Raw genomic sequence first — 72,089 nt, forward strand, 5'->3', positions numbered from 1 at the left:
ACCTATAGCAGCCCCCTTTCCCTTAAGGCAAGCATGCCTACCGGTACTTGGTTGCCCCCGAGGACTTATACACAATACTCTAGTGCCTGGCCACCAGTGGCGGCTGGTGCTCAAAATTTTTAGGGGGGCGCAAACAAATGAAAAAAAAAAGAAAATTGCGGCCTCACTGTGCCCATCAAAGGCAGCCACTGTGCCTATCAAAGGCAGCCACTGTGCCTATCAAATGCAGCCACTGTGCCATGCCATCAATTGTCGCCACTGTGCCATCAATTGTCGCCACTGTGCCATCAATTGTCACCACTGTGCCCATCAATTGTCACCACTGTGCCATGCCAAACACAGCCACTGTGCCATTAAACGCTGCCACTGTGCCATGCCATCAATTGTTACCACTGTGCCCACATCAATTGTCGCCATTGTGCCCACATCAATTGTCACCACTGTGCCCACATCAATTGTCCCCACTGTGCCCATATCAATTGTCCCCATTGTGCCCACATCAATTGTCCCCACTGTGCCCCCCTCAATTGTCCCCACTGTGCCCACATCATTGTCCCCACTGTGCCCACATCAATTGTTCCCACATCAATTGTCCCCACTATGCCCACATCAATTGTCGCCACTGTGCCCACATCAATTGTCCCCAATGTGCCCACATCAATTGTCCCCCACTGTGCCCACATCAATTGTCCCCACTGTGCCCACATCAATTGTCCCCACTGTGCCCACATCAATTGTCCCCACTGTGCCCACATCAATTGTCCCCACATCAATTGTCCCCACTGTGCCCTGTAAAATGCTGCCAGTCAGATTGCCCCCCCCCGTCCGGCACTTACCTTTCTAGGGTTCGCCATCCTCCTTCCACGGTCCCTCGATGTCTTCTGCCGCCCTCGATGACGCTTTAGCCAATCAGGTTACTGATAACCAGAATCAGTGAACCTGATTGGCTGAGACGGCCGTCAGTCTTATCCAAGGGACGTAGCCCACTACTTTCCGAGGATAAGACATCCGGGAGTTGAGGGGCTGTACTGGGAAAGCCGCTGGCTCTGATAGGCACTTCCGCACAGCCAACCAGCTGTCCTTATTCAGATAATCGGCGCCCAATGTCCGGTTATCTGAATAGGCTGGCCACAATAACATACACTCATGCAATGAATGAGAGTATGTAAACCAAACGGGTTTACCTGCATGCGACCGGCCGGTGCTGCAGGTTTAAGGCTGTTTTATCTTCTGCAAATTGTGAGTTTTTAACCTATATGAATTTGTATTCAATACATTTTAAAACGTTTTTACACTATCGAGGCATCCTTGTCTCTTTCCATACATGTGATTATCATCTTTGGAGCCACTGATAAGGAGACGATCCATGCCAGGCTGTCCACTTTTCCATTTGAGCCCAGCGGTTTGCTATACACTACAGGCTTTGTGTGGTCCCCTGTAATTAAGGGACCTATTTGTTCTGGTAAGCAGATTTGTATGCTTTTTGGTGGAGGGCACTATTGGAATATCACCTATCAACACATGTCACAATGTTTTGTCTAAGTTCACAATAAGTAGGATCCTTTCATTCAGATTGATGAGGATTTGGAGTTCCCCCTTCCTTTCCTTTGAGGACTTCAGAATGTTTGGACACTTTTTCTTTATTTTTTGTTTTTTGTCATTTTTTTGCTAGCCTTCTCCGTCAGGAGAACCATGGGCCTTTGCCACTTATGAGGACACATATATTGTACACATATATTTACAGTTTGTGTATCAGTGCATTAGTGTTTCTTTGTTAATTAAGTTAATAGCGTGTTTTTTTCTTTTTTCCATATTGTCCACTGTTTGTATGATACAGCAAATCGCAGCTTCACTTTTGTTTGCATCATAGCAACTAACACATTTTTGTTACACAATTTATCTTATGGTATTAGCGCAGTTTTCACCACCATTTTTTTCCAATACATATTAAGGGAATGCATTAAACTCTATGGGGGAGATTTACTAAAACTGGAGAGTGCAAAATCTGGCGCAGTTCTACATAGAAATCAAACAGTTTCCAGGTTGTATTGTCAAAGCTTAACCCCCTTGGCGGTAAACCCGAGCGTGACTCGGGGTTGGTTTTTCATGTTAAGATCGGTATCCCCGAGTCACGCTCGGGGTGGACGTGCAGAGTGTGCAGCGGCGCGGCTTACCTTCTCGCTGGATCCACAGGCAAGTTACTTACCTTGTCCCTGGATCCAGCGATGCCACCCCCGCTGTGTGAGCGAGCGGGACCTCCTCGCTCGATTCACAGTGTCCCCGTGTGCCGCCGATCTCCGTTCCCTGCGACATTACGACGCACGGGAGCGGAGAACGGCGCCAAATTCAAAAAAGTAAACAAACACTTTACATACAGTATACTGTAATCTTATAGATTACAGTACTGTATGTAAAAAATACACACCCCCCTTGTCCCTAGTGGTCTGCCCAGTGCCCTACAAAAATGTTCTTTCTGCCTAAAAACTGTAGATTGTCCAAAAGTGTCCCTTTATGTCAAAAATGGTTTTAGATCAGCTAGAAAACAGCGATAATAAATTATAATCACTTGCAGAATTGTGCGATAGCGATTTGTGGGGAAATTCGTCATAAAAAAAATAATAATAATGACAGCGACAATTCTGCAACTGAGCAAATTTCAGTGATTTTGAGTTGATTACATTATTGAATAATTTTTATTATAATTATATTATTATTTGTTATAATTATTTATAATTATTTATTATATTATAATTTATAATTTTGTTTTAAAAAAAAAATCATACCCGGGATGCCTACAAGACTCTTGCTTGGTCAGATTTAAGTGAGTTATTTCTAAAAATTACAGGCCTACAGTATAAAACGCCAATTTCCTTGCAAAATAATTGTACCGCTTTTGGTACGTAATTCCAGACAGAATCATACCGCCAGGGAGGTTAATTGAACAAGCTGAAATTAGAAGATGGTTGGCTATCATGCACAGCCGCACCAGATTCTGAGTGCTCCAGTTTTAGTAAATCCCCCCTGAGTTTAAGCACTGTAGTATACACCTTATTAGTAGTCTCATTTCTCCTGCTGTTGTATTGTATTTGACTTTATGGATATTCTTTAATAAAGAACTGTATTTGACAGGAATGCGATCAGCTGTAATTCTTCACATGACTTCTTCAGTTACAAGCTGGGCTAGCACCTGGCATTTGGGAAGGTAAAGGTGGACCATGCGGGAGTGGTATGATAAATGGCATTAGACGTGTTGATGGGCTTCAGTGGGCAAATGCAGCATACTTTTGACATCAGTTTGAGATGCTTCTGACATCACTCCTAAATGTTTGCAGGTGCAGTTGACCTGTTTCGGCTGCTTTTGATTTCCTATACTTGTACTGGGAGAGAAACAGTTCTGAAGCAAACTAAAGCCATTTAGTTTGGTCCACAAGCAACCACTGCCAAACTGTCTTTCTGGAAATCTTAATCTTATTTTTCTGCCATGGCCTCTCAGTTAATAGCCAGAAGTGTGTAGGTCAAATGGTATAACTTTGTCATGATGCATATCTGTTTTGACTTACTGACTAATGATGCTAAGCAACTAATACTTTTGTCTACACGAGTCCTTCATGTTTCTTTAAAAAAAAATATATATATATATATATATATATATATATATATATATATATATATATATATATATACAGTACAGACCAAAAGTTTGGACACACCTTCTCATTCAACGAGTTTTCTTTATTTTCATGACCATGAAAATTGTAGATTCACACTGAAGGCATCAAAACTATGAATTCACACATGTGGAATTATACATAACAAAAAAGTGTGAAACAACTGAAAATATATTTCATATTCTAGGTTCTTTAAAGTAGCCACCTTTTGCAGCAGACACATCTCTAGAACTGTTAAGAGGAGACTGTGTGAATCAGGCCTTCATGGTAGAATATCTGCTAGGAAACCACTGCTAAAGAAAGGCAACAAGCAGAAGAGACTTGTTTGGGCTAAAGAACACAAGGAATGGACATGAGACCAGTGGAAATCTGTGCTTTGGTCTGATGAGTCCAAACTTGAGATCTTTGGTTCCAACCCTGTGTCTTTGTGCGACGCAGAAAAGGTGAACGGATGGACTCTACATGCCTGGTTCCCACCGTGAAGCATGGAGGAGGAGGTGTGATGGTGTGGGGGTGCTTTGCTGGTGACACTGTTGGGGATTTAATCAAAATTGAAGGCATATTGAACCAGCATGGCTACCACAGCATCTTGCAGCGGCATGCTATTCCATCCGGTTTGCGTTTAGTTGGACCATCATTTATTTTTCAACAGGACAATGACCCCAAACACACCTCCAGGCTGTGTAAGGGCTATTTGACCAAGAAAGAGAGTGATGGGGTGCTGCGCCAGGTGACTACCTCTTGATGCTCATCAAGAGAATGCCAAGAGTGTGCCAAGCAGTAATCAAAGCAAAAGGTGGCTACTTTGAAGAACCTAGAATATGAAATATATTTTCAGTTGTTTCACACTTTTTTGTTATGTATAATTCCACATGTGTTAATTCATAGTTTTGATGCCTTCAGTGTGAATCTACAATTTTCATAGTCATGAAAATAAAGAAAACTCTTTGAATGAGAAGGTGTGTCCAAACGTTTGGTCTGTACTACATATATATATATATATATTGTGAAGGACTAGCATCAAATGTAGAGCTTGAAGGACACCGCCACTCGCTAGTTCTTCTTTTTAAGGGCTCTGTTTGCCCATTTTTATTAAAAGAAGTTCAAAACAAAATCAAAGGTTTCCCTCGCAGGGGTTTCAGCACTCCTTTTCATCAACAAAATGACATTCAGCCTCCTGGTATATACATATAGCAGTTCCCTTGGCAACACCGTCCATTTAGATAGCAGCCCTGCACTGCTCTGATCCTCAGACTTCCACTATGCACACAAGCACTCTCTGGCTTCTCCAGTGCACACTTGCACTCTATGGCTTCCCCAGTGCACACCTGCACTCGTCAGGAGGGTAGAGCCCAGAATGCTGGTCCTGACTCTACTATCAGGCCCACACATACCTGAACAATCAGTGTGCCATTGAGTCTCAAAACGGGATCCAGGACTGGGGATTTCATCACACCCGGATCTCTAAGAAATACCTGGGCTCCAGGTCCCAAAGTAAATAATGAGGAAACTGAAAAAACTGTTTCCTCCCAAACAAGCAAATACACTGGAGCCCCTCAACATGCCTAGTTTAGAATCCTGTATTCAGGATACACTTGTGATGTGGAGGGCAGCAGGAAGAACTAGTGAGAACTGCAGGAAACTCAAGAGATTGACCTTCCAGGAAATGTTCTTTTCAGAAACAACTTCAGCAGTGGATTGCTCAACATTGAAGGGGCAATCAGCAATGAGGGCAACAGAAGAGTTAAAGAGTAACTCCACTTTTGTATAAAAAAACATCCATTTCAAGTAGTTTAACCACTTCATTACTGGGCACTTAAACCCCCTTCGTGACCAATTTTCAGCTTTCAGCGCTGACGCATTTTGAATGACAATTGCGCGGTCATACAACACTGTACCCAAATTATATTTTTATATTTTTTTCCCCACAAATAGAGCTTTCTTTTGGTGGTATTTGATCATCTCTGCGATTTTTATTTTTTGCGCTATAAACAAAAAAAGACAGAAAATTTTGAAAAAAAACACAATATTTTTTACTTTTTGTTATAATAATATCCCAATTTTTTTTAAAAAATCGCAATAAGCATATATTGATTGGTTTGCGCAAAAGTTATAGCGCCTACAAAATAGGGGATAGATTTATGATTTTTTTTTACTAGTAATGGCGGCGATCTGCGATTTTTTTGTCAGGCCTTCGATATTGCGGCGGACGTATCGGACACTTTTGACACAATTTTGGGACCATTCACATTTATACAGCGATAAAAATGCACTAATTACTGTATAAATGTGACTGGCAGTGAAGGGGTTAACACTAGGGGGTGAGGAAGGGGTTAAATGTGTATCCTGGGTGTGTTCTAACTGTGTGGGGGGAGGGGACTGACTGGGGGAGGTGACCGATGTTGTGTCCCTATGTACAAGGGACACAGATCGGTCTCCTCTCTCCCTGACAGGACGTGGAGCTCTGTGTTTACACACAGAGCTCCACGTCCCTGCTGTCACCGTCGATCGCTGGTACCTGGTGGAAATCGCGGCCGCCAGGCACCTGCATCGGCTTCCCAGCGTTTTCCCACTGTGCGCCCCCAGTGGCGTGCATGGGGAATGTAAACAACAGGACGTCCAGGGACTTCCACCCGGCACTTGAGAGCTGCGCTGTGGACGTCTTTCGTCTATAGTGCGGATCTCAAGTGGTTAACAAACTTTGTTGAGGAGTCCTAACTTGTTCTGCTTTTAAGCAAAGAGTATTTGTTTGACTATATCCTTTGTATACTAATTCTGAATGGGAGAGAATTGTTCATTATAATCAGCTGTTGAACGATTTGTGCCCTGATGAGAAAAGTTGCAGTCACTGTATCTCTTCAAAAGTATGTTTTAGTAGTATTTAAAGTAGCATAGACAAAACATTTTTTTATCGTGGATAGAGTAAGGGAGGGTTATAAAAAAAACATCCACAGGCAGCACTGATCCAAATAGTGTGGTAAGAAAGCAGGCTCACTAGATCATGTGCACATTCACAATTTAATAAAAATGCAGGTAAAATGTTCACGTACATTAAGTAGCTCACAAAAATAGTTCTAGATGACCAGATGATTACATAAGTCACTGATGGTGAATGTGACACATGGACGTGGAACCGGATGCATGGTTTAAGCCCCGGGAACTCCTGTGGTAGCGGCTGGGTGGCCGGGTGGCACCAAAGAGGATGTAGGAGGCCATCAGTGGCTGGGGGACTGATACACTTGTGGGCTTGATGTGATTCGCTCAAAGCCCAGAGATAATGTTAGGTGCTGGTGGAAGCTCTCCACAGGCTCTGTTGTGTGAGGGCACCAATGGACTCATCCAACAACTTGCCTCCTACATCCTGGACTCTTAACATGTTATTGAGGTTCCAGAATGTCTGTTCACTTTATAACTCAATCCCCCATGAGGTAGGTCTCAGAGCACTCAATAATTTTTTTGTGTAAAAACTGTCAGATAAATTCCCGCCAGGGACAGTTTTTACCAGATGATACACAATTCTGTTTAGAACATAACTACTTCTCTTTTCTTTACATATTTTTCATACAAACCAGGGGCACGGTGATAGGTGCCAACATCACCATGGGGTATTGGGAAGAACTAATTATATAATCCCATGCTTAGGATGTTAACCAATGTGAATTAAGCAAATCACTGGCTGCTGCTCTGTTAAGGTACTGTACCTTTAGATTACATAAATACGTTTTCTGAGCGCTACATGGTTACATAAAAACAAATCCCCATTTGTGTACTTGTGCCTTTGATAAAGCCCTGTGGGAAGGGTAAAAACGTGCCAGCTGATTGCAAGAAACTCCTGGTTTGCCATTTTGCTTGCATTTCTTCATGCACAAGTAAGTGTAACTGCTTTTAACTTTGTTAGTTATTTTAATAAATAGAATTACGCTGGATCATTTTTGCCATCACTTTTATGTCCACTTGTGAGTAAAAATACTGCGTTATGGCACACCACTGGGGAACATACCCAGCAAGGAAGACTATAAGTTCCAGCATGTTCAAGAAAATATAAAGCGCTCATGACTCTTATAATATAGGAGACCACACCAGTCGCTGAGTGAGTGGGGACAATGAAGGGGAGCACAATTTGCATATTTATAGAAAGAGACAGTGCTTTATTTATGGAGACATCACTTGGTACTTTAGAAATTACATCATTGATCATCACATTCTGCATATATGAAAATGCAAGGATATGGACTAATTTATGAATGGCTGTATGGAAAGAATCTGTACTCTGGAATCCATCCAAATTTTTTTATTCGATAATCACCAAGTACAGAGTAACTGCTAGTTACTCTGTACTTAGTGATTATCGAATAAAAAATTTGGATGGATTCCAGAGTTCTTTCCATACATGAATATTCCGAGTTTGCGATGAGTGGGAGGTCGTCTGCACCTGGAACCTGGAGAGAAGGTACCAGTAACCAACATGCATATTAGGAGGTTTTCACAGTTAGAGCGGTACTACCCTGTGTGTACATTTAATTTATAAATGGAACATGGTTATTTATGTATTTATTAATTATTTATTTCAGATAATTTCAAACAATCAGTTTTTTCAATTGTTTATTGCAAAATTGTATTAATTGCTTATTGAAAATGTATTAATCACGAGTACACAAGATTTGTTTATATCTAACCAGGTAGCGCTCAGATGGAACAACAACCCCTATGTGAGACACATCATATTTCATGGAAGATACATTGATGATGTACTTCTTATTAGAGTTGGGGCAACAGTGTGGGCCAAGCAAAAAATTGGCCCGAACACCACCTGTTATGTCTGCCCATTTGGTGAACACCCAAATTTGCAGGGTGTTCGCCAGGTGTTCACCCCACCCAATCATTGCGTAGTAAATAGCTGGTTGTTAAGGGGTGGGCCGGGAAGTCCTTAATAACTGATGAGTTATCAGCTGTCAATGGGCTTCCCCACTGACAGCTGAATAAAATAAAACATTTCAGGCAATTAAAAAAAAACAATGTGGGGTCCCCCCAAAATCTGTACCAGACCATTAATCAAGAATGCAGCCTGGCATGCCAGGAAAGGGGGGGGGGGGGTGAGTGAGCATTCCCCTCTCCTGAACCATACCAGGCCACATGCCTACAACATGGTGGAGATGCTTTGGGGTAGGGGGGCTCTGCCCCCTCCTTTAAGCATATTGCCCCCATGTTGATGGGGACAAGGATCTCCACCCCATAACTCTGGGCTGTGGTTGTGGGGGTCTGCAGGCACAGGGCTTTTCTGAATCTGGAAGCCCCCTTTAAAAAGGGGGCCCCCAGATCCCGCCACCCATGTGAATGAGTATGGAGTATATAGTACCCTTACCCATTCACCAAAAAAAGTGTCAAGAAGTAATAAAAACACAGAGACAGTTTTTGACAATTCAATTTTTTTACCAAAAATATGTAGAAGAATACATATTGGCCTAAACTGATGAATACATTTTTATATAATTTTTGGGGATATCTATTATAGCAGAAAGTAAAAAAAGTATTTTTTGTTTATAGCGCCAAATATTAAAACTTGCATAGGTCATCTAATACCACCAAAAGAAAGGTCTGTTTGTGGGGAAAAAAGGGCATTAATTTTGTTTGGGTACAACGTTGCATGACTGCGCAATTGTGAGTTAAAGTGACGCAGTGCCGTATCCGAAAAAAATGGCCTAGTCATTAAGAGGGTAAATCCTCCCAGAGCTGAAGTGGTTAAGCATCATTAAAATCACTGCTCCTGTAAAAACTGTATTGATACATGTCCCCCATACACTTTTTATGGCCAATTATTTGCATATAAGCCTTCAAAATGGGGACTTTTAATTTTCAAGTTCGCGTCCCATAGACTTTAATAGGGTTCATTGTTCGGATCAGACCTTTTTTTCTGTTTAGGTGCAAACCGAACAGGGGAGTGTTCAGTCCATATCTACACTTTATATGGGATGGTGGCATGGGTGTGTTTCTGGCCTCTGTGTTTCCATTGTTGCTAAAAATCACTCCAAGCCAGTTGGCGGCAACTCTTGTTTGCATTATGCCAGTTGCCACCATCCAGCGTGGAAGACCAATATACTCAAAGGTCAACTTCTTATATTTTTTTAATTCAGTCATTTTTTTTATTGTTTTCAACGACATCATATACAAATTAGAGCATTCTACATTCAAAATACATTTGAAAAATCCAGATACAGTAGGCATACACATATTACATCATCCATTAACCCCCCCAAACAAAAGAACAAAAACAAAAAAAATCAATCTTTCCAAATAGCTTCAAATTTCCCTTGATTCTTTCTATGTAGGTAAATATATTTCTCATTTACTAAAGTTTCCCATAGTTGTGTTCTCCATTCCTCTACCGTCGGTGGATCCTTTTCTGCGCTATCAACTTACGTGCCAAAAACAGGCATCTCGCTTTTGCACTATAAATGTTAGCTGATATATTAGGTTTATTTACTATATTTAACAAACATATTCTTGGATCTAATATTAATTTTATACCTAGTGTATTATTAATATTTTTAATTATACCTTCTCAAGTTTGGGACACCTCCAAAGCATGTGTATAAGATTGGCTGGGGTGCCTCTACACCGAGGACACAGGGGAGATTCCCTACGTTTACACTTAAATATTTTTTCTGGGGTATAATATGATCTGTGTAAAATACACAGTTGTGTTAATTTTTGGGTTGTGGAGAGTGAGACCTCTAAGATCGCTGAGAGAGCCTCCGACCACTGTGCTGTGCATCTGACAGTGGGCCAAGGTCTCGTTCCTATTGTATCCTTGCCGGAACCACTACTTTTTTTTTTAAACTTGCTATTCAGTATCTCATAAATTTTGGATATTAAGCCACATCTTTTTCCCTCCCCTTTAAACAATAATATTATTTTGGAACCATTTAAATTGAACTCTGACGTATGTACCTGAGCCTGTACAGCGTGTCTAAGTTGCAGAAACTGGAAGAACCTCTGTCTTGGAATCCCAAACTCCTCAGACAACTGAGAAAATGATTTTATATTACCATTACAAAACATTTGCTCAATATACCTGTATCTAATACCTCAAGTCTGCCAAAACTCAAATCCCTCCAATTTCTGCAATTCTGCATAATTTTCATTATTCCAGATTGGAGTATAAGAGGTAAAACCTGTAATATTTGTAGTATCCTTCATTTTCTGCCATACATAAGCAAATAATTTACCTGTAACCAAATTTTTATCTTTTTGCATAATTTTAGCCTCCAATGTGGACAGCAATGTATACCCAGGTCAAACGTCAATTTCTTAGGCTTAAAATTAATTGCTCTAGGATCCAAGATAATGTCACACAAAGTTATGCCGCGTACACACGATCGGTCAAATCGATGAGAACGGTCTGATGGACCGTTTTCATCGGACCAAACCGATCGTGTGTGGGCCCCATCGCATAGGTAAAAAAAAAAAGCAATCTTGTTTTAAATTTAACCGATGGATACATAACCGATAGAGAAAAAACGATCGTTTGTAGGCACGTCCATCGGTAAAAAATCCACGCCTTTAGAATCAAGTTAACACATGCTTGGAAGCATTGAACTTTGTTTTTTTTTCAGCACGCCGTTGTGTTTTATGTCACCGCGTTCTGACACGATCGTTTTTTTTAACCAATGGTGTGTAGGCACGACTGACCATCAGTCAGCTTCATCGGTTAACCGATGAAAACGGTCCATCAGACCGTTTTCATCGGATGGACCGATCGTGTGTACAGGGCTTAAGACACTGTTTGATACATTTAAAGAGAATTAGTACCCTGAGGATCTCTTACATGAAGCCTATGAATCCTGTCTGGTAAAATGTCTTAGTATTAAGACAGTTGCAGCTCCCTCTGAAAATAATGTCAGATTCATTACAGGTTTCAATGGTAATTTTAAGGCCACTACTTGCACATTTTATGTTCCAATCAAAAACTAGGTTCCCACCTTCCATCTGTACCCCAAGTTGCATTCAGAGAAGTGCAGACTTTGAAAAATCAAATTGCACCAGGAACCTTAAAAAAACTGAGACCAAGAGATCCATGGACATTAGACGTCAGTTCTAGTAATGTTTATTCCAATTCCATCAGACACTCTATTACCTGTTCCACCCAATATGTAGTAAATGTTCTACATTGCCCCTGCAACTTACACAATGCGCTCTATACGCACCCTACGCACAAGAGTGGGGGAACACTGTAGGCTCATAAAAGAGGGAAAAGATAAACACAGTATTCCCTGTCATTTTGACTCACACCATGGTAAAAATTATAAAGATCTGTCTGTATTAGCGATTGAGCATATACCCAATGGATGATGAAAGATTTCTGCAGCTGTGTATTACATAAAGCCTATGGATTTATAGTCTCAATACGCTTTCTCATTACGGGCTGAATGAGGATCTTGACAATTACGCTGTCATGTGATATACACATTCTATGATTAGCAACCCCCCCTTTTTATCTCCCCTTCCTTCTTTTTGTGCTGGTCCACTTTTTGTAGAGTACATTTTCTTCCTTTTTTGTTTGTTATACAGGAGTTCAATGTTTGTTTTATTTTTATAGCTATTACTCTTGTTTTTGTTCCGCACGCCTGTTCCCCTTATTAATAGACAGGCGCTTTCAGAGCTGTAATGTGTTCCATGTTGGAGCTCGGCCTACGCTACACCAATGCATGCCATTGCTCCCCATGCCGAAACACCGCTCCAGTCTCAACTACCTCTTTAATGCCATATACACTTACTGCTACTCAGAGCATGCTGGGGACAACCTTTCAAACCTTCTACTGCTGTGTTATAGGACTGTCTGCTAAGGAATATGTTAAAGGCACATCTACATGCAATTACTCTGAGCTATTCACCTGTCATATATAACTAATAGTTATTACTACAGCTCTCAGTTGCTATATGTACTCTCAAAGTACCTGAGCTACATTCATCTCTTATATATAACTACTACTTATAATTATAGCTCTCAGTTACTATATGTACTCTCAAAGTACCTGAGCTATATTGCCTCTCATTTGTAACCAATACTTGTTACTGCAACTAACATTTACTATGTGCTTGACAGAAGTGTAAAATACTCATAGGCCTCGTCCTAATTGTTGAACATGTTCGCTCAAACTTTTCTATGCTAGGGGTTGATGCTTTTTCATAGCATCTCCCCTAGTGGCCTAATACATCCCTATATGCTTATGGTGATATGATGTAGAGAACCCCCAAACTCCTGTTATGAGGAGTGACGCCTGGGGTCCCTTACTGATAAGCACCTGCATATAGAGGTGTATTGGAATATTGATCTTGAACTATATTTTTAAACACTAAGCTCTGGTCGCATGTCGTAATGCCTCCATGCTTAGTAGCTCAACGCCTTTCTTTATATGACACAGAGATGATGTGTATATATATATATACGTATATATAACTCCTGTTGCGGGAAGTGACTGGGGTCCAATACTGAGCTGTCGCATAGAGAATCGCATTGATATCCTTCCTAACCGCAGTTGTGGTTCACTCCTTTCACCAGTGCTGTTACAGTGACCAGAGGAAGGTCTTAGTCCCCAAAACATGTAGTCCCTGGTCCTATAGCTACCGGCTATTCGTTTATTCCTGTTTATTATGTTTTCTGCAGCCCCTCGCCTTCCAGGGCAGGTTCCCAAGTCCATTGGTGCCCTCACACAGAAAAGCCTCATGGAGTGCTTCTACCAGTTTTTTTAAGGTTCCTGGTGCAATTTGATTTTTCAAAGTCTGCACTTCTCTGAATGCAACTTGGGGTACAGATGGAAGGTGGGAACCTAGTTTTTGATTGGAACATAAAATGTGCAAGTAGTGGCCTTAAAATTACCATTGAAACCTGTAATGAATCTGACATTATTTTCAGAGGGAGCTGCAACTGTCTTAATACTAAGACATTTTACCAGACAGGATTCATAGGCTTCATGTAAGAGATCCTAAGGGTACTCCTTCTCTTTAAATTTATCAAACAGTGTCTTAAGCCCTGTACACACGATCGGTCCATCCGATGAAAACGGTCTGATGGACCGTTTTCATCGGTTAACCGATGAAGCTGACTGATGGTCAGTCGTGCCTACACACCATCGGTTAAAAAAACGATCGTGTCAGAACGCGGTGACATAAAACACAACGGCGTGCTGAAAAAAACGAAGTTCAATGCTTCCAAGCAATCTTTAAATATTGAATGCTGTTTGATTTAGCAGTAATTACCTCATTAGTTAATGCTATAATTTACTGCATTAAGCTGGTTGCTAAGAAAGCCGGCCGCGGCATCCTTAACAACCAATGACTTATCAGCTGTCAGCGGGTAAAAAAAAGTTGAGGATTAAAAATGTTGAAAAAAAAACAGTGTGGGGTCCCCCCCAATACATATCAGGCCCCTTGGGTCTGGTATGGATTTTAAGGGGAACCCCATGCCAAAATCCCCTGTGACATCACAAGGGGGCAGAACCCCCAGGTGGTGGGACCTTCCAGATTCTGATAAGCCCCCTTCCCGCAGACCCCCACAACCACCTGCCACGGTTGTGTCTCCATCAACATTGGGGCAAGGTGCTTTGGGGTGGGGGGGCAGAGCCTCCCCTGCCCCAAAGTACTTACCCCCCCATGTTAAGGGTATGTGGCCTGGTATGGTTCAGGAGAGGGGGGTGCTCGCTCCCCCCCCCTTTTCCTGACCTGTCAGGCTGCATTCTCAGATAAGGATCTGCTATGGATTTTTTTGGAGGGGCGCACTGTTTTTTTTTTTTAAATATTGGCATGGGGTTCCCCTTAAAGTCTATACTAGGGCTGTTTTTTTCAACATTTTAAATTGTCTGCTTTTTTTTTTTACATTCAGCTGCTGAATAATTGGTTGTTAAGAACGTGGAGGCCAACATCCTGGCCCATAACTTAGCATCCAGCTATTTTTAAAAAAACAGTGTGGGGGTCCCCTCGGTCCCTATGCTGTTTTTTGACAAATACCACATGTGATACGGCCAGCAAAACCCTGGTGGTAAATATTGCATGCTTTTTACTCTCTGGTCCATTTGTGAATTGGACTTAAGAGCTGTTTTTGCAATATTTACCGGCACATTTATTTTTTTCCAGTAATTACTGCATAATTGATTTTTTTATTGAATTGATAATGTATGCAAATGAGTAATATGATGCCCTTATCGCATGCAGGAAAGCTTTGTGAATTGACCCGATAGTGTCAAATTGAATATTGATCAATGGAGGGCATAGAGATTATGATTCACCAATCCCATCAACTTCTTTGATGTTCTCAAGCTACCAAAAATACAAAATGTAAAGTAATCCAAAAATTGCAACCTTTTAATGTGCTGACATCTATATCATATGTATAAAAAAAATGAAGGAACTTTGAGAGTCTGACAGGTGCTGAGGCTGGATGGGGTTGGGTGGTGCACTCAGCGGTTCTTCAATTCAGGGAAGTTTGCACCCAGAAATGAATGCTCAGAACACGGGCTGCTTGTGTTCTGGGCATTCATCAGTGTACACATACTGCACTAAACATACATTCCACTAAGAGAACCACCCAGCCTCATGGAGCTGCAGCAGCTGTCATGCTCTCATAGATTTTGACAGGCTACTGACAGCATGGCTGGGTGGTGTACCTGTGCCTTCCAACCACAGCTAAAAGCCAAGTTCTCAACAGGGTGCTGGCAGCGAGGCTGGATCGTGTAACTGTAACCTCTAGCCACAGACAAAAAGGCCAGTGTCCATAAGGCCTAGTTCTACAGATCATATATTGGAAACAGATATCTTGCTCTTAATTAGATTTGCTGTAGACCACTGCTGACATGTAGGAAAAAAAATTGCATGCAAAGTTCTACAATACAGATATTGTCTGTATCAAATAACAATACATCTCCTATAGATTCTGCTTTCAGAGAAAATTACAGCATATAGGAATGCATTTAATAAAGCGTCATTCAAGGTTGAGTTGTTTATTTAGAGATCATTTTCAGAGGATAATACTGTACGGTAATCACCAGTATTGCATATAGGTTTCTTGCAGCAAATCTTTTCCTATTACAGACTTACCAAGCAGTAGTGTATTTAGGTTTTGTGCTGTCCTAGGCCTGACTAAACTAGTGCACCCCCTAATTTAAATATGACCCACCCCTTCCTATCAAGGCGGCCACACCCCTTTCTGTTTAAGACCCGTCGTGATATTTTTGAGTGGGGACATTAGTTATTAGGGCGAGGGGGGGCATTGGATTCCCTTAATTTGCATAGATTTCCTCTCACTTCCTGTTTGTCTATGGGGCAGGAAGTGATGGAAAATCTCTGCAATGGGACAGGAATGGTAAAAAAAAATAAACTGACAGGTGCTAGAACCCCCCCCCCCCCCGTTACTCTATCCAAAATGAAAAAAAAACGTGTTGCCTATAGTTCTACTTTAAGCACAAATTTCTGATAATTTTATGGAGAAGACTTAGAAGATATAACCATGCCAATGGTGCAGAAGAAAACATATAGAACAGTAAGGAAGGTTTGTGGTCCAGGATGATAGGACAGTCAAAATTAGAAGCAGCTTGCCTTACACTAACAGTGTAGCGCAAGCTGGCGGGGGACTCTTTCTGTGCTGCCCCCCTGCAAAGTGCTGCCCTAGGCCTGGGCCTTGTTGGCCTAGGCCAGGATACAGTGTTGTTACCAAGCCTTGTTCTGCTCTGTGTGGAGGTAGCTATCTTTGGTTCATTATTTCAGAGCTGCCCCCCTACCCTTGATGACTGGGGATCTAATGAATGTCATGCATTTATTCAAGAAGTAGCGGAAAAATTGGAGGCACAGATTCAAAATTCCTATATGTCACTGCTATTCCTAACAGCCGGGAGAGCAGCCCATCTAGTAGGGGTGGTGAGGGTAATGCAGGAAGGCCTAGACAGTTGGTGGTAATAAGGGATTTTATAATCAGAAGGACTAACAGAATATTTTATCTCCAGGATCGCCTCAACCAAATGGTTTGCTGTCTCCCTGGTGCCAGGGTTCAGCAAGTGGTGGACCCAGGTTGGTAAACTACTGAGAGGGTCCGGGCATGACCCAGCTGTCTAGGTCCATGTTGAAACCAATGACAGAATACATGGAAGGTGGAGGCTCCTTAAAAATCTATTTAACCACTCCCCATAGCAAAATGACAGCCGGGCAGTGGTTCAGTTATCCTGACTGGATGTCATATGATGTCCAGTAGAATAAAAGCCGATGCACGCCTGCATTGCGGTGATCGGTGGTGCGGTGTGTCAGTCAATCTCGGTAAAGAGCCTCTGACGGAGGCTCTTTACCACATGATCAGCCGTGTCCAATCACGGCTGATCACAATGTAAACAGGAAGAGCCATTGATCGGCTTTTCCTCACTGACAGACACGAGTAGAGGAGAGCTGATCGGTTTCTCTCCTGATAGGGGGTATGCGCTTATTGTTTATGCCATCCAGGACCACCAGGATGCCCCGGGATCACCAGGGATGGTCACCACACTGGACCACTAGGTATGTCCCCTAGACCACCAGGGAAATGTCAATCTGTACCCAGGCAGCTGACAATCAATGCCCAGGCAGCTGCCAATCAGTGCCCATCCACAATGCCTGCCAGTGCCTCCAGGATGCCTATCAGTGCCATCTATCAGTGCCGCATATCAGTGTCATATATCAGTGCCGCCTATCAGTGCCCAGCAGTGCCGCCTGTCAGTGCTACTCTTAAGTACCCATAATTGCATCCTTCTAGTGCCTATCAGTGCCCACCAGTGCCACCCATGAGTGCCCATCAGTTCCGCCTATCAATGCCCATCAGTGCTGCTTATCAGTGCCACCCATCAATGCCACCTACCAGTGCCCATCAGTGCCACATACCAGTGCCCATCAGTGCCGCCTTTTCAGTGCCCGTCAGTGCTGCCATATCAGTGCCCATCAGTGAAGGAGAAAACATACTTATTTACAACATTTTATAACAGAAACAAACACATTTTTTTTTCAAAATTTTCAGTCTTTTTTATTTATTTAGCAAAAAAAATAAATCTCTATTTGTGGGAACAAAATGATAAAAATTGGGTACAGTGTAGCATGACCGCGCAATTGTCATCTAAACAGCAGGAAGGAGGTGTAAGTGCCTGGTATTGAAGTGGTTAAAGAACTAGGTGGCAAGTTGAAGGAAAGGACCTCCGACTCTGAGGTAATATGTTCTGAAATATTGTCTGTGCCATGTGCAACACAGGAAAGACAGTACATCTTTCTCTCCAGCAAAGAGAACAGTAAGCAGCACAGTGTTACATCACCAAATTGAAGTCCAAATCCCAAAAGACAAGTAGTTGGAGGCAGCAGTGCCATAAATGATCTTGCATTGCAAATATAAAGCTATGAGGCTGTAGGCACAGGAGTGCATTGCTATTTTTCAGGAAAAGTACCAAACCAAAAGGTACATTGGGCCAGATTCTCGTACCTTTGCGGCGGCGCAACGTAACCCGTTTACGTTACACAGCCGCACGTTTTCAGTGTAAGTGCCTGATCCACAAAGCACTTACCTGTAAACTTGCGGCGGTGTATCGTAAACACGTCCGGCGCAAGCCCGCCCAATTTAAATGGGGCGTGTACCATTTAAATTAGCCGGACGTACTGCGCATGCTCAGTTTGGAAATTCCCGCTGTGCTTTGCGCGATGTGACATAATTTTTTAGAACGGCGATGTGCGTAGCGTCCATTCGTATTCCCGGACGTCTTACACCAAATCAAAAAAAAATTGAAATTTGACCCCGGAACGACGGCCATACTTTAACATGGCTCGACTTAAGTTAAGCCATGTTAAAGCAGGTGTAAATTTGCGAGGGGAAAAAATTACTAGCGACGACGTAACAAACGCGAAAACCGTCGTGGATCGCCGTAAATGCTCATTAGCATACCCGACGCAGGAAAACGACGCAAACTCCACCCAGCGACGGCCGAGGTACTGCATCCTAAGATCCGACGGTGTAAGTCAATTACACCTGTCGGATCTTAGGGCTATCTATGCGGAACTGATTCTATGAATCAGTCGCATAGATACTCCGAGAGATACGACGGCGTATCAGAGATACGCCGTCGTATCTCTTCTGTGAATCTGGCCCATTTTTTTTAGGGAGCCGCTTAGCCAAGACTAGCATGTCAAGTCTAGATGTTCCCTATAGAGTAGTAAATCATTATTTTTAAGCTTCAATATTCACAAATAGTCCTTACATATATGTTTTCTAATGATTAGTGTGTTAGTGGGTGTTATATAGGCAGTGGCACATATGTATGATAATTTCTACCAGTTTCTTGGTGTGAGTCTATCACCGAGGTTGCCTTATAAACAGAAGTTTTTCTGTGTTTGCAGAACCCTCTTGTTCTTTGCAGTCAGGGGATTATTTGAAGTGTAATGCATCAGGAAACGCAAGTCATGAGGGGATTGACTTAACTTAAGAGCATAATGTGATTTGCTATCAAATCCATTATTTGTTATACAGAACACACTCACAATCAGTGTTTCTCATTGAAATGCATAAGGTCAGCATTCATCGCTGTCCATCTTAAAATCGCCTAACGTTGAATTGAATGAGTAATTGGGGGTGGGGGGGGTATTAAAATAGCATTGATATGCATCACACACTGCCCTTTATATCTTCTTTTAAGTTAATCAGCTATCATGTGAATGGACTTTGCTCCTGTGTAATTAAACTCCTCTATGAAACATTCCAAGTTTTCATGCATCATCAAATTTTCCCCTAACTGCAGAATGTTTGGATTGCTAATGTTTTCTTTTGCAGACTATAGCATTATGGAGGTAATCTGTGGATGATTAATAAAGTGAATGATTGGGGAAGGCATGATTGCATTTAACTAAAAACTTGCTCTCTCTAATTTACTTTGAAGATCAATTCCGTATAACAAGTTAAGTAACTCAGAGAACTACAATACTAATGATATGCAAGAGCAACGCAACCGTTATGAAGTATAAGGCTCCATGCACACTGAAGCTGATAAACTGCAGTTTATTGGCATTTTGGCTTTTTTTTTTAAAGCCCATAAACTGAACTCTATGTTAGCCTATGTACCCATGCACACCTGGGCATTTTTTAGTGTTAATGAGCTTTGTAGTTTATTGGCTTTTTTCTGAACGCCCGAAATTTTACGTTCAAAGTGCCATTTTTTGGCGGGAAAAAAAGCTCAAAAACGCAAAATGCAGGAAAAACGCTCAAAAACGTTTAACAACGCTCAAAAACGCTGGTGCCAGCATTTTTTTAGCGTTTTTTAATCAATTGAAAAAAAAAAGTAAAAAAAAAAAAGCTACACTGAAAAATGCTGATTAAAGCTATTGCAAAAACGCAAACAAACGTTGAAAGGCTCCCTGCAAAGCTACTGGCGTTTTTTATAGCTTTTATCAGCTTCAGTGTGCATGGAGCCAATTCCACTTAATTTACCAGATTCAGCAGTGATTCTGGAGAGGACTGCAGCTTCTTGTTTTATGATTTTGTACTGTGCAACATGACTGTTTTGCTCTTAATTCTTGAACACATTAAAGGTTTGTCTTTTATTTTCTAAATAGGTTCCTTTAACCACTTAAGGACCGGACCAATATGCTGCTAAATGACCCAAGGGGTTTTTACAATTCGGCACTGCGTCGCTTTAACAGACAATTGCGCCGTCGTGCGACATGGCTTCCAAACAAAATTCACGTCCTTTTCTTCCCACAAGTAGAGCATTCTTTTGGTGGTATTTGATCGCCTCGATTTTTCTTTTTTGCGCTATATACAAAAATAGAGCAACATTTTTGAAAAAATATCAATATTTTTTACTTTTTGTTATAAGAAAAATCAAATAAACTAAATTTTAGTCAAACATTTAGGCCAAAATTGATTTAGCCACATGTCTTTAGTAAAATAAAATCGCAATAAAAAAAAAATAGCTACCTAGCGGGAGCAGCGACACTAATAAAGCAATCAGAAAAATGATCGCTTAGTGACACTGGCAATAGGGAGTGAAAGGGTTAACTAGGGTGGTGATCAAGGGGTTAAAACTTTATTAGGGGGGGTACTGGGGCTACCCTGGACCTAACACTAACTGCCTGTCACACTGACACTAAATGCAGTGATCAGTACATATATGATCACTGCATTCAGTGACACTGTGACAGGGGGATGGGGGGGTGATCGCAAGGGGTTAAATGTGCCTGCGTGTACTGGTGTCAGTGTAGTGTTGTGCAGACTCACTGTGTGATGTGATCTCTCCTCAGCCGCAGTTGAAAATACCGCCGAGAGGAGAGATCACTTCACTTCCCTCTTCCTGTGTTTACACAGGAGGAGGAAGTGACACGCAGGGGGAGCGCACAGATTGGCTGAGAGCGATCCGGAGGGGGCGGACAAAAACGAACAGCCGCCCCTTCATCCCGGATCGTTTGGACAGCCACGGGAACCGTCGCATGTACCGGGGGGTCCCAATCGGGCCCCCGACCCACGTCTAGGCAGGGACGTACAGGTACGCCAATGTGCCTGTCCGTGCCATTCTGCCGACGGTCCGGAAGTGGTAAAGCTAGTGCATTGTTGGTTCACTAACCTTTTCTTTCGATTTCCCTTCTAAATGTTTTTTTTAAATGTTTTTTTTTCTTTGTTTGAATTTCTCACTTCCTGTTCGTCCTCAGTAAGCTTGCCCCCATCATCCGAGCGGTGGAAAGTCATTTAGAACAGCTTACTGAACACCTTACTGAGGAGGAACAGGAAGTGAGAAATTCAGACAAAGAAAACAAAGAAAAAAAACATTTAGGCCCCGTACACACGACCGGATCTGTCTGTTGGGATTTATCCGCGGATCAGTTCCAGCAGACAAATCCGGTCGTGTGTACGGCCTAGCGGCCATTTTTCGACGGACATTTGTCCAGCCGTCCGGTTTTCAAGCGGATAAAAATTTCTTAGCATGCTAAGAAATCTACCTGCTGGAAACCTGTCCGTCGGACTGATCCGGCCGTCTGTACAGACTCACCGGATAAGTCCAAGCGATCCCCATCCCTCGCATGCATGGAAGTGATTCGACACATGCGTGGAAGTATTTACCTTCCAGGGTCGCGCACGTCGCCGCGTCATCGTCACGGCGACGGCGCGGCCACATCACCGCGTATGTTTTCCACGGGTATTTTGATCTGATGGTGTGTACAGCCCATCAGATCAAAATCTGGAGCAGAAATGTCCGCTGGAAACGGTCCGGCGGACCGTTTTCATCGGATATCCGCTCGTGTGTACAGGGCCTTAGAAGGAAAATCGAAGGAAAAGGTAAGTGAACCAACAATACACTAGCTTAAAGGAACCTATTTATAAAATAAAAAAAAACAACCTTTACAACCCCTTTAAGTTATCATGCAAATAGAAAATTTTAGCCATTTTATATGCTTTGTATAAATGTGCTTTTCTGAGCCCAGGGAGCCGAAAGTGCCACGCACAGGCTGCAATGCAATTTAATAGCTGTATATGACATAATCTTGTAAACGCAGATGCTTCTTGGAAGTTTCATGTTCAGAAAAATATGATGAACACGCATGCATGAGTAAATGCTGATACAAATTAGCATCAGTACTTACAAGATTATGACCACATACAGCCAGTTTACACAGCACAAGCAGCTCTCTGGCTGTGGAAAAGTGCTGGGAAATTTACACTAGGTGCATAAAATGTGTACAAATGGGTGTGCATGAAACATTCATGCTTGGTCCACACTTCTGCTTGTGGCTGCAGTTGTGGGAATTGCAAGGGATTCCGGCACCTGTAACCACCTACAGTGAAAACGCACTGCTATGTATACAAAAAAGTTTTGATATGCAGCAGTGATGGGCACTGATAGGCGGCACTGATGGGCACTGATAGGTGGCACTTATGGGCACTGATAGGCAGCCCTGATGGCCACTAATAGGTGGCGCTGAAGGGCGGCACTGATGGGCACTGATAGGTGGCACCGATGGGCACTGATGACACTAGATAGGCAGCACTGATGAGGAGATACTGACAGCCATTACTGATTGGCATATGAAGGGCACTCCCTGTCAGAGCAAATCGAGGAAAGCCGTTTACCGGCACTTCCTGGTTCATGCAATGATTAGCTGCCTCAGAGGCTCCTTACTACGATTGGAGATGCAGTGTGTCAGACTGACACACAGCACCAGCGATCACCGCTCTTTGTACCGCCGCGGACGCGTGCCAGCATGTTATCCTGCTGGATGTCATATGATGCCTAGTCAGGATAACAGAACCACTTCCCGTCCATCAATATGCTATAGGGCGGGCGGGAAGTACTTAAGGGAGTTGTAAAGGCAGAAGGTTTTTTATTTGAATGCATTCTATGTGTTAAGATAAAAAAAAAAACTTCTGTGTGTAGCATCCCCCCAGCACCCCCCTAATTGCCTACCTAAGACCCTTCTCTCTCCAGCGATGTCCACAATCCTATCAGCCATCCAGGACACTCCTTCTGATTGGCTAAAACAGAGCAGTGACACCATTGGCTTATGTTGGCTGGCAATCAAAGTCAGTTAGCCAATCAGGGAAGAGAGGGGTGAGAGAGTTCATGGCTCTGTCTGTCTGAATGGATACGCAGAGCTTGGGTGCCCCCTGTAGCAAGCTGCTGGCTGAGGGGCACTCAAAGAAGGGAGGGACTAGAAGCAGCGAAGAGGGACCCAAAAAGAGGAGGATCTGGGCTGCTCTGTGCAAAATCAACTGCACAGAGGAGGTAAGTATAACATGTTTTTTATTTAAAAGAAAACAAAAAAACAAGCCTTTCTCAATCACTTTAAGCATTTAGCATTTGTACTTCTTAGGAAAACTACTGTATACTCTCACAAAGGCTTATGGCTCAAAAGGTTATAAAAGCAGAATAGCAGTGTTTTTCTGCCTTTTGCCTGTGTTTTTCCAGCTTTTATCAGTGTTTTTTTTAGAGTTAGAGCATTTTTTTTTTATAATTATATTTTAGTTTATATTTTTTTTCTTAACATCACTAGTGTTGAGCAGAATATGCCATATTCGATTTCGCGATATATCTCGAATATATATTCGAATATTCGAGATATATTCGCTAAATTCGAATATTCGTGATATTTTATCGAAAGTAAATAATTGCGATTTTTCGCTATTGCGAATGCGAAAATAATTGTGATTTTTTGATAACTGCGGTAGGAGCACTCTGATTGGCTCAGAATATTCGTGATATTTTATCGAAATATCGCAACATTCGAATGCGATATTTATTGCGCAATTTCGAGAAATGCTGGAGGAGCGCTCTGATTGGCTCAGAATATTCGTGATATTTTATCGAAATATCGCAACATGCGAATGCGATATTTATTGCGCAATTTCGACAAATGCTGTAGGAGCACTCTGATTGGCTCAGAATATTCGTGATATTTTACAATACAAAATAATTGCGAATATTTGGCAAATGCGGAAGGAGCACTCTGATTGGCTCAGAATATTCTTGATATTTTACAATACAAAATAATTGCGAATATTCGGCAAATGCAGAAGGAGCACTCTGATTGGCTCAGAATATTCTTGATATTTTACAATACAAAATAATTGCGAATATTCGGCAAATGCGGAAGGAGCACTCTGTTTGGCTCAGAATATTCTTGATATTTTACAATACAAAATAATTGCGAATATTCGGCAAATGCAGAAGGAGCACTCTGATTGGCTCAGAATATTCTTGATATTTTACAATACAAAATAATTGCGAATATTCGGCAAATGCGGAAGGAGCACTCTGATTGGCTCAGAATATTCGTGATATTTTACAATAGAAAATAAAAAGTGTTTTGCATTGGTGGTGATTCTTTACTCTATCCATCTGTCACAGCCATTTGTCAATCAAACACCTTGAAGATTGAACACGTTCATGCTGCATGCTTTGGACTTTTTTTCACTTCACATATCAGACATTTTTATGAAAGATTATTTTTCTATTATTGGGACTATATTTCTTTATATATTTGTTTCACTGTGTATTTCACAAGTTATTTGCGCTTGCTTATTTTATAATTTGCCCACATGTCTTGTCACTAGACATATTTTTTATTCTTGTAGAGCGACTCCATTTTCTGTCTTGTATTAATTTATGTTGTATAACATTTTTGAGTTGCTGCTGTATTCTCCCCTTTTTTAAGGTATGCGCAATTTTTTCCTTCTTACAAAAAATAATAATATCAAACATACAAATATTCATAACATACACATACACAAAGCCCCCCCCTTTTGCATCAGAGACAATCAGAGTTCTCCTACCACAGTTATCGAAAATTCGCAATCATTTTCGCATTCGCAATAGCGAAAAATCGCAATTTTTTTTTTTTTTAATTTGGCAACATAAAAGGATCGCCTCAGCTTAGCTACTCGGCCCAGGGTCCCTAATCATACCAGCAATGCTTTTAGACGTCGATAGGATGTGATCTGTTTTAAAAATCAAATTGAAAAAATGCGAATATTCGGAATTGCGAATATTCACCGCGAAATTCGAAATATAGCGCGATTTCTCGAATATGCTATATTCGAGTCGAATATTCGCAATGCGAATATTCGTGAGCAACACTAAACATCACATATAGAAAAACTATAATAAAGGCATACATATAAAAAACATTAATAAATATATATATATATATATATATATATATTGCAATAAGAGAATACGAGAGATCAAAATAAACACCACATTGCAGCCAAAACACTGGCGCAGTCTGATAAAAACAGTAAGTTGTAAACATAGACACTTGAAAGTCATTGCCATCATATTACAAATAGTACAATCTTCTCACTGTTTTGACATCAATGGCTAAAGACAAAGTGGCAGAGATTTCAACTGCCATATCTCTTACGAAAGGAGTCCCGCATTCTATCAATCTCAAAAAGAGCGGAATAGAAAGAAATAGGAAAAGTGGAGGAAAAATGAAACGTGAGAAGAAGACAGGAGGGAGAACCCATATAGGAAGTCCTCTAGAACCTCACTTGAACAAAGTTGGCCCAGGGATTGCCAAAGTCCCTCTGTTTGAACCTTCTTTAGGAGCCTAATGTTTTGATCCTGTATCCATTTCTTCGTTTAAGTTCAACCAAATGTACACAATCTCTCTTAGGCTTGTATTCATACTGTACATCTCCCATTTGAATGTTTGTATACTTATTCTCTTACTTCTGAAAATTTTAATAAAAATATTGAACAAGAAAAAAAAATCAGTCACCCCCTAAAAACATTTTCACATTTGCTACCACCTCCACAATTTGCTATACTAGCATTCTTTTATTTTCCATGCATTGATTGCCAGTGGGAGAAGTAGTCTGGGAGATTTATCTCTTAAGGGGCCTATACTTATGGCGTGTACACACGATCGTTTTTTCCGATGGGACTTTTTCATTGGAAAAAACGATCGTGTGTGGGCCCCATCGGAATTTTTTTCCATCGGTTTAAAAAAATAGAACATGTTTTAAATTTTTCAGATGAAAAAAAAACTATAGGAAATTCCGATCGTCTGTTTGGAACTCCATTGGAGAAAAATCCATGCATGCTCAGAATCAAGTCGACGCATGCTCAGAAGCACTGAACTTCATTTTTCTCAGGCTCGTCGTAGTGTTTTACATCACCGTGTTTTGGACAGTCAGAATTTAGTCTGATAGTGTGTAGGCAAGACTGATGAAAGTCAGCTTCATCGGAATTCTGACGAAAAATTTCATCGGATTTTAATCCATCGGAAATCTGATCGTGTGTACTGTGTGTCTGATCTCCTCTGGTTCAAATCGATGAGCTCTAAAGCCTCGTACACACCACCGGTTTTCCCGTCGGGAAAACTGCCATTAAAGCTTTTGGCCAGGGAAACTGGCTGTGTGTATGCTCCATCGCAGTTTTCCCGACAGGAAAACTGCTGAAAAAAAAAAAGAGAACCAGCTCTATTTTTTCCCGCAGGGATTCCCAGCAGTTTTTAACCCAACAGTTTTCCTATGGGAAACACTGTGATGGAGCATACACACGGCCAGGATTCCCAACCAAAGCTCTCACGCCAGTTTTCCTGTCTTGAAACCCAATCGTGTGTAGGGGGAAAGAGTTATCAAGCAGGTCCTCGGTTCCCCCCCCCCCGGGTTTCCCGGTGGACTTTTTACCCCCTACGCGTGTATGAGGCTTTTGTCTGAAAAAGGGTTACCAACTATTACTAAAGCAGGCATTGCTTTTCTTCTAACCTATGGAAAGGTAACAGTGCTTAAATTCATCATCCTGGTTCTCACAAAGACCCTTCAAGCCAGCATAACCCCTAAATCACCTCATTATCAGGTGCTGTATAAATATTCAGGCCGTATCAAAATATGTATGACGTGCAGACATTTTTCTACATATCCAGTATGTTATTTTTGAGTTTCAAATGCACAAGGTAGTAATAAACTATGAGAATTTATCATATTTATTTAAAAATAGATTATTAATATCTGTGTTTGTTAATGTAAATATCCCTCTCTGGTAGAGGCAATATTACAGAGGCTTTGCCATATGTTGCTATACTGTAGGATAAACGTAAGTAACTGCTTGTTTGTGTTTGTCTGTTATTGGTACTGTTCGTACCAAGTACACAGCAGCAGGACTGAAGGACTGTGCAAGGCAGCAAATGTACAGCAATTACACGGCAAGACATCTTGCGTAGAAAATAAATATGTTCTTTATGTTTTCAAGCTCAAGTGGTTTAAAAAATGGCAAGTTCCATTGCAAAAGGAAAACAAGCAAGATTTTTGAAGAACATTTACAAATTTGCCAGAATACAAATTAAGAAGATCAATCTTATTGACTAAATGAAGGACTCTAAATGTGAAAATCTGAGATTTTGTTTTGGGATGTTCCTAAAGTACAAATACAAAGATGAGGATGAAAATAGAGTTAAAGTTAAATAACTTTTGAGTTTTGCAACCACAGTCAAAGAGTTAATGAGATTGTTGGAGTGTGGATTGGTTGAATTTTCATGATTTCTTCTATGTCCTTTTGTAAAGAAGTCTAGGGTAAAATGTACCTATGGTGTAGATTTTTAGGGTCCCCACTCCAGTGTTTCTTAAGCTGTGAGCCCAATTGGGCAGTGTATGTGTTTTAGATGGGGCACCATCAGGGGCGGACTGACAACTCATGGGGCCCCCGGGCAATAGAAGATTATGGGGCCCCTCTGGCTTACAGATGGCCACCACGCCAGGAGGCAGTGCAGAGGCAGGGCAGCTAAAATCTTGGGATCTTCACATTAAAAGCATGTCAGTTTCGGACATATCAGGGACAGATCTAAAAAAACACACATTTTGACATACTGTCCCTGGTTTTACTGAGCCTGGCAACCCTGATGGGGCCCCCTAGTGGCATGGGGCCCTCGGGCAGTGCCCGAGTGACTCAATGGTCAGTCCGCCCCTGGGCACCATATAACTGTGAAGTAAATGTATTTTAGTGAGTCCAAATGGTAAATCAACGATGAGGGATATATTATAAGTTATACTATATTTCAAATTGTATATTACCTCCATTTAGGTCTTTGTATTAAACAATTTAAGAACTCTTGCTATGCAAACATATGACTGACCTCAGTAAACAAATACATAGAAATGGTGTTAGGATCCACCTGCTTTTTTTTTTCATCTTAATGCATTCTATGCTAGAAGATAAACATACATCTGTGTGCAGCAGCCCCCTCAGCCCCTCTAATACTTACCTGAGGTCCCTCTATGTCCAGCAATGTTGCAGGAGTGTCTCGGCTGCTGGGACTTTCCTCCTGATTGGCTTTGTCTATCAAAGTCAGTCAGCCAATGAGGCGATAAAGGGGCGGGAAAGGACACATGGAGCTGTGGCTCAGCTCGGGTGCCCCATAGCAAGCTGGTTGCTGTGGGGGCACTCAACAGGAGGGATGGGCCAGGAGAGCTGAAAAGGGAGCCGAGAAGAGGAGGATCAGGGATTTTCTGTGCACAACCATACCACAGGGCAGGTAAGTATAACATGTATGTTCTTTTTAAAGAAAAAAAAAAACAAGACTTTACAATCACTTTAAATCAGCTAGGAAGCATACCGGGTTTTCATGCATAATCACTAACTTTTCCTTCTACCTGCAAAACATTTAAATTGCTGTTTCCACTTGGATACTATATATATATGGCGATAATCTTTTAAAATTATTGTAATGACTTATTAAGGTGCACATGTTAGCTACACAGTAGGGATAAGACGAACATCCCCCGTTTCGGTTTGCACCAGAACATGGAAAAAGTTCTAGCGAACATGCAAACCCTAAAAAAGTCTATGGGACACAAACATGAAAAATCAAAGGTGCTCATTTTAAAGGCTTATATGCAATGTATTGCCATAAAAAGTGAATGGGGACCCGGGTACTGCCCTATGAGTCATGTATCAATGCGAAAATACATTTTTAAAGCAGCCATTTTTTCAGGAGCAGTGATTTTAATAAGGCTTTAAAATGAAATATTCCTTTAAATATCCTGCCCGGGGGGGGACTTATCCAGGCCCCTTCCTAAACCATACCAGGCCACTTGCCCTCAACATGGGGAGGGTGCTTTGGGGTCCCCCCCCCAAAGCACCTTGTCCCCATGTTGATGGGGACAAGGGCCTCTTCCCAACATCCCAGGCCTTCGGTTCTTGGGGTCTGCGGGTGGGGGCTTATCGGAATCTGGAAGCCCCCTTTAACAAGGAGGCCCCCAGAATGCACCCCCCCTATGTGAATGGGTGAATGGGTATTCGGTACATTCACCAAAAAAACAGTCAAAATGTAAAAACCCCAACATACAGTTTTTGGCAAATCCTTTATTAAGAAAAATGTCTTGCGATGTACATCCATCGTCAATCACGCCGCCCGATATATATTAAACCACCTGCATGCCACTAACTAACCTGCCTAATCTAGCTTTAATTCTCTCAATCTCCTCCACGTATCACACTACGTAGAGCCGCCATGTAAGCAGCCTTATATAGTATGGGACTTGGACGAGCCATAATTCGTCAAAAGCGCTCTGCCTTTAGCCAATCGTGGCTCTCCCAGCTGATCGTGCTGTGATTGGCCAAAGTGTGCAGGTCAGGTGCATGCTTTGGCCAATCAGCAGACATCAATGTACTTCAATCTCACAGTGCATTATGGGGCGCTCTGCGGTGCTCAAATTTGCCGCAAACGCCTCATATGTTTGGTTCATCTGCGGACAAACGAACACCCGATGTTCAAAGTCAAACTTACGTTTGATTCGCACATCGGGCCCTTCCCTACTACACAGATGTTTTGCTTGGCTAGAGCAATAGCGTGTAGACACCATATATGTTCAAACACTTTTCTTGAGTCAAACACTAGGCTGCTTCTTCCAATTCTAGCACCTTTGAATTTGGTAAAATTCAGAATGAGGCATGGACTTACAAGCTAATAGGATAGTGTGGGATGTGGGAGGAGACTGAAAGTGTCAACATTTCTGTACTGATGCTTTATAGAGGTTGTAAACCCTCATAGTTTTTCACCTTAATGCATTCTATGCATTAAGGCAAAAAACCTTCTGTCATGCAGCAGCCCCCCAGACCCCTCTGTTTTACTTACCAGAACCCGGCCTTTTTCTCCCGGGGACAAGCACACCAGCTCTAGCTGGTGTCTCGTGTCCTGATTGGATAGATTGATAGCAGCACAGCCATTGGCTCCTGCTGCTGTCAATCAAATCGAATGACCCGGGGGGCGGGTGGCAGGGCCAAAATCTGCTTTCTGTGTCAATTGACACAGGAGCAGGACCCGGGAGTGTGCCCGCACAGGTGTACGGGGAACTCGGGAAGAGGAGGAGCTACTAGCGCCGCTGAGGGACCCCAGAAGAAGAGGATTGGGGGCCACTCTGTGCTTAACCAACTGCACAACAGAGGTAAATATCATATGTTTGTTATTTAAAAAAAAACAAGGGTTTAGTAACCCTTTACGCTATGTCATGCCTCCTTGGTATTGCTATAGGCAGTTTAGAACATTTGCAGAACTGACATACTGTATAAATATTTTTAAAGCAGATATAATTATTGTGGAATCTACTTTAAAAACAAATAACCACCAATATTTTTATTCTAAATGTTGGATAATGTAGGGAAGAGTAAGTATCTCTGCCAAGTTTTTTGTTTCTGTGCATGACGCAGAAAGACACAGAGCAGTGAAATTTGAGGATGAATTGCTCCACAGTGCCTGGAGCTACACAAGTCAGTGAGGGCTTGGATTGAAGCATAGTTGACAACCTGTTCATTTTAAAACAATGCAAGCCTATATCCTGGTGCTGTTGAAGAGAATGGTTTCCCCTACTAGATCTCACGGGCTTGCTAGAATCCAGGAAATGTAATTGATGGAGGACCTCACTATGACAATTAAAGAACAGGGCGAGAAGTACTGGAAAATTTGCACCCCTTACTTCTTCTAAAAATATCCGTCCCTTCTAGCCTCAAATTAGCAACTTCCAGTTTCCTAAACTCAGCCTCAGCCCAAGTTGGTAGGGAGATTCTAACCGCCCTCATCCAACAATCTTTGTTTCCCATCCCCTCGCCCCTTCAATTTATTCTTCTCATTAAATTTTTTTCTCTTTTATATCTCCCTTAGCCTATCTAAGTCTTAATCTCCTTCTTGAAAATTGGAAAAACACTTGGATCTTCATTGCTATGGGAATGCAACCCATTATCTATACTGTTTTGTTTTGTTTTTTTTTGCTTTTGTTTTTTTATTGTGTCAAAGTTTTTATTAAGGTTTTTCAATGTACAAGAATAAAAATAATCAGCAGTTTACAGTCGTACAGAAATTAGTTCCATTTATAAACAAGATAATAATCACTTTAGAAATATCCACAGAAACACGGTGGTGCATAGGATTGGAAAATCATTTGGGTCTAACCCAAAATAAATTAAGGTGAGACACGTGAGGGACTTTGTGTCAAACTTATAGAGAAACTGGGCATACCTCCTGTAACGGGAGGGCCAGTGGAATCCTTAAGCGCTTAGAAAGTATGAGATACTCCTGTTTCAGCTTCACCGATGCCTCTTATGTGTAGATCACCCTGTGTCTCTAATAGGGGCACACGGTGAATGAGAACCACACTATGGTCTGTGCTGTTCACATTTAATGCGGTATAGATATTGTATATATTGTATATATATTATGTGTTGGCTGTTGTGTATATAAAGCTTGCTGTGATGGGGTGGGGTGTGATTGCATTCTATTGTCTATTGTGCTAATTAAGTCTGCTACTGTGGTGATGTGGATTGGAGCTTGGTAGACAGTCTGGCTGCCTATTATGGGATGTTTAAGTGTCTTTCTGTGAGGAAAGGGGGGGAAACTCCAGCAACCCCCCCCCTTGCAAAGACTGTTTACTGAAGAAGAAGTTTGAACACACCTGACCTGTATCACCATTGTCATTGGACAATTTAACCCACCCTGTTTCCCAAGGATGGGAGGGATGTATTTTGAAGAGAAATGTGTTACCATGTGCTTGCAATAATTCGTTGAACCAGAGAACAGAGCTGTGTGTCTCGTTTCTGGGGAATCCATATGGACCATGTTCGTCTGCTGGATTGTGGATAAGCTGTCGTGGGCTGGTGGAATGGAATATCGCAAACGGCGTTAACCCCTGACCGTTACACCTCCGAAGCACCCAAACACCCCTATTGGGAACAAACTGTGAGTGGGTGAGGGCAATTACTGACAGAATTTGTCTTTTTATCTTACCGGTTCTCAGAGAATATATTCAAGTCATTCTATGTCTCGGATAACACACATTTTCGACTTATCTGCATGGATATACTGTAAGGGAGAATCCCCTGATACTATGTTAAAGTGGAGTTTCCATTCCCAAAAATTGTTTTCATTATTGTGCTCATTAGACCTAAAAAAGTAAAAAGTCGTACAGAATACGGCCGCAAGACTTGTGACTGGGAAAAAATCTTGGGAATCAATCTCACCTTCACTGAGATCCCTTCACTGGTTGCCAGTGAAAGACAGAATTGCATTCAAAGCACTCTGCCTGACACATAAGTGCATCCATGGGAAGGCTCCTAGATATCTATGCGACAAGATCAAACCGCACAATTGCAACCGCATTCTGCGTTCCACCGACCAAAAATTGGTCATGGTTCCTAAAACCAAATACAAATCTAAAGGAGAAAGAAGGTTTGCTTTCCAGGGCCCCAGGCTTTGGAATGCTTTACCAACCAGCATTCGGTTGGAGCAAAACCACCTGTCGTTCAGAAGGCAGATCAAGACCCTGCTTTTCTGATGGCATGAGACACAAACAACCAGCGCCCAGAGGCGATTCAGTTCGCATGTGCCGCGCTATATAAATTTTTCATTCATTCATTCATATTTTTTTTTACTCATCTGGAAATGCCTGTTGCTATGCGGTCCCACAAAATCTGCCATTGAAAGCACCTAGGATTCTGACATCATCTCCCTCTGAGGATTTTGATCCGATGGAGTGTACACACCATCGTATCAAAATCCGTGCCGAATTCCCATCGCAGTGACGTGTCGCACCGTCGCCGCGATGATGACGCGGCGACGTGCGCGACGCTGTCATATAAGGATATCCACGCATGCGTCGAATCATTATGACGCATGCGAGGGATGGGTTCGGACGGATCGATCCGGTGAGTCTGTACAGACCACCGGATCGATCCGCTGGAGCCGATTCCAGCAGATAGATTTGTTAGCATGTCTACAAATTTTTATCTGCTGGAAATCGGAAATATCCGCGGATAAATATCCGCTGGAACGTACACACCAGGGGATCTATCCGCTGAAACCGATCCGCTGAGATTTTTCAGCGGATGGATCCTCTCATGTGTATGGGGCCTGATGCTCCTGGGAAATGTGTGTCATCATTTCCCAGGATGCAGTGCGCTGTCCAATTATCACTCCCCATCCAAGACTTCCAGGAAGTAAGTGCTTGTAGGCTTCACAATGCCCACAAGCAAAATGACAATGGTGTAGACATAGTTTTATAAACTAACTTTTTTGAATATCAATGCGGATCAGTGGCGGATTGTAAAATAGTAAGTGACCGGATTTATATTATAAAAACGCATGATGAAAGGACATACATTTAAAAAATGCTAATTGTGGTTGGAACTCCACTTTAAAGTGGAGTGGTGTACATTTTAGCTCGTGTAGTTCTAAATCTCATTGTAGACCATGAGTTTCTGTTATGGGGGAGGGGGGAGGGTATGGGGGATGCTGGGTGAGGGGGTGAAGTGTATATGTGTAGTTGATTGTCCGAACCCGGTATCTGGCACTGTGTGGGAGCCCCCAGGTTAATTTTTTTGGTTGTTTAATATATTTTTATTGAGAGAAATATGTAGATACAACAATCAAATGAAGATACATTGAGAATAGTGCGATGGGTTAACAACAAAGAAATCCACACAGACTTGCAGTAAAGACAATCTGAGTAACCCGTAATAACTCTACAACAACAGCTTACAAATAACATAAAATAAAGAAGGAAAGAAAGAGAGGAAGAGAAAAAAAAAGGGTGAGAGCGGGAGAGGGGTGAGGGGTAGGAAAGATGGGGGAATAGGCGAAGGTGCTGGCACACATGACAACACAAATGAAGACATGGCAATACATTTAGGGAGGCACAACTTTATATGTGGAAGTGAGACCCATCAATAATAATAATAATAAAAATAATAATAATAATAATAATAAAAATGGGACAACAAGGGTAGGTCAAGCTATTTAGATATGTTCAATAGACTGCGGAATTCTACAGATTCTGTGAAATGTAACCAGCAGGCCCAGACTTTATAGAATTTTGTCGGGGTCTCGCTCTCCTGGTGTACTATGTTTTCCATGTCAGCAATCCTCCCTACTCGTTGGAGCCATTCTGAGATGCTAGGGGGTGCTGTCCTTCCAATGTAAGGGTATACACATTTTGGCAGCATTAATGAGGTGAAGGGTGAGAGATTGTTTATAAGCTGATTGGGGTATGGAAGTGTGGTGAAGTATTGCGCCGGAGTGAAGTCTGGGGAGTAGGTATATATACTGTTTTGTTGTAAGTTAAATCAGTATATGTTCTTGATGCCATTAATGTATCGCTACGATACCTTTCTAAACCACGCTATATGTATTTATATGACACCTTTAACTATTCTGTGACCGTCATTGTCATTTTGCATTGTTGATTCCTTTAAATAAAGAATTGATAAAAAACATAAATGTAATTTCATAGACATACAAGACTGTCCAGTGGACGTGCATGTTAACTCAACTAAGGGATCTACTTAGGGTCAGATTGTTCCTAGAATTATTGAAACCTTTGATATGTGACAAATAAATGTCTTCTTGATGATCATGAACTGACAATTGTCTGTTTAGAAAAAAGCCTTGGCCAGTATGGTCACACGCTGGATGTGTTTTTTTTTTTTGGTCCACCCAAATTTATTTATTTTTTTAAAAGCCAGCACATGCAGATGCTGACTTTTAAAAAATGGACACTTACCTGTCCAGCGCGCCCATGATGTTGGCAGCCGAGGCTGAGCATTCGCTCGTCTCTCGACTGCCCCAGCCGCCATCCTCAGTGAGGGAATCAGGAAGTGAAGTGTTGTGGCTTCACTGCCCAGTTCCCTACTGCGCATGTGTGAGAAGCAGGGACCAGTGTGTTTCCCAGAAGACAGCGGGTGGGGGGGTGACGCGAAGGGGCGTGACTCCCGTGGCCATCTATTCCCGGCAGTGGGTGCAAATACCTGTATTATACAGGTATCTGCACCCCCCTCCCCCCTGAAAGGTGCCAAATGTGACACCGGAGGGGGGGAGGGTTCCAAAAAGCGGAGGTTCTTTTTTTTGTGTGGACCTCTGCTTTAAATTAAACAATCAACACATCAATAGGGTTGTAAAATGTACCAAATCACTGGGAATCCTTCACCCTCTTTTGTTATCTTTAGCATAATATCCTGATTGTAGCAAAAGACTCAATGAGATTCTAGCCTGCAGAAACAAGCCATAATAACATTGTGTATAGATCAAAGGCACACACAGAGCATAGGTAATGCCTGAAAGAAAATGAAATCCTATATTTAATCTTGAGATGTATGATGCCAATAATCAGAAGTCTTGCAATTTGTAACTGTTATTGTGCTACAAAGCAGGACAGTCCATCGTGTTTATCACCTGTAACACTCAGGCAGCAAGAATGGTAGGACAACAGCAGCCAGTGAAAGCTTTATGATTGTTAATGTTGAGGGGATTGGCCACCTCAAAAAAATTAAGTGGAAAAGTCTTCCCTTAACCGATTGTCGACCACCACACGACGATATACGTCAGCACAATGGCACTGCTGTGCAAATGAACGTAGAGGTACGTCCCCCTTAAATCATGGTTTAGGGGGCACGCACACCCCGCCGCGTACTCCGTGGCCGTGCCCGCGGGTCCCACGGACTTGATGTCCGTGGGACGTGGATGTCCAACGATCGTGTCACGGAGCGGCAGAAGGCGGAAGTGCCTATGTAAACAAGGCACTTCCCTGTTCTGCCTAGCAACATGACAGCGATCTACTGCTCTCTGTCATCGGGAGCAGTGATCTCTGTCATGTTCTAGTGAGACCAGCCCCCCACAGTTAGAATCACTCCCCAGGACACACTTAACCCCTTGATCCCCCCTAGTGTTTAACCCTTTCCCTGCCAGTGTCTCTTACACAGTAATCAGTGCATTTTTATAGCACTGATCGCTGTATAAAAGAGAATGGTCCCAAAATAGTGTCTGATGTGTCTGCCATAATGTCGCAGTCACGATAAAAATCACGAATTGCCGCCATTACTAATAAAAAAATGCCACAAATCTATCCCCTATTTTGTAGACGCTATAACTTTTGCGCAAACCAATCAATATACACTTATTGCAATTTTTATGTAGAAGAATACATAAAGAAAAGAAAAAAAATATATATATTTTTGGGGGATATTTATTATAGAAAAAGTAAAAATATTGTTATTTTTTTCAAAATTGTCGCTCTTTTTTTGTTAATAGGGCAACACATAAAAAACGCAGAGGTGATCAAATACCACCGAAAGAAATCTTTATTTGTGGGGGAAAAAAAATATGTGAATTTTGTTTGGGAGCCACGTCGCATGACCGTGCAATTGTCAGTTAAAGCGAAACGCAGTGCCGTATTGCAAAAAAGTGCTCTGGTCAGGAAGGGGGTAAAGTCTTCCGGGGCTGAAGTGGTTAATGCACTGTAACAAATGTTGGAGCTGCACCACTCTTGTAAATCAACCCTATAGGCTCTGGTATGCATTTTGGGAGGGGACTTTTTTTTCATTCTTGCTGTGGGATGTAATACCACAAGAGTGACCTTTACAAAGAAAAAAAAGTTTTAGTATAAATTGCTAAGGTCCCCTAAAATACATAGCAGACCCTTGGGTTTATTTTATGTATTTTGGAGGACCTTTGTGGTCTGTGTGCCTTTTTCAAAAGCAGCTAGGGGGAAAGTGGCATTTGCTGGCAATGTAAAACCCTTTTTTTCCTTTGTAAATGTCAGTGTTTCTGTTCAAATGGAATATTTAAAAAAAAACAATTCCATTGGTACATGTTCACAAACACCCCCCCCCCCCTACAAATTTGTGACCATCCTATTTGCCTAGAAAATTTCCATGATTTGACATATTTGGCTACCTTTGATTCCAATGGGATTACATTTTGCCATCTGAACTTCTTTGAAGTCTGCCCAGCCCTGCTTGAACCACACTCAGTTTGCCTTATCCCTACAAGGCACTTTCACATGGGGTTAGGGAGAAATTCTTAGCCTTGTATACTTTTTGTAGGTAAATGGAATTTAAGTGGGAATACAAGAAAAGTACAGAAACACAGAAAATAAAGCATTTAAATTCCTACTGCCAGTGTTTTTTCCTTTCAATTATTTTTTTTTATAATTTTTTTTATTCATTTGTTAGGTGCTTGAATTTGATAGAAAATTGATTAGTCAATTTCCTCTGCACAGGTCTCTCAATCCTTTGCATATCATAGCCCTCGCTTCTTCTGGGTCTAATTACTGGCCTAGGTCCTTCACCTCCTTTCATAATCTTTTATATAGCTATCAGGTTTAGGGCGAAGAGTAATATTATAGAGGGTCACTTTAGTAACAGCTCTAAGTCTGTTGGGGTTGCTGAAATTACATCTAAGATGAATACCTACACAACGGAGGATTTTACAGGTAAATAGCATTCATATAAAAAGTTAAAGTGATTGTAAGTCTTGTTTAAAAAATAAATAAAATAACAAACATGTTATACTTACCTGACAAGTTCTCCATCATCTGTGATAAAACCAGGCAAAATTTTGTGTCAGGATGGGTGCTATAAATAGATTAGCAGAGAGCTGATGTCAGGGAAGGTTCCATCCGCTGGTGACACTGCCTGATATTTGGCGTGCAGTACTGTGGTCCACCAGCAGGTGCCTCCTGGCAGTCTGGAACTACCAGGGGAGCTTTCCCCTGGTGGTGGTATTATGTAACCTTTGGGCCGCAGTACTGGCATCCACTAGCGGGTGGTTCCTGGCAGTGTGGGGCTGACATCATCTCCTGCAATTAGGCATCACTTGAGTCTGATTGCAGGAGATGTTTATAAATACCCGGCAGACACACTTTTACTTTGCCTTGGTATCTCTCCTTGCACCCTGATCCTGAACCTGAGAAGCTCTGTATCTGTACCTGATCCTGTTCCTGTTTGTTACCTGAACCCTGAGCCTTGTACCTGTACCCATCCCTCCTGTGATCCATCCATCCTCTCCTTGTCCTGTTTGTTTCCCTTTCCCCAGCTACTGATCTCCCGTTGACGACCCTGGCCTGGCCCTGTTGATGATTCCTGTTTTCACCATTACTTGTATATATTTTTCAGTTACTGCTATTATTTGTCGGTGCTGTTTGGTATTGGTTGTTGTGCACTGTGTGGTATTGGAGGTGGTATTTTATTTCACTTATATTTAATAAATCATTAAATTTCACTTACACACGTCTTGGGTTTCCTCTGTTGCAGTCCCCACAGTTCTGGTCTTATCTGATACGTGACAGCTGATCTATTCACAGCACAGCTCTGCAAGTCTCTGATTATGTGGAGCGGGTGTGTGCCTTTCCTCCAATCAGCTGTCTCACAGTGTATGGCAAGAATCCACACCCACAGGTGAATCAGGAAGAGAAAATCTCTAACAGAACATGAACTTTCTAAACAGTATATAAAGCTGAAGACAGCAGATATACATGTAAATCGTATATAGGGAGATTTGTTTCATTGCTGTGTATCATCTGAGGTTGTTCACTTCACTGGGTATAGGAGAGGATTTACATCCACTTTAACCACTTGTCGACCAGCTGCCGTCATTGTACTGCGGCAGGTCGACTCGTTCACACAAATCGCTGTCATTGTACGTTGGCTCGGCAACTCTATTTTGTGGTGCACCCACTGGCCAGCTGAGAAGCCACTGAACAAGTGGGGTGAACTGGATTTCCACCAGCCACCCTCGATCTTCCCCACAGGGACAGAATGGGGATCTATCTGTGTAGACAATGCAGTTCTTCGTTCTGACAGGGGAGATCACATAGATCCTGTCTTTCTGCTATGCAGTGTGTTCCCCCAGGCAGCCCATCCTCCATACAGTTAGAAAACACCTGAAGGGAACACATTTAACCCCTTGATCATCCCTGATGTTAACCCCTTCCCTGCCAGTGTCAATAGTACAATAACTGCATATTTTAGCACTGATTACTGTAATAATGTCACTGGTTCCCCAAAAAGTGTAAAAAATTTCAGTTACGTGTCCAATCTGTCCGCCGCAATGTCGCAGTCCCACTAAAAATCACAGATCACTGTCATTACTGGTAAAAAATAATATATTAAAAATGCCATAAATCTATTCCTTATTTTGTAGATGCTATAACTTTTGTGTAAACCAATCAATATACGCTTATTGCAATTTTTGTTACCAAAAAAATGTAGAAGAATATATAAAGGCCTAAACTGAGCAAGAAATTTGTTTTTTTATAATTTTTGGGGGAATGTTTTTTTATAGCAAAATGTAATTATTTTTATTTTTTTTCAAAATTGTTGCTCTTTTTTTTATAGCGCAAAAAATAAGGTGATCAAAAACCACCAAAAGAAAGCTTTATTTGTGTGAGAAAAAGGACATAAATGTTGTTTGGGTACAGTGTCGCACGACCACGCAATTGTCAATTAAAGCAACGCAGTGCTGTATCGCAAAAAATGGCCTGGTCATTAAGAGGGTAAATCCTTCCAGTCCTTAAGTGGTTAATAACTAGCTCCATGGTGGCTAGTAGCCATGAGACACTGCAAACACTGCACCTTATTTGAATTCCATTTTTCTTTTGTTTTGTTTTCTTATTCCCCTTTCTATTTTTTCAGCTTCTTATTCCCCTTTCTATTTAACCACTTGTCGACCGCCGCATGACTGTAAGTCGACAACATGTCATGGGCAGGCAGATTGGCACGGGCTTGCCACGTGCCTCACGAGTGCGGCTGCAGGTCCCGGGAACTCGATGTTGCCGGGAGGCCCGCGATTGCAGTCAGCAAGGGCAGAACAGGGGGATGACTTTGTAAACAAGGCATTCCCCTATTCTGCCTAGAATGGTCATCAGTGACATGTCACGTGTAGCCACGCTCCCTAACGGTAAGAATCACTCCCTAGTGAACACTTAACCCCTACAGCGCCACCTAGTGGTTAGCCCCTTCGCTGCCAGTGTCATTTTTACAGTAATCAAAGCCAATTTATAGCACTGATCGCTCTAAAAATGACAATGGTCTCAAAATGGTGTCAAAAGTGTCGGATGTGTCCACCATAATGTCGCAGTCACGATAAAAATTGCTGATCGCCGCCATAAGTAGTAAAATATTAAGAAAAATGCCATAAAACAGCCCACTATTTTGTAGAAGCTATAACTTTTGTGCAAACCAATCAATAAATGCTTATTGCGATTTTTTTTTTATCAAAAATATGTAGAAGAATATGTATCGGCCTAAACTGTGGAAATTCTTTTTTTATATATATATATATTTTTTGGGGATATGTATTATAGCAAAAAGTATTGTTTTTTTTCAAAATTGTTGCTTTTTTTTGTTTATAGCACAAAAAGAAATCTCTATTTGTGGGAAAAAAAGGACGTCAGTTTTGTTTGGGAGCCACGTCGCATGGCCGCGCAATTGTCAGTTAAAGCGTCACAGTGCCGAATCACAAACAGTGGCAAGGTCATTGACCTCCGGGACTGAAGCGGTTAAAAGAAAGTAAAATTGTAAATTCATAGAGATAAATGCTTAACTATAAAACGATACAGAACAGCCTTACAGTTAGTAACAAAATCCTCCTTTTTTCATGGTACCAAGATAGTTAAGACTGTGAACTTTCTTTTAAGCCAAAAAAAGTAAAGTGTAGAATTAATAATCTTGTCTTAAGATCCCACAAGTTTTTATTGGTATCCACAGGATCAGTACATATTCTTTTTATCTTAGACATCTTGCTTTGGGTAAAATATTTTTTAATACAAGAAGGATGAAAAGAATTGCAAAAGACTATTAAGCACACTCTTTATGATACAATGTAACCTCCAGTGTATCCTTGCTTTTATTTTGTTCACTTTTTTTATTATTATTAAATGATTTATAACCAAAAGCCTTACTGCATTATACAACCATTAGCTGAGATGAAAGTTAGTTTATCATTTTATTTCTAAAAGTTATAACAAATGAACTACTTTCTATTCAAATAATTCTCATATTGAGAATACTAAATCACAATACTTGGGAATTAAGAAGACATTACAAACCTCCGAGGATTTTTCTGACCATATAATTGCATGATCCACAGGATACCAATGTTTCCTTTGTGGTGCTTGAAAAAAAAGTCTTAAGAGAAGAAAAGGAAAAATAGATCATGAAGTATATATGTTTCAGTATCTCTTAAAAGTAAGAGATTAAAGCTGAACTTCCAACGAAGAGTTGCATATTCAGATGTGATTTACAGGTAAAGTAAACAGACTAAACATCGAAGAGTTTGTAATTGCAGCCACCCATGTGATCCAGACACCTTTGACAGGCAGTACAGACAGTCCTGTGAGCTATATTTTTGTTTGTCTAGTTAAATATGTTATACTTACCTCCTCTGTACAGTGGTTTTGTACAGAGCAACCCAGATCCTCCTCTTTTGGGGACCCTCTTTGACACTCCTGGCCCCTCTCTTCTGCCGAGTGCCCCCACAGCATGAAGCTTGCTATGGGCACACCCAAGCCGAGCCACTGCTCTGTGTTCCCCCTCTCTCCTCATTGGCTGACTTTGATTGACAGCATCGGGAGCCAATGGCACCCTGCTGCTGTCTCAGCCAATGAGGAGGGAGACTCCCGGAAAGCCAAATCTCTTGTGAAACATTGCTGGATCGATATGTGGCTCAGGTAAGTATTTGGGGGCTGAGGTGGGCTAATGCACACAGGAGTTTTTTTCATCTTAATGCATAGACCTACAACCTATGCTATTAATGACTGGGCTTTTGCACTACCTGAATATCTGTGTTGTGTTAATGGAGTTTTAGTGCCTGCAAGTAGATATGTGCAGGACAGAAAAGAACGTGTTGTTTAGTTTCAATGATTTGTTTCAGAATTGTTTTGTTTTGTTTTATTTTGTTTCATTTATTAATTTTTAAACCAATGAAAATTTTTCGGAAAGATTTGAATTTGGATCGGTGGAAAAATGTTTGACCACTTTGAATTCTGTGTGAAGAATAGTTGGTTTTTAACCACTTTAATCACAGCTCCGGACCATTTCGCTGGCCAAAGACCAGGCCACTTTTTGCGATTCGTCACTGTGTCGCTTTAACTGACAATTGCGCGGTTGTGCAATGTGGCTCCCAAACAAAATTGACATATTTTTTCCCCACAAATAGAGCTTTCTTTTGGTGTTATTTGATCACCTCTGTGATCAGCGATTTCTATCATGATTGCGACATTATGGCGGATACATCAGGCCCTTTTGACACCATTTTGGGACCATAATAATTTTTACAGCGATCAGTGCTATAAAAATACACCAATTACTGTAAAACTTACACTGGCAGGGGGCAATGAAGGGGTTAAGTGTGACCTAGGGAGTGCTTCTAACTGTTAGGGGGCGTGGCTTGCCCTGACACGTCACTGTCACACGTGTCACACGTCACTGATCGGTGTTCCCGATGACAGGGAACAAATGATCAGTGACAGTGTCACTAGGTAGAACAGGGAGATGCATGTTTCACTTGCCTCTCCCCGTACACGGTCACGGAGCTCGCAACAGGGTCGTGCGTGCACCGCCGATGGTGTGTGTGCGACCACGCGGTCGGCAAATTAAAGGGGACGCATATATACACCAATTTGCCCGGCGGTGCCATTATTTCTGCGTAAAAGTGCGTGTGGTGGTCAGCAAGTGGTTAAGGAGCATTCTTAACAACTGTTGACTCACCAGCTTTCAACTGGCTTCCCCACTGAGGAGATGAACTGTAAATAAAAGAATGTCTGCATTCTTACCAGCATTGATCCAACATGCGCCCAGTCAGTAACGTCACGAGGGGGTGGGGTCAACATATGATGTCATTGGTTGACTCCGCCCCTTATCTATGCAAGAAACATCAGACAGAGGAACAGACAGATGGTGGGAACATTCGACAAGGGTCCGGCATTGCATCGGTCGTAGTGGTTGACGATGGATCTACATCTTTTCTTTTTTTTTTAATAAAGGAATTGTCAAAAACTTGTGTTGGGTCTTTACGCACTTTTTTGTTGAATAAATAGGGATACAATGTACCTGATACTCATTCACATAGAGATGCCCCCACCCGCAGATCTCCACAATCACCGCCCAGGGTTGTGGGGAAGAGGCCCTTGTCCTGATCAACAAAACACCCCCCCCCCATGTTGAGGGCATGTGACCTGGAATGATTGAGCACAATCCCCCCCCCCTTTCCTGGCTTGCCAGGCTGCATGCTCAGATTAGGATCTGGTATGGATTTTGGGAGGACGCTAAGTAATTTTTTTCTTTTTTGGCGTAGGGTTCCCCTTAAAATCCATACCATTATTTTGTTTACATTTCAGCTCTCAGTGGGGAAGCCCGCTGACAGCTGATGAGTCATTGTATGGTAAGGATGCAATGGCCAGCTTCCCGCTGCTCCTTAACAACCAGCTATTCTTCATACAGAATTTAAATCAGTCGATTATTTTCTGACCAATCCAAATTTGAATCTTTTTACGAAAATTGGGAATAAGTTAGAAAACGAATAAACTAAATAAAATTAAACACATTTCAAAGAAATTTGGCATAATCAAATAAAAGAATCTATAATATTTTGGTGTTTCTGTGTGTATGCTCCCTTCAACCCAGTACCCTCTTCTCTGGCCCCTCCTACATTGCTGCCTACGACAGTTTAAATCCCCTTGTATAGAGGGTTACAGTAACATAATACATACAACTATTTAGGTGCTTCTGCTGGTATTTAGCGTAAACTGCTGTTTTGGAAGTATTCTCTTAAAAAAAATGAGCTTTTCTTTTGGAGTATTATGTAGGGGTTTTCATCTATTTGGGGGACATATTGATGACTACTGTATGTTAATTGGGCCTTTTTTAGGGTTAAACTTCTTTTTTTTTTTTTTTTTGCTGTAAGACTTCCTTTAAAAAATGTAGGGGACGTTGGGTTTAGAGCACTACGGGGTTTGCTTTCCTTTATTTCTTTTTTTTTTTTTTTGGGGGGGATTTATTTTTTTCATATTGATGAACCTTTTTTTTTTCTGTTTGGGTGTTAAAGCACATCATCATCATTACCTTTTTTTTTTTTAACTGCCCCTCAATCTCTCCCTTAGTTTCTCTTTGAAATCTATTCTAAACAATTTCACACTGCCTATAAGGTTTATATAAACCTGCTCCAAAAACAAGTACAAGGGAAATATATATTTTTAATTATCTTCAGATATGCTGTATGAATAGGAACCCATTACATATTTGGGTTTCTCAATTCCGATGCCAAAATTGCAGTTTTAATAAGAAAATTATAGAAAATGTTCAGCAGCAGCACAGTTTTATATTAACAAGAGCAGAAAAATCCCCAGAAAAACTGCTGGCCATTTTCTCTATCTGGCATTCAAAGTGGGTCTATTACCATTTGATAAAAAAAGAATGTGGGAAAGAATCTACCAGTAAATAATCCTTGTTTTTAAGCTGCAATTAGATTGGTGTTCTAATTGTTGTAGGTTGTATGTGAGTGCTGTTGTATATAAGCCAAGCTAATTTTAAAAGAAAAAAAAAAACAATTCCACAGCCAAATATGCGCTATCATTGTTCAGTGTGTGACTGAGACTGTCCATGAAATTCATACTTTTCTGCACCATCATAAAGCATCCCCCAAGCATGTTATTCAAATGATTTTTTTATTTTAAAAAGACCCCATCCCCCACCCTATGGACTTTTAGAAAAAAAAATTGAATTGGTCATGTCCCCCCATGACAGTCTCTGTCTCTTCTCTCTCTTTCTTCTCTCTCTCTCTTCTCTCTCTTTGTTCTCTCTCTCTCTTCTCTCTCTTTGTTCTCTCTCCCTCTCTCTTCTCTCTCTTTGTTCTCTCTCTCTCTATTCTCTCTTTTTGTTCTCTCTCTCGCTTCTCTCTCTTTGTTCTCTCTCCCTCTCTCTTCTTTCTCTTTGTTCTCTCTCCCTCTCTCTCTTCTCTCTCTTTGTTCTCTCTCTCTTCTCTCTCTTTGTTCTCTCTCCCTCTCTTTGTTCTCTATTTCTCTCTCTTCTCTCTCTTTGTTCTCTCTCTTTGTTCTTTCTCTCGCTTCTCTCTCTTTGTTCTCTCTCCCTCTCTCTCTCTCTTCTCTCTCTCTGTTCTCTCTCCCTCTCTCTCTCTCTCTTCTCTCTCTTTGTTCTCTCTCCCTCTTCTCTCTCTTTGTTCTCTATTTCTCTCTCTTCTCTCTCTTTGTTCTCTCTCTTCTCTCTCTTTGTTCTTTCTCTCGCTTCTCTCTCTTTGTTCTCTCTCCCTCTCTCTCTCTCTCTCTCTCTCTTCTCTCTCTTTGTTCTCTCTCCCTCTCTCTCTCTCTTCTCTCTCTTTGTTCTCTCTCCCTCTTCTCTCTCTTTGTTCTCTCTCCCTCTCTCTCTCTCTTCTCTCTGTTTGTTCTCTCTCCCTCTTCTCTCTCTTTGTTCTCTCTCTCTCTCTCTCTCTTTGTTCTCTATTTCTCTCTCTCTTCTCTCTTTGTTCTCTCTCTCTCTCTCTCTAAAAATACAGTAAGAATAAAATTATTTATTTTTATTTGTTGTATTTTTTAAATACCATCCAGGAAAATTTACTTTTCCGTATAACTCCAAGGGCAACATTAGTAAAACAGAAATTGAATGGTTGCCTTAAAGCTATAAGTTGTATTACAGAAGAGTACAATTTGTCAGAGACAGTCTCAGCTATAGTGTACAATCATAGTGCATATTTGGTTGTGGAAGTGATTTATTTTATTTTTCAGCCAGCCAATTAATTGTAGTTGAAGATTTTTTTTTTTTTTTCTAAATGGAGTGTTCCCCCAGATTGCACAAGAATGAAAATAGATAAGTCTGTCTCTGCCTTACTTCCCCATAAAGACATAAAACAAAGATGCAGACTGAACTCCCTAGTAATCTATGTGCTGAACATAATCTAGTAGTGGGTGGTTCTAAAAGCAGAAGTTTTTTTTTACTTTAATGCATTCTACTGTATGAATTAAGGTAAAAAAACTTCCGAGTGCAGCTCCCCCTCTCCAGCGGTTCTCCTGGGTCTTTCTCTCCTCATTGTCTCACACAGCAGTGGGAGCCATTGGCTCCTGCTGCTGTCAAACACAGACAGTGCACAAATAGGGAGAGAGCTGGGGCGGGGTCAAGCCAACAATGTCCACTCACAGGAGTGTGGCTCAGGAGAGAGCCTGCTCAAGTGCCCTCATAGCAAGAGGCTTGCTATTAGGGGCACTTGACAGAGGGAGGAGGCAGGACCACCAGGGAACCCAAAAAGAAGAGTATTGGGGCTGCTCTGTACAAAACCATTTCACAAATCAGGTAAGTATAAAGGCCCATACACACGGTCTGACTTTTTGCCAACAAACTTCAAAATCAGCAAGTTTTCAAAATACTCCGACCGTGTGTGTGTACGCTCCATCGGACAAACTTTTTCGGGTTTCATCGGACAAAAAGTTCGGTCTGCAAACGGACAAACTTTACGTCAACAAGAGTCCGATGGTGCCTAGTCCGACCGTGTGTACAGCAAGCAATCAGACTTTTGGACAAAGTACAAACATGCATGCTCAGAAGCAAAGACCACCCGGAAGCTTTCTGTCTGGTAGAACTAGCGTTTGTATTTGAAAGAGCACATTCGTGACGCGGAAAAGAAAAGCAGCGCACATTTTCTTCTTCTTTATAATGTGATAATATTAAAAGCTGCTTAGCTGGTGATACTGACGGAGTAAAAACAAATGTCTTTACTTTGGATTAGTGTATTTTGGTTATATGAATCAAACATATTTCTATATTTTTTTGTGGGTCAAGTTAGCACAATTCCATTGCGCAACATGTCTGCTTGACGAACGGACGTTCAGAAACGAACAAAATTGCACGAAACTGAAAATCGCAAATGCACACAGATGAAACCTCTACTAACTCTTGATTAGCAGAGTGAGCCCAAAAGGTGACGCCGGAGAATTGAACTTCCTCTTTTAAACTCTCGTCAGTACGTTGAAACGTCACTACGTTCGTGTTTGTTGCTGAAAAAGTCTGAGTGTGTGTATGCTATGGGTGTGACCGGACAACTCCCCTCGGCCAAAAATCCAAGGGAAAGTTTGTTTGATGTCCTATCGCGTGTATGAGGCTTAACATGTTATTTGTTTATTGTTTTTTGTTTTTTTAATTTACAACCATTAGAATCACTTGTGCTAGAACACATGATTACATTTATTTTTCCGCTCCACATAATTGTTTCACACACATCAATCACTTTTTTTAGTCAAAATGTCCTCCTTAAAATTCCTAAAATTAAATATTTCCACAGCATGGTCTGGCCACTTACAACAATGCAACACTCTAATGTCCTTTCCAAAGCACTATACATGGCAGATAAATTGTTCCATCAAAATTTTTCCTACCTACTTCCACGAACACACAGAGTCAGCCAACTACCAAATAATGATATTGGAGACCCATCAAGCCACCCTCTGAGGCATAAAACAACACCCAAAAAAAGGGAAAGGAACATTAAAATATCTTCCCTTACCCTACAACTTGAGCAGCTTGAAACATCATGTTAAGCCTATTCCTCTACCTCCTTCATGACCTGAGTATCAGCTTGTATTACCTCTTCATTGCCAGGCCATGTTTTAGTTTTTATCATTGTGATCGTTTGACTGACAATAACTCCATTCATTACGCAAAGCTGTAACCGAATACGTTTTTTATAGTTTTTGAGACAGATACAGTAGAGCTTTATTTTAGTGGTATTTTATAACCACCGTTTTTTTTTTGTTTTTTTTTACTATAAAGAGAAAAAAGCAGGTGTCCCAAGGTAATCTCATTTAATCTCATCTACTTCGGCATCCGCTGGGTGGAGTTCTCGTCGTTTTCCGTGTCGAGTATGCAAATTAGCTATTTCCGACGATCCACAAATGTACGCGCGGCCGTCGCATTCTCTTACGTCGTCTCTAGTCGGCTTTTTCCGGCGTATAGTTAAAGCTGCTTTTTTGCGGCGTATAGTTAGACTTGCCATGTTAAGTATGGCCGTCGTTCCCGCGTTTATTTTTATTTTTTTTATTTTTTTTTGCGTAAGTCGTCCGTGAATCGGGATGGACGTAATTCACGTCTAAGTAAAAAAAAAATTACGTCCTTGCGACGTCATTTAGCGCAATGCACGGCGGGAAATTTAGGGACAGCACATGCGCAGTTCGTTCGGCGCGGTGACGCGCTTCATTTAAATTAAACACGCCCCCCTACTCGCCGATTTGAATTAGGCGCCCTTACGCCGCAAGAGATACACTACGCCGCCGTAACTTACGGCGCACATTCTTTCTGGATTCGAAGCAACAAAAAGTAAGTTACAGCGGCGTAGCATATCTACCATACGCTGCGCCGGTGCAGATCTCTGCCGATCTGCCCCATTGTATTTAAAAAAATCCTAACTCGGTTTGCGAGTGTTGTCGCAAAACGAGCAGGATTCAGGCCAAAGCAGTATGCAGTACCGCGTTTGGCCTACGGTGGGGGCACCGGAGACGAGCGGAGCCGATCGCAGTCAATCGGTGCCATTCGGAAATGCACGGAAAGAGTCTTTGCGAGGTTTGCCAAGGTCAGCCAAGGTGTCCTTGGGCCTTTCCGGCCATTTCTGAGGCTCTCCGCCCCCCCCACCTCTGTCTGCATGCGGTATTGCATGCCATTGAAGTCAATGCGAAACAATGCTGCTAGACTAATACACCTCACTAACCAATCCAAAAATGCTGCTCCTCTCTGTCAATCCCTTCACTGGCTTCCCCTACCCCACCGTATAAATTAAAAATACTAACCACAACATACAAGGCCATTCACAACATCGCCCCCATCTACATCTCCAACCTCATTTGCAGATATCGCCCAAATCGTCCACTCCACTCCTTCCAGGACCTCCTGCACTCCCTTGTTACCTCCTCCTATGCTAGCCTTCAGGACTTCTCCAGAGCCTCTCCCATTCTCTGGAACTCCCTGTCCTGGTATGTCCAATCAGCCCCTACCTCTCCACCTTTAGAAGATCCCTGAAAACTCATTTATTCGGGGAAGCCTATCCCACACCCACCTAACAACTGTTCCAGAGCCGCCCCCATCAAATCATTCTCCGCAGCTATTACCTTTTGTACCACCACCCCCTCCATTTAGAATGTAGGCTCTACAACCATTGCCCTCCTGTACCTAATGTATTGAACTGTACTGTAATTGTGTTGTCCCCCCTCTACATTGTAAAGTGCAGCGTAAACTGTTGGTGCTAAATAAATCGTGTATAATAATAATAATAATAATAATAATAATAAAAGTGATTGGGCGGCTTTACAGCAACCTGGATCACTGGTACCAAGGCTGCTGCTGCCATAGCTGTGAGCTTGCTTTGACCAATTATTCGTATAACCACACGTATCCTGAACATTTATAAACAGCCTGTGGATGGAATAGTACATTTCAAGACCAGACACAATAGTTAGTCACATTGCAAGGCATAGCAGCTCCCACGTATATATTTCATGTGTGTATTTAGCTAATTTTTTGGGGTTCAGCTGTTCATGATTACTCTGTGTAACAATGATATATGTAACTTCTATAAAAAAAAAAAAAAAAACATTGTTTCATGATTTGCACTGATGAAACTCAAAGGGCTTGAAACTGTTGTATGCAAGTAAAAAAATAAATAAATATTTGGCTTTGACTACGTGTCAACCATTCAAAATACACCATAGCACATGGGACAAATAGGAATGTTTTCCATTTCTCCACCCACAGTATTAAAGATCAATCAATGATTCCTTCTTTTTTGATTTGTTGAGAAGTGCAGGCCCTTTCGAATACCCAAGAATGCCTTTGAATAGCTTCCTTTTTAAAAGGGCAACTTCAACAGCAAGAGAAATCAAATCAATTTGGCGGACACTCTTCATTTAAGACGTGACACTAGCCAGAAAGTTATTGAAGTTCAGTATGTTTAAGATAAAGATAAAAAGAGGAGAAGAATTCAGTTTCTAAAAAAGAAACATCTGAAGTGAATAAATGTAATAGCACTTTTTAAAGATGAAGACTTTTGTTCCAGCTATATAATATCTGTCAAGAGAGGAACAGAACAAGTGGGAGGAAAAGAAATGAAAGTAAAAGCCTAGATAAAAAAGACACAAACAATAATTCAAATTATAGGGTTGCAAGAGATTTAAGAAAATATTTTTACCATATGATAAAGAATGTTGTTAAAAATAGTGTATCTATACATGGGAATTATTGGGCCAATCCTTAACTACTTCCATACCAGGCACTTACGCACCTTCCTGCCCAAGCCAATTTTCAGCTTTCAGCGCTGTCGCACTTTGAATGACAATTGCACGGTCATGCTACACTGTACCCAAACAATTTTTTTATAATTGTGTTCCTACAAATAGAGCTTTCTTTTGGTCACCTCTGCGATTTTTACTTTTTGCGCAACTAAAATAAGACCGAAAATTTTGAAAAAAATAAAGTTTTTATTTTTTTCTGGAATTTTGTTTTGTAAATAAGTATGTTTTCTTCTTCAATTATGGGCACTGATGGGCACCAATGAGGTGGCACTGATGGGCATCGATGAGGTGGCACTGATGGGCACTGATAGGCGCCGCTGGTATGCGGCACTGATGGGCATTCATAGGCGGCACTGATGGGCACTCATAGGCGGCATTGATGGGCACTCATGGGTGGCACTTATGGGTGGCACTGAAGGGTACTTATGGGTGGCACAGATGGGCACTGATAGGTGGGCACTGGGCATGGATGGGCACTGAGAGGTGGCACTAATGGACACTGAGGGGTGGCACTGATGGACACTGAGGGGTGGCACTGATGGCATTGCTGGTCATCACTTGTTTATCATATATTGTGCCAGTCAGTGCCCATGTTGCCAGTCAGTGCCCATTTGTGGGCACTGGCTGGCATCCATTGTTCTAATTTTTTTTATTGTTTTTTCATTGTTGCCCCTTCCCTAGTGGTCCTGGTGGCTTCCCTGATGGTTCAGTGTGGGCATCCGAGGGGGGGCTGTGCTGATAAACAATCAGCGTGAACCCCCCTGTCAGTAGAGCCCCTGATCGTCTCCCCTCTACTCGCGTCTCTCAGACGCGAGTGAGGAAGAGCCGATCAACGGCTCTTCCTGTTTACATCGTGATCAGCCGTTATTGGACTCGAGATTTACCGAGATCGGAGATGCAGGGTGTCAGACTAACACGGGTGCGCGTCGGCATGTTATCCTGCTGGACGTCAATAGACGTCCAGTCAGGATAACACAACCACTTCCCGGACGTCAATATACTATTGACCGGGCGGGAAGTGGTTAAACAATGAAAAGCATAAACGTGTCTTATTTCATTTTGGTACCATATTGGATTTTGTGTTGTAAGACTTTAAACAGTCATGTTAGTGTAGCACTACCCCGGAAAGAGCGGCTGGTTTAAATTTGGGCCTGCCATTACCTTACTGTTCCATAAGCTAATTTCAGGGGTTCTCCTTGAAGAGTTGTCCACAAGAATGTCTGCACCAAACACAAAGTCTCTTTGAAGGTTTTTATTGAACAAAGTTCTCCAACAGAGTGGTAGAGGGATGGGGAAAGACTCAGGTACCTTTGCTTTGCGGTACAACTTAGATCCAGAGGATTAACTCAGCTCCACACTGGATGTCAGCAACCACCAGATAGGCCTACTCTCACTGCCCTGGCAGCTGGTGCGAAGCTTGTCAAAGTCCCTGCCACAGACTTGATAAGTGTTGTCAGACCGTCCCACGATCTTCTGCCACAAGATCGTGTAACCACTCACACACTTTGTATAATTCCAATAAAGTACACAACTCACGGTGCCAAGAATCTTTCGGCCTGCAGCACAGTGAGGTAAATTTGCCAGGATATGTCCTTCAATTGAATTCCACTGGTTCAGCTTCCTCCCATAGGTAAAATAGTGAAACTACTACCAGAAACTCCTGGGCCTACTCTCAGTTGTGAGGCCTCGGACCAGCCGGCCCCGAGGCTACGAAACAGCTCACACATCCCTGAGGCCAGGAGGGCCATCAGGTCAGGATTGGAAGACGAACCTCCCCAAAATGGCGTCTGTCCCTTAAGTACCCCTCCCCAGAATTCACAGTGGGTTGACCACGCCCCCTGAGCTGCTTCTGGGAAAGAGATACCCAATGCATCCAGCCTGCTGTCTTTCCAACCTTGACCTGTGGTTACAGCTACACCCACCGTCAAGGGGAAAAGTGTGCAACCCAGCTGAACTGAAACAGAACCAACAATTTAGCATAATCCTTCTGAGCTAAACTACAGCTCAGGCAACTAGAATTTAACACATAGAGCCTATTCAATGAGAGCATGGCGCTACATTAGTATGCAATGACCTTACAAAAGTCGTTAAACTGAACTTTTTCCTGAGTTAGTGGCCACCAAAAAGTCACGGATTCATCAAGGTTCAGTTTGTTCAGTAATAGTTAAAAAATACCTCAATCCGAAAAAAGGAATAGCTTCAAAAAAGAAAAAAAAAACAGACTGCAATACTCATCTTCATTCTGGCACTGTTTCTGGCAGTCCTTCGTTTTTCACTGCAGGATGTCCTCAGTATTTCAGACCCAGTCCTCAGAAGTTCTAACTGCCTCTGAGCCCAGGCTGTCATGGATCCACCCCACAATGTGTAATATTGAACTGCACGGCACTTATTATCAACAGTGAGGCTAGGTTTGTTTACTTTTTTAGTAAGACTATGAAAAATGACATACTTTTGTATTCATATTCGTGCTGACCATGTCCATCCCTTTAAAAGATGACTACAGTGTACCCATCTTCTGATACCTACTTCCAGCAAGATAATGCACCATGTCTCAGAGCTCAAATCATCTTAAACTGGTTTCTTGAACATGACAATGAATTAACTGTACTCCAGTGGCCTCCACAGTCACAAGATCCCCATCCAATAGCACACCTTTGTGATGTGGTGGAATGGGAGATTCGCATCATGGATGTGCAGCCGACAAATCGGCAGCAATTGTGTGATGCTATCATGTCAATGGACCAAAATCTCTGAGGAATGCTTCCTACACCTTGCTAAATCTATGCCATGTAGAATTAAGGCAGTTCTAAAGGCAAAATGGGGTCCAACCTGGTACTAGCAAGGTGTACCTAATAAAGTGGCTGGTGAGTGTATATGTCTTGCTCAGTAGAGATTGAGGGGTGTCAGACTTCTGCACTGCTACCCCACAAAGATCTGGGGCCCACTTTGCAGCTGCTAGCAAGGGACATATTTTTCTAGTTAGGCTGTGGTTGCTTTAAAAAGAAAATAAACTTGATATGGGTATGTCTTACACTACAAAGCAATGACAAAAAGTGCTTCACACCACGTATGCAGTGACCAAGATCGTCAACTTATGGGAACTTACTCATAAGATACTGCTATGCTAGTATTTGACACCCTTTCGAATTGCCAAATTCAGTCCTCAAGCCTCCCACTTTGTTAGAGAAACTGCAGATGTATAGGCACATTGTATCATATAGTGTGGACATGCCCAGCAATTCATTCATTTTGGTCCAAAACATTCAGCCTAATTAGGCAAATAATAGCGACGTGAGTTCCTCTATCTATATTCAAGAGTTATGGTTACACATATTCTAATTAGTGCTAGATTGTCTATCATGAGACACTGGAAGAACCTAAGACCACCTCCGATTACAGAGATAGTGGACACAACTATTACACACGCCACTTATGAGATGATGTTTGCATCAACGCAGGGTAACTACCAAGCCATGTGAGCCAGATGGAACCAATGTGTAGAATGGTATAAAAGAAGTAAAAAAGGTAGAAGCAAACAATAACACCATGACCAAACTACACTCAAGAATTAAAGATTGTGTATCCATAGGAATTTTATTTTCTTTCCTTTCTGTCTTTCTTTTTTACTTTCTCATTTGTTATCAATGTGATGACGTTCTCATGTTGCACTCTGTTCTACGCTTATAATAGAGGTAACTAAATCTTGAAATCTTAAAACTTATTTCAAAGTCATGTTGACATAAGTAATGGTTTTGTATCCCTACATCTTGTGTATGAAACTGTATGACACTTATTTTGTGAATGTTTCACATTGACGTTAACTGTATGTATTAAAACTCAATAAAAAATGTTGACATTAGGAAGAAAATAAACTGTAAAAATATACAAACCCTTTTGGTTTTTATGCACCTGGAATGTACTTAATAGAGTTAAACTGAAGGTTCAATTCAGTTTACATAGAAGTTAATGAAATTCAGTGAATATATTATTGAATACATTTGCTTTAACAGTGGTGTGGTAATACCCTCTTTGGGCTTGTTCAAGTGAGCAGACAGGGGGCAGTGTAGCAGGCAACTTAAAAAAGGCATGGAGTGTGCAGAATAGGGCGTTCTGGATAACAAGGATACTTTAACAAACAGTACATGAATTGAAATGTGATTAATACACCAGAGCAGCACTTCAGAAGAGGGAAGCACACTATATAGGAAAAAACAAAGCAGAGAAAAAGTAATAAAATACTTTAATGATAAGGAAGGGTTAAAAACACTTACAAGATGGAGGTGAAAAACAGGCATATCAATGAATCCATAACATCCAGCGGGATGCCTCCTGGGAGTAAAGACAGCTGCAGGTGGAAGTTCCAGCCAACCAGCTCTCTCAGGCAACCGGATGCCTGGATTCCATTCCTGACAGCATGGCCCTCCATCTTGGATCAGAGAGACAGTAGTTACCACTGCTGGATGGCTGGAACTTCCACCTGCAGCTGTCTTTACTCCCAGGAGGCATCCCGCTGGATGTTATGGATTCAATGATATACCTGTTTTTCACTTCCATCTTGTAGGTGTTTTTAACCCTTCCTTGTCATTGTTTTTTTACTGCACTAATGCCGCGTACACACGATCGGAAATTCGCACATTCAGATTTTTTTTCGACTGAATTTCGGCTCAAACTTGTGTTGCATACACACGGTCACACAAATGTTGTCTAACATTCCGATCATCAAGAACACGGTGACGTACAGCACGTACGACGAGCCAAGAAAAATGAAGCTCAATAGGCAGTGCGGCTCTTCTGCTTGATTCCGAGCATGCGTGTTTTTTTGTGTTTATGCAAATTGCATACAGACGATCGAAATTTCGGAGAAGAACTTTTCCCGTCGCAAAATTTGAGAACCAGCTCTAAATTTTTTGCTGTTGGGAATTCCGACAGAAAAAGTCTGATGGGGCCTACACACGGTCGGAATTTCCGACCAAAAGCTTACATCTAACTTTTCTTGTCGGACATTCCATTTGTGTGTAGAAGCACCTTCTTCTCTGCTTTGTTTTTTTACTTAACCTCCCTGGCGGTATGATTAATTCAGATTTTAGGTGCTGAAAGCGGTACCATTATTTTGCATGGAAATTTGGCGTTTTATATTGTAGGCCTGTAATTCTTAGAAATAACTCACTTAAATCTGTCCAAACAAGAGTCTAGTAGACATCCCGGGTATAATAAAATTTGAAACACAAAATCATAAATTATAATACAATAAGTAAATACAAATAATATAATAATAATACAAATTATTACTTTTAATTTTTTGATGACGGATTTCCCCACAAATCGATATCGCTCAATTCTGCAAGTGATTCTAATTTATTATCACTGTTTTTTTAACTGGTCTAAAACCACTTTTAACATAAAGGGACACTTGTTGGTTGCCATGGACAATATCCAGTTTCCAGGCAGAAAGAAAATTTTTTATAATATAAAAGTGCATGTAGGACACTGGGCAGACCACTAGGGACAAAGGGGGTGTGTATTTTTTACATACAGTACTGTAATCTATAAGATTACAGTATACTGTATGTATTTTTGGAATTTACTTTTTTAAATTTGGCGCCGATCTCTGCCCCCGTGCATCATAATGTCGCAGGGAACGGAGCTCGGCGGCACTCGGCACTGTGAATCAAGCGAGGAGGACGCCGCTCGATCACACATCTGGGCGGCATCGCAGGATCCAGGGACAAGGTAAGTAACTGGTGCCTGTGGACTCGCGAGGCGATCCCGAGTCTGGTTCAGGGTTACCGCTTTTGGTCCTGAAATTCCACCCCGAGCCAGACTCGGGAATACCGCCAGGGGGGGTTAAAAAGGTCATGCAGATGCTCAGGGCTGTACACATGCCGCAGCCACAATACTTTGATTCACATGCTGCAATCGGAAGGTGGTATTACCGCTGAATACCACCAAGTTAATCACCTTACCTCCAAGACAGTTCTGACAAATACATGTAAAAAATCAGCATTTTTATTGCTAGAATATTTCTTAGAACCCCTAAACATTATATTATATATTTTTTTTTTTAAATTCAAATGGCGGTTGCTGCGTATTTTTATGTCAAATGATATTTGTGCGCATATTGTCAGGAAAAAATACACTTTAAAGTGGATGTAAAGTTGATTCATGAAATTTGAGCATGGCGCTTATATCTGTAGAGTTTTCTTATCTCTCTCCAAAGCCCTAAGTCCTGTAGCTTTCTCCTGCTCTGTTCTTCTGTTGTCAGCCTAATAACTTCTGACACGTGATAAACAGCCTGAAATTTGTGTTTGGGCGGGTGCTAAAAATAGATTAGCAGACAGCTGGTCAATTCACAGCACAGCTCTGCAAGTCTCTGCCTATGAAGAGAGGGGGAGTGTGCCTTTCCTCCAATCAGCTGTTTTACAGTGTAAGCCCAGACTTCCCTCCCACTGCTGGAACAGGAAGAGAAAAGAGCGAAGAAGTCATATGCTCCTCAATACTCAGTTTTACTGAGTATTTTTCTTTCTACTCTATGATCATACAAAGCTAATGGAAAGTGGGTATGTGCTGCTGGTGGGTGGATGTTTTTTCGATAGAATTCCACTCAAGCTTGTCTTGCATAAACTCGGTCACACCAAATTCCGCCCGTCAAGAACATGGTGATGTACAACACGTATGACGAGCCACGACCAATGAAGTTCAATAGGCAGTTTGGCTCTTCTGCTTGATTCTGAGCATGCATGTTTTTTTTTGTGCGTCGGAATTCCATACAGACAAAGGTTTTTCCACTAGGAATTTTTTACTTCGGGAAAATAGAGAACCTGTTCTCAAACTTTTGCTGGCGGAATTTAAAACAGAAAAAGTCAGACGGAGCATACACATGGTCGGAATTCCCATCCAAAAGCTCACATCTGACTTTTTCCGACGGGAAAAACGATCGTGTGTACGCAGCATATGGCTAAGGATCAATGTTGCTAGTCCTACACATCTAGGAGACACAATAAAAGTAATGTTTTTGTGAAGTTTTGCATAACCTTATAGCTTTCTATTGGGGTATTTTAATTATTTCCCGTTAAATGCAGTTGAATAAAAAAAATAACAATCTGTTTTCAAACATAATTAATTGTTTGTTGTTGGTTTATCCACACTTGGGATTTCTTATGTGTTACTTCATGATATCCTATAGAACAGAATAAATTGTATAAAAAGCAAAAACTTATATGTGATCTTTATACATCACCCAATTTTACATTATGCAGATGAATATTTTGCACATGTTATGTGATATGCTAATGTGCTTCCCGAAGCTCCAGCCAACTTTTGTCAACACCATCTTTACCCCCAACTGTTCAAAGTCTGTTCTGTTTTACATCATGATTCAGATATTGTAATGCATCATGTCTTAATTGAAATAGATTGTGTTGAAGTAAAGTAAAGTTGTTCTCAAAGGCAAGGTCCACTTATAGCATTATGCCTCCTTCACTTTATCTAAAATTACTACACGCTTTCAAAAGAAAACACCTGTGAAAAAGTAAGGGAATGTGCTTCTCTTCTTCCAGCAATCTGGCAATTCTTCTGTTGATTTCCAAGGAACACCGAAGATCTCATGAAAAGGTGCTCTTACCAGAACGTGTGCAGGAACAATAATGGCATCAACCTTTTATGTAAGATAAGTCTATTTAAAAAAAAAAAAAATCCACTAGTGTTACAGTAATATTGTGCTGTTTTTAGGGGTTAGACACCCCCAAGCAACTCACCCCTCTTTCCCTTTCAAGCCTCGTACACACGACCGGTTTTCTATTCAAGAAAGCTGCTGGGAGAGCTTTTTGCCATAAAAACAATGCGTGTGTATGCTTTCTCGTAGAGAAAACTGCCGGGAATCCCAATGAGAAAAATAGAGAACCTGCTCGATGAGATTTCAACGCATCTGCGGTAGCATACAAGGGTAGTGTAGGGTGTAGCAAGATGGCGGCGACAGCATCGAATGTGACGAGCTCCGGTTAATCATAGTCACTGACGTCACTGCGTTCTTGCCATTCAAAAGAACAGCGGTTCTTTTGAATGGCCGTCTGTATGTACAGCAAGTTTGCAAGGAATCCTGTTAAGAAAATCAATGTTTTTTTTTCCTGAAGGGATTCCCGGCCGTGTGTACAGGGCTTCACAGACACACTATGTAATAAGTAGACTTTGTCTTTCAGTGCAAGGTTCATCTTAAAGAACTACTTTATTATTTTCAACTAAACTGGCCATGTGACATGACCACATTGAAATTATAAAAGAAAAAAAAAATTAACGGCTTGTGTAAAAGTCTCCTCTGTAGAAAATGTGGCCTATATGTTCTACTCCTCGGTGGTTCAAAGGACTGGTGTACATGTTAGATGCATTTTCCATGTATTTTTGATGGATTTACTAAATGTGTCAGTATGTATTCACACTGACATGTTTGGAGGAATAAAAACAAAGGACAACTTGAGCTCAACTAACCTTAAGGGGTAACTCCACTTTTGTGGGAACAAATAAATAAATTAAAAAATAATATAGCATATGCAATTGCTATTAAACCAAATTATAATTTAATGTTTTTAAAAATGACCTTTCATTTTAATCTGCGGTGTTGTATCTTCTGCAAGATTCAATGCAATATGGCAACCTGGAGGCATTCTGTACACAGATGGTGTACAGAACTTCCACAGAAATGTCATATTCTGCATGTCTGATTGGATCACTGATTTTATCGGAAGTCTGCACTAAGATACAAGTCAGATTTTAGGCATTCTCTGCAAAAGAAATTTCATTTTTAGTGATATATTACCAAAGGGTTAATCACTTCTAAAGGAATGCTGACACTGGAACTTTCCTCCTTAGAACAATGTAAATGTATCAGCTAATTAATAATAAAAAAAAAATAACTTCCATTTAGATTTACTTTGCACATTGACATAACCAGGGTAACAGGGTATCCTGAGATGGACATATACATTTAATTAGACTTTAAGCAAGAAAAAACAGATTTAAACAGTAATGCCGCGTACACACGATCGGTCCATCTGATGAAAACGGACCAATGGACCGTTTTCATCAGTTAACCGATGAAGCTGACTGAGGCGATTCAGTTCGCATGTGTCGCGCTATATAAGTTTTTCATTCATTCATGGTCAGTCGTGCCTACACACCATCAGTTAAAAAAACGATTGTGTCAGAACGTGGTGATGTAAAACACAACGACGTGATGAAAAAAATGAAGTTCAATGCTTCCATGCATGCGTCAACTTGATTCTGAGCATGCGTGGATTTTTAACTGATGGACGTTGCCTACTAACGATCGTTTTTTTTTTCTATCAGTTAGGTACCCATCGGTTAAATTTAAAACAAGATTGCTTTTTTTTAACCTATGGATAAATAACTGATGGGGCCTACACACAATTGGTTTGGTCCGATGAAAATGGTCCATCAGACCGTTCTCATCGGTTTGACCGATCGTGTGTACGCTGCATTACTGTTTTTTCTTTTTTTCATTTTTTTTGAAAAAAGGTTTTACCCACATGAATAAAAAAAAAATCACTGTATGCGTCGGCAGTGTTGTATGTTTTGGCTCAAGCCTTCTAACTGTCACTTCTAATAGACAAGTTGACCTGTAAATAAATGTGATAAAAATATAAGAAATAATAATAAAAAATAAATAAAATACTGAATCATTTCATTACAAGTATTACCCTCATGCATTTACCAAAATGCTATATTTAATTTTTCTGTAATTTGCTGTGTACAAAATATGCTGTTTTTATCATGGTGTAGTAGAAAGAGTAAGAATAAACCTAAGAATCTTTAGGATACGAGACACTGATCTACATAAACTTCTCTCAATTTACAAGCAATGAACATAAAGGCGTTATCAGTTTAAAACTCAATACATTTTGTATGGAAGTAAAAGTGATAATCTGACCATCATTCAATCTTTTTTTACAGTTAGGAATTAATAATTTTTTTCCCCCACAAATAGAGCATTCTTTTAGTGGTATTTGATCACCTCTGCGTTTTTATTTTTTGCGCTATAAACAATATAAGTGTGACAATTTTGAAGAAAACACAATATTTTTAAACTTTTGCTATAATAATTATCGCAATTTTTCTAAAAAAATTATTTTTTTCCTCAGCTTAGGCCAATATGTATTTTTCTACATATTTTTGGTAAAAAAACCGCAATAAGCGTATATTGATTGGTTTGCGCAAAAGTTATAGCATCTATAAAATAGGGGATAGATTTATGGAATTTTTATTATATATATATATATATTTTTACTACTAATGGCGGCGATCTGCGATTTTTATGGTGACTGTGACATTGCAGCGGACATATCAGACACTTTTGACACTATTCACATTTATAAAGCGATCAGTGCTATAAAAAAGCACTAATTACTGTATAAATATGACTGGCAGGGAAAGGGTTAACACTAGGGGGCGATTAAGGGGTTAATAGTGTGTCCTAGTGAGTGATTCTAACTGTAGGGGGAGGGGACTGATGAGAGGAGGTGACCGATCGTTGTTCCTTTATACCAGGAACATACGATCAGTTCTCTTTTCCCCTGACAGGATGTGGATCTGTGTGTTTATACACACAGATCCACGTCCCTGCTCTGTGAAGAGCAATCGCGGGTGCCCGGCAGCCATTGCAGGCACCGGGCACGCGCATCGGGACCACAGTGATGTGGCGAGTGAGCTTGCTTGCCACAATGCTGGGAAAAAAAGACGTCAGATGACGTCCGCCCGGAGGGAGGGAGGGTTCCTGCTGCCGTCAGTTCACAATAGGGAACTGGTTAAAGTGGTTGTAAACCCACTTGTTGGACTTCTACCTATAGGTAAGCCTAGAATAAGGCATACCTATAGGTAGTGGAAATATCTCCTAAACGTGTGCCGTTTAGGAGATATTTCTTTTGTAGTCCGCCAAAAATCTTCACTGCGCATGTGCGGGGAAGAAACAAAACTAAGTGTGGGGACATTGCTGGATTCTTTTGTAGGTAAGTGGCACATAATGGGCTAGTATGCGATGCAGGCTGTGCAGCGGACTAAAGAGGAAGTAAAACCCATCAGGGTTTAATTCCTCTTTAACTATCTGGCTGTTTTTCTCCCTGCTTTGCAGGAAGAAGAAACAGCCAGATTGCTGTTCATAGTACACAGAGTTCTGCAGAGTTCTGTGATTTTGTAAAAATATAACCCTGTATGTGATTGTCCACAGCCAATCAGCTGACATCAGCCAAAATAATTGGCTGATATTAGCTGCCAAACTCGTGCTGTGTCCAATCACAGCATGGGTTTACGGGGTGCTTACATGCACACCCCGAACTGAGAAGAAAGGCTGTGGCATACCAGTACATCGCCCGGGCTGCAGCTGCCACCTGTTCACAGTACAATTACTGTGGGCAGGTGGGAAGCGGTTATAAACTTTGTAGCAGATACCTACCTTTTTCTATAGTAAAGAAAAAGCTGTTACACTATGACCTTGCAAGGCTGATTCCTAAATGGGAGGGTCAACACTCATAACCATCTGGTGAACTATCAGGTTTCAATTAAGAAAGTTACAATGTCTTTGCCTCTTTAGAAGTAATTAACCCTAAATTACTATTGCAGGGCATGCTGAAAATGTATTGTGTACCTTATCGCAGATGTCTGGGAAAACCAGTGAGTTATTCACATGAGCAGATTGTCCAACTGTATTGAATTTTTTACAGTTTTAGAAATTTACAGCAGCTTCAGATTGAAATGGAAAGGTCATTTTTAATAACATTTAATTACAAAAAGGCAATTTTATATGCTAGATTATTTTTTATTGACATTGAATTGCCCTTTAGAGATAATACATATCTATAAAATTTTTATAAAACATGAAATATATATTGAAAAATAATGAAGCTATTGATAAATAATTATTGTGGCCCTTTAAAAATCGATTAAAATGTATGTATAGCCAAAACCTTTAATTATAGATTAAGTAGGGTTGAGTTAGAGCCCCTGTCAAGTTCTTAGTTCTGTCTGTGTACCTACTAAGTATATTCACCCTTAATATTTGTTCTGGAAATCAATGTCATTGAGACAGAAAGTGATAGGAAATCCAAATTGTTGCAAGTGAAGTGAAGGTAAATCTTAAAAATAGGGCAGCAGGGTGACAATTTTCCAGGACCAGATTTTCTCACACTTTGGAGAGATTTTCTCCTATTTACTGCAAGGTACATAAATAAAGGGATAAGTGAGTTTGGGGTGGAGGAACTTGACTGACCTCAACCCGATAGAAAACCTTTGGAATGAATTAGAGCGGAGACTGTAAAGCCTCGTACACACGACCGAGGAACTCGACGGGTGAAACACATCGTTTTCCTCGTCGAGTTCCTTGTTAGGCTGTCGAGGAACTCGACAAGGAAAGTTTCTCCATTCCCGTCGAGGAAAAAGAAGACATGCTCTCTTTTTGGCTCGACGGGATCCTCAACAGTTTCCTAGTCGAAAAATGTACACACGACCGGTTTCCTCGGCAAAAAAAAAATCCCAGCAAGTTTCTTGCTGGTTTTTGCCGAGAAACTCGGTCGTGTGTACGAGGCTTGAGCCAGGCTTTCTCGTCCAACATCAGTGCCTGACCTCACAAATGTACTTCTGGAAGAATGGTCAAACATTCCCATAGACACACTCCTAAACCTTGTGGACAGCTTTCCCAGAAGAGTTGAAGCTGTTATAGCTGCAAAAGGTGGGGCAACTCAATATTGAACCCTACCGACTAAGAGTGGGATGCCATTAAAGTTCATGTGCATGTAACGGAGGTGTCACAATACTTTTGACAATTTAATGCATCTATCTATCTATCTATCTATCTATCTATCTATCTATCTATCTATCTATCTATCTATCTATCTATCTATCTATCTATCTATCTATCTATCTATCTATCTATCTATCTATCTATCCCACCTTCTGTATACATTTCTTTAACATATAATAATTTATTAACCTATTTTTTTTCTATAATTTGTAATCACATTTGTGTGTGTGAGTGTGTTTGTGGAGCATTATACTTAATTAGTGACAAAATTGTTATGTAATTAGTGATATCAAATTATAAAGTCTATGTCTATTTAAATGTTTTTTTTTTTTTAAATGCGGCTTCATTGCACCTTCTGCTAAAAAATATGTTACTGGTCAGATGGAAGACTATGTATAGCGTGTACAAAAATATACAGATAGCTATATTCAAGGACAAGCCTGCTGTGCAGTTTTTTTTGACAGATGTACTTTAACTTTCCCACTATGCAAATTAACCTTTAGCCTCACATAATATATAATTACATATTATCTGTTGATAGTGAAATACACGTTAAAGAAAATATAATTAAATTAAACCAAAGGATTGTAAACAAAAAAACAAAAAAAAGCAAATAATGCAGTAAAGCAAAGCAGCTCACAACCAGAGTGGCGTGAACTATAAAAAAAGTGATGTGCAAGTGATTTGCCCCATTGGCTGAGATCTGTTCTTCTGGCTCCAATGTATGGTAACCAGAGAGTGAGTTAAAGCGGAGTTCAGCCAATTTTTTTTAAATAAAAGTCAGCAGCTCCAAATACTACAGCAGCTACACTTACCTGTCCTGTGCACCCGCGATGTTGGCACCTGAAGCCGATCTCTCCCTCGGGTCTCGGGTGGAGGCGCCACCATGTTCGGTAAGGGAATCAGGAAGTGAGACTTTGCAGGTTCACCTCCTGGTTCCCTACTGCGCATGCGCGACTCGCACTATGCGTTCCCACTGGTCCCTGCTGTCTTCTGGGACCTGTGTGTAGGCACCGGACGTGGCGTAGGTCACCGCAATCACTGCAGTGACCTCGCCTTGACTTTTCAAACGGAGTCCTACTAGACATTCCAATGAAATGGTCTAAGAAACTGCAGCTCCAAGCAGCCAGGCTTATCTACAATCTCCAAAAGCAAGATCATATCAGCCCTGTGCTCAAAGAACTTCACTGGCTCCCTGTTATAAAACGTGCCAATAAAATCCTCTGCCTGATCTACAGGGGCTACCACCAGATGGGCCCATAGTTCCTATCAGATCTGACTCCACACTATATACCTAGACGCTGTCTTCGCTCAGCCCACAAAGCTCTACTCATTGGCAATACCGACAGGCTAATTTCTATAGGTGGAAAACGGATTGGCTCCGTGGAGGCGACTCTCTGGAACCAAATCCCGCTTAACATTTGCATCTCCCCAAGCCTATATACGTTCAGGAAGAAGCTGAAGACCTGGCTATTCTGCCAAGCATTTCAATCCTAGGCCAATTTTTCTTCGATCATCTACTCGCTGATTTATTGTCTTTTTATCCCTCCTCTTTTATTTATGCTCCCCTTGGCAGAACATCTGGGCTATTTTGTCACAAAGCGCTTTGGCACCACCGTCCGGTGGTATATGTGCGCTTCACAAACAAATATTAATAAATAAATGCCCGGAAGTGGGAGAAAATACCTGTATTAGGCAGGTATCTGCTCCCTTCCCCCCCCCCTGAAAGGTGCCAAATGTGACTCCAGAGGGGGAGAGGATTCCAAAAAGTTAAACTTTTGGGTGGAACTCTACTTTAACACATGAGATTCAGTGTTTATGAATATGAATGTCAGAGCAGGGATTCTTTGGACCTACCATCAAATAACTCAATAGTAAGGCTACTTCCTATTGGATAATGGCAGATTCGGCACAGTCACTACTAGGTAAACTATCTTTTTGAGTATAAAAACAAGGGGAACCACCATCACATTGGTGAAAATATTCTTCTTATTGAATAAAAGTGTATGGTTTCCCATTTGCCCAGTGGGAAATGTACTTCCTATTAAATATTTTACATAAATAATGGGCACCAAACAATATAGTGAAAGAATCCAAAGTGCCTTTAATTCGTAACAAAGTTCCCCATTCATCAAGGTTTAGAAAAATAGAATAAGGAATTGAATAGAGTCAAAGATAACTATACCCAAATGGATTTATATTTGATCTGGTGAAAAAACTCCTTTTCTACTGGAATTATAACAATTCTAATCTAAACAAATTGAAATGAATCTGCACTACCTAACACCCTTAGTTATATAACCTGACACAGGTCATTTCTAAAGGGAAATAGTGCAGAGCTAAATATATGTATGAACATTTTAATATTTAATGTTTTTGAGAAGTTCAAAGCAGGGTTAGGTTTAAAAAAAAAATATATAGCTGGCAGTGGTCCTGATGACCTCCCCTTCACCATCTGTAGACTGTCGCACCTAGACTGATTGCCACCCTTTGGAGGCTTTAACAAAGCAAATTTTATTCACATGTTTGTTGTGAGTAGTTTTTAATCTGTTTTTATAAAAATACATTTACCAAGGATAATGCACAAGACTGGTGCGCCCTCTTTTCTTTATTCCTTCTCTTATCCCAAGCATTTAACATCTCACAGAGCACTGTTTATTCCATCATCTGAAAATAGAAAGAGTATGGCACAACTGCAAACCTACCAAGATATGGCCGTCCACCTAAACTGACAGGCCGGGCAAGGAGAGCATTCATCAGAGAAGCAGCCATGGTAACTCCACAGGACAACTATTAATCGTTCACTTCAAAAAAATGGCCTTCATGGAAGAGTGGCAAGAAAGCCATTGTTGGAAGAAAGCCATAAGAGGTCCCGGTTAGAAGTTTGCGAGACACAGCAAACACGTGGAAGAAGGTGCTCTGGTCAGATGAGACCAAAATGTTACTTTTTGTCCTAAAAGCAAAATGCTATGTGTGGCACTGTCAGACAACTAACACTGCACATCACCCTGAACACACCATCCCCACTGTGAAACATGGTGATGGCAGCATCATATTGTGGGGATGCTTTTCTTCAGCAGGGACAGGGAAGTTGGTCAGAGTTGATGGGAAGATGGATGGAGCCAAATACAGGGCAACCTTAGAAGAAAACCTGTTAGAGTCTGCAAAAGACTTGAGACTTGGGTGGAGGTTCACCTTCCAGCAGGACAATGACCCTAAACATACAGCCACAGCTACAGCTACAATGGAATGGTTTAGATCGGTGGTTCTCAACCTTCTAGTGCCGTGACCCCTTAATAACATTTCCCAAGTTGTGGGGACCCCCTAACTGTCTCCTCCAGCCACTCCCACTTCACATTTCTCACCAGTCAGCTGACCTCTAGTCTCTGCACCCCCACCCGTAAACTGAATGGGCGACTGTGAAGAGGCTGAGTGGGGGGCTGCGGGCTCCAGAAACAGCCTAGCTGGGCTTCCACAGGCTCCAGGGACAGCCCTGCTGGGCAGCTGCAAATAGCCTGGGAGAGTGGTACGGGCTTGAGGAACAGCCCAGGATTTGGTGACCCCTGGCAAATCGTCATTTGACCCCTGTGGGGGTCCTGACCCCCAGGTTGAGAACCACTGGTTTAGATCAAAGCATATTCATGTGTTTATAATGGGCCAGTCAAAGTCCAGACCTAAACCTAATTGAGAATATGTGGTAAAACTTGAAAGTTGCTGTTCACAGACGCTCTCTATCTAAATCTGACAGAGCTTGAGCTATTTCGCAAAGAAGAATGGGCTGAAATGTCACTCTCTAGATGTGCAAAGCTGGTAGAGACATCCCCAAAAAGACTTTCAGCTGTAATTGCAGGGAAAGGTTTTACAAAGTATTGACTCAGGGGGCTGAATACAAATGCATGCCACACTTTTTAACATATTTATTTGTGAAAAATTTAAAATTATGTGTGACTTTGTGTTAAAGTCCCAATAAAATACACTTATGTTTTTGGTTTTAACATGACAAAATGTGAAAAATTTCAAGGGGTATGAATACTTTTTCAAGGCACTGTAAATATGCTGACCAGTGTGAACAGTCCCACCCCCTCATATCCCGACATTCCCAGCGCCCTGCTCTCTGTGAAGTGATTAATTTACATATAAAGTCCATAAGTCCATAATGAATGCTGCTGCCAGGCTCATCCACCATTTCCAACCGTTCAGTGTCTGCTACCTGTCTCTGCCAATCCCACCGCTGGCTTCCACTCACCAAATTAATGAAATTCAAAATTCTAACAACTTACAAAGCCATCCACAACTTGGCTCCCAACTACACCACTAACCAAGTCTCAAAATACCAACCCCTTTGTTCCTCCCAAGACCTCATGCTCTCTAGTTCCCTCATCATCTCCTCCCATGCTCGCCTCCAGGACTTTTTCTCTGCCTCTCCTATGGAACTCCCTACCCCAATCTGTCTGAAAATCTCCTACTCTGCTTGCTTTTAGGCGATCCCTGAAAACCCTACTCTTCAGAAAAGCATATTCTGCCTTCACCTAACATTACTTTCATCATCAGATCATCCCCCACAGCTATTACCTTTTGTATCACTTGACCCTCCCTAGTCCCTTCTAGATTGTAAGCTCTAACGAGCAGGACCCTCTTATTCCTCCTGTATTGTATTGTAACTGTACTGTCTGCCCTCATGTTGTAAAGCAGAATACATTTTGACCTAAATTTATGAAGTTTTTTTTTTTTTTTTATGGATACGTTTTATAGCAGAAAGTAAAAATTTTTTTTTTTTTTTTTTTTCAACAGTCTTTTTTTTGTTTATATACTAAAATAAATAAAAAAAAGTGGTGATCAAATACTACCAAAAGAAAGCTCTATGTATGTGAAAAAAAAATGATATAAATGTAATTTGCATACAACGTTGCATGATTGTGCAATTACCAGTTAAACTAGCACAGTGCTAAATAGCAAAAAATGGCCTGCTCATTAAGGGGGTAAAACCTTCCAGAGCTCAAGTAGTTAAAGTAAACTACTTCACTGAAATGTATCTATAACAATGCATCTGAAGTATTAGCCAAAGTTCTATAATGCAGCAAATGTACTATCCGCATGTGTTTACAATACAGTAGATGTTTGTTTTTTGCAATGTATATGAGGGTAGTGAATGTGTTGCAGACACTCTCCATACTTTGGGCCAGATTCACGAATATTTACGGCGGCGTAACGTATCCTCTTTACGTTACGCCGCCGCAAGTTTTCGTCATAAGTGCTTGATTCACAAAGCACTTACGTGTAAACTTGCAGCGGCGTAGCGTAAAGCCGTCCGGCGCAAGCCCGCCTAATTCAAATGGGGCGTGTACCATTTAAATTAGGCGCGTTCCCGCGCCAAACGTTCTGCGCATGCTCCGTGTGAAAATTTCCCGACGTGCTTTGGGCGAAATTACGGCTCCCCGACTTATTTTTTGTACGGCGACGTGCGTTACGTCGTTTCGTATTCCCGGACGTCTTACGCAAAAAAAAAATAATAATTGAAATTTGACGCGGGAACGACGGCCATACTTTAACATGGCTGTTCTAAATGTAAGCCATGAAAAAGCAGGCCTAAGTTTGCGACGGGAAAAAGCGACTAGCGACGACGTAAGAGATTGCGACGAACACGCGTATCTTCGTGGATCGCCGTAATCAGCTAATTTGCATACCAGACGCTGGAAAACGTCACGAACTCCACCCAGCGGCCGCCGGAAAATTACACCTAGGATCCGAAGGCGTACGAAGCCGTACGCCTGTCGGATCTTAGCCAAAAGCCGTATCTTTTTTGTGAATTAAAAATAAAGATACGACGTGGCAAATTTGAAAATACGCCGGAGTATCAGTAGATACTCCGGCGTATTTCCTCTGTGAATCTGGCCCTTTGTTCTTTTACAGAGATTAAGAATGTCAATCGTTTTATATATATATATATATATATATATATATATATATATATATATATATATATATATATATATATATACGTTTTGGATTTAAAAAGCATTTCCCCATCCATGTAATCAAAAGATTTGCAAATGATATTATCTTATTTTTAATTTTTAACAATTTATTATGATTTGCTACTGTATCTGACAGTTAAATATATGACGCTATAGAGAAACACTGTTTTTGTATTAAAATAGAACTATAGGCACATTTTTTTCCCATTTTGGATAAAACAAGTAAGTATTATAACCTTAATCACGTTTTTTATCTCACCATTTGTGTCCCATTGCGGAGATTTCCATTCACTTCCTGTTCCATAGAAGAAGTAAGAGAAAATCCCTGCAAATTAAGAGAATTTGTTGGGAATCCCCATGAACGGAACTAGTGTCCCCATAGGAAGATTTCCCCTTCATTACTTTTCTGGTGACAACCCAAAACTTAGGATTTTCTTTCACTTTCACTTTCAAAGATAATGGTAAACAGGACAAATATAGAGGGAGAATCGTGTTTTTTTTTTTTATAATTCTTTTTTTTTTTCATTTTCTGTATATTGCTTAACCTCCCTGGCGGCATGATTCTGTCTGGAATTACGTACCAAAAGCGGTACAATTATTTTGCAAGGAAATTTGGAGTTTTATACTGTAGGCCTGTAATTTTTAGAAATAACTCACTTAAATCTGACCAAGCAAGAGTCATCCCGGGTATGATTTTTTTTTAAAACAAAATTATAAATTATAATATAATAAATAATTATAAATAATTATAACAAATAATAATATAATTATAATAACAATTATTCAATAATGTAATCAACTCAAAATCACTGAAATTTGCTCAGTTGCAGAATTGTCGCTGTCATTATTTTTTTTTTTTTATGACGAATTTCCCCACAAATCGCTATCGCACAATTCTGCAAGTGATTATAATTTATTATCGCTGTTTTCTAGCTGATCTAAAACCATTTTTGACATAAAGGGACACTTTTGGACAATCTACAGTTTTTAGGCAGAAAGAACATTTTTTATTATATAAAAGTACATGTAGGGCACTGGGCAGACCACTAGGGACAAGGGGGGTGTGTATTTTTTACATACAGTACTGTAATCTATAAGATTACAGTATACTGTATGTAAAGTGTTTGTTTACTTTTTTGAATTTGGCGCCGTTCTCCGCTCCCGTGCGTCGTAACGTCGCAGGGAACGGAGATCGGCGGCACACGGGGACACTGTGAATCGAGCGAGGAGGTCCCGCTCGCTCACACAGCGGGGTGGCATCGCTGGATCCAGGGACAAGGTAAGTAACTTGCCTGTGGATCCAGCGAAAGGTAAGCCGCGCCGCTGCACACTCTGCACGTCCAGCCCGAGCGTGACTCGGGGATACCGATCTTAACATGAAAAACCAACCCCGAGTCACGCTCGGGTTTACCGCCAAGGGGGTTAACATCACTTACATATAAAACCAACTTCCATCCAAGACAATCAACATTACATGTATAAATACAAACACGACAAATACAAAAAAAAAAAAAAAAAGGGGGGGGTGGAGTAAATCAATTAATATGGAGAGGGAGAATCGTGTTAAAGGGGTTGTAAAGGAATTTTTTTTTTCATAATAAGCATCCTTTACCTGCAGACATTCCTCTTTTCACTTCCTCATTGTTCGTTTTTGCTCAAAAGTTGCTCTATTTCTTCTCTGTTCTGTTTACTTCCTGCTCGTCTGATTGTTACTGACCACCGTGAAGGAAAGGCTTTACTGCGGTGGTCAGTGACGTGCTCACCCCCTCCTGGGAACTACATATGTGCGGCAGGACGCTCTCTACGTGTTAGAGACTTCAAGGTGTGAATTACTGGGCATGCCGTAATTCATACTGGGAAATGTAGTTCTTACATGAACGAGCGCCGCAAACCAGGAAGTGAATGAGAGAACAGAAACTAGAACGCCGGAGGTGATATAGATGAAGGAATTTAATAGGTATTTACTTGTTTTTTAACAGAATCATTACACTATTCTGTCTGTCTACCTTGCAGACATTAATTTTAGGCAAAATTATTTTTTTCCTTTACAACTCCTTTAAGGGGGAACAGACAGCAATTAAAACTGAATGGTGTTCGAATCTCTCTATACTCTATCCAAAATGGAAAAAAAAAAGTTTTCCCTTTAGTTATGCTTTAATGGGGCATTCATTGCGCACATGATCTATGTTGCAGCTGCCATAGTGAACACATAAGGGGGAACCGCTCTGACTGGTTCCTGATTATCAGTGGGAACCCCAGCTGCCATTAAAAGTCAGGATTGAGCAGTGGAGGTCCATCCATAGAAGGTGTGCGGGCGCCGCCCCCCCATCCATGCATCCAGCCCCCTGATGTGCATATAAGGGCATCGGCCTATGGATTCCAATGGGTTTTGTTTTTTTAAGCACCTGATTAGAGCCAGAGACTCTAATGGGCCTCAAAAAAAGTTGGGCTCGGGGAGCAGAGCACGGCACCTGAAGCTTACCCAGTATTGTGACACTATAGCGAATGAATATTCTCTACTTTTACACTAAATCTCCTTCCCACCAATCAGAAAGCGGACCTGAAACCTG

Source organism: Rana temporaria, chromosome 5 (assembly GCF_905171775.1).
Source record: "Rana temporaria chromosome 5, aRanTem1.1, whole genome shotgun sequence".
Taxonomy (NCBI): domain Eukaryota; kingdom Metazoa; phylum Chordata; class Amphibia; order Anura; family Ranidae; genus Rana; species Rana temporaria.